The sequence below is a fragment of the Podarcis vaucheri genome, assembly GCF_965113315.1.
Source record: "Podarcis vaucheri genome assembly, chromosome: 14".
NCBI lineage: Eukaryota > Metazoa > Chordata > Lepidosauria > Squamata > Lacertidae > Podarcis > Podarcis vaucheri.
The window spans coordinates 3,715,781-3,787,869 of record NC_138752.1 but is presented as its reverse complement, the minus strand read 5'-3'; the positions used below and the strand labels follow the sequence as shown (position 1 = coordinate 3,787,869).

The 72,089-nt window shown below is 43.4% G+C and overlaps 1 protein-coding gene across 1 annotated transcript; it reads right to left on the bottom strand.

The window, feature by feature from the left end:
- Nucleotides 1-31,438: 31,438 nt before the first annotated feature.
- KLF13 (KLF transcription factor 13) lies at nucleotides 31,439-66,523 on the bottom strand. Its single transcript, XM_082198148.1, has 2 exons — nucleotides 65,303-66,523; nucleotides 31,439-33,854 (listed from the first exon to the last, which is right to left on the bottom strand). Exons 1-2 carry the CDS (start codon nucleotides 65,838-65,840, stop codon nucleotides 33,562-33,564), a joined length of 831 nt encoding a protein of 276 aa, XP_082054274.1. The 5' UTR covers nucleotides 65,841-66,523; the 3' UTR covers nucleotides 31,439-33,561.
- Between the last annotated feature and the right edge of the window lie 5,566 nt (nucleotides 66,524-72,089).

Below are 72,089 nucleotides of genomic sequence, written 5' to 3'. Positions count from 1 at the left end.
TGGTCTTTAAGGTGCTACTGGAAGGAATTTTTTTATTTTGCTTTTTAATAGACATGCTTGTTTTTTAAACAAAGGAAACAATAGTACACACACACACACCCCAGGCATCCCCAACCTTCGGCCCTCCCGATGTTTTGGCCTACAACTCCCATGATCCCTAGCTAACAGAACCAGTGGTCAGGGATGATGGGAATTGTAGTCCAAAACATCTGGAGGGCCAAAGGTTGGGGATGCCTAATATACACCCACACCCATAAAGAAAGGTGTTTGTAAGTGCATTCTGTTTCTAGACATAAATGACTGTATTATGTTGCAATTTTCCAAGCCAAGTTTAAATTATAATATAGAGATTATTTTTATATTACTTTCAAAATATGCTACAAAGCAATATTTTGCACCTTTATTATAGAGAGTTGTCATTTTAGTAGGTTCATGTGGGAAATGTAGTACTACTTTCTTGTGAAGAAAGCTTTGTAAATGTTAACGATACATTCTGAATGCTCATCGCCAGTGTCTGTTGAAGGTTGGAATACAGAATGATTTTTACTGAAAAGCTTTATATGGTGGTTTATATATTTTGGTAAAAATACATGTTCCCTGTTTTATTTCTTTATGGAATCCTCTTTTATAGGACATAAAACATTGAGGAGATTTTTAACAAGACTCAGCAAAATAATAATAATAAACAAAACATCATAACAAAAATCAAACTTGAGATTCTCCCCCTGCAAATTTCATGACAAAAGTGACCTGATGTTTTTGAAGCAAACTAAGATTGAATGTGAATATTTTTTCTGAATAGAACTATAATCACTTATAGAATATGCAGTTATTCTGGCCCATTGTCATCTCTTGGGAACAATTTCTGTAGATTTTTGCAGCACCACTAAAACCTGATATTCTTCTCATCTTGTATAGACTAGGTTTAAAAAAAAGTGCTCACCACAATTAAGAAGTTTATTATAAAATTTTCAAATAGAAGATCTCTTCAGTTTTAGCAAAGATTCAAAAGCTCACTTCATCTTCTTCATTCTTATGATAGCGCTCCATGTGGAAGATGGTCTCCTGAATGGGATGTCACATGGGTCACCCGAGGACTTGATGAACCTATCAAAACAAGCAGATCTCACCACAAAATCATCCCCCAACTCCCTCCAGTTAATAGAAAAATCTTCATCTTTCACTCTTTATCACAAATATAAGGCAATCTAGGTCCATATATGTGGCATATGAAAGAATTAGATTCCTCAGTAGTGATGATGCATTATCTTCTTATGTAGAAATCTAAATGTTGCCAATAATGTTGACCACAAACTTGATATGAGCCAACAGTGTGACGCGGCAGCTAAAAAAGCCAATGCAATTCTGGGCTGCATCAATAGGAGTATAGCATCTAGATCAAGGGAAGTAATAGTGCCACTGTATTCTGCTCTGGTCAGACCTCACCTGGAGTACTGTGTCCAGTTCTGGGCACCACAGTTCAAGAAGGACACTGACAAACTGGAACGTGTCCAGAGGAGGGCAACCAAAATGGTCAAAGGCCTGGAAACAATGCCTTATGAGGAACGGCTAAGGGAGCTGGGCATGTTTAGCCTGGAGAAGAGGAGGTTAAGGGGTGATATGATAGCCACGTTCAAATATATAAAAGGATGTCACATAGAGGAGGGAGAAAGGTTGTTTTCTGCTGCTCCAGGGAAGCGGACACGGAGCAATGGATCCAAACTACAAGAAAGAAGATTCCACCTAAACATTAGGAAGAACTTCCTGACAGTAAGAGCTGTTTGACAGTGGAATTTGCTGCCAAGGAGTGTGGTGGAGTCTCCTACTTTGGAGGTCTTTAAGCAGAGGCTTGACATCCATATGTCAGGAGTGCTCTGATGGTGTTTCCTGCTTGGCAGGGGGTTGGACTCGATGGCCCTTGTGGTCTCTTCCAACTCTATGATTCTAATAAAATCATAATACAGCATATAACAGAAATAAACAAAATCACCACAAATTTGAATTAACTGACATTGCAGTCAATTTAATATATGGCTGAAACCATAGACTAGGAAAAAAACCAAAAAGATTATATAAAGATTCCATAAAACAACAGTTTTGTTTCCACATTTGAATGTTGTGGTTCAGTTTCATTTCAGTTCTGGTTTTTCTGCTTTTAGGATCCCATGAACAGCAATGTTACCACCTTTTCTTTTACAAATAGCTAATCATAAGCGACAGCGTTGGTATTTTGTTTAACTTGGACCAATAATCTGCTTGAACACTTAATCTCCCACAGCCTTCAACCTGGAAATGTGCAACACAGCAGATGGATTCCAAAATTGGGTGGGGGTCATTTAGGTCTGGATCAATCTTCTTGAGTGTATCATTTATTCTAAGTACTTATATGGTGCCTTTTAGAGCAAAAACCTCCCAAGGCAGCTTACAATAAGTTTCATGCAAATACAAGACAATTGTCATATTTATCATAGAGACTTTCAGATGGAGCTCTGTCTAGGCAAAATGCAGAGAAGTGCCTCTGGTAGCCAGAAGGTGTGGGGCTCTCAACAGGAGCTGCTGCAGCTTCTTCCTCTCATGGCCCATTGATTCCCATCTGCATAGTTGTGTGTTCCCACGCACCTTCAATGTGTACTTGCTGCATTGCTTTCATATAAATTTCTGCAGACTGCTCATAGTCTGGTTAATTATATATTGCTATTCAGTTTCCTTAATTGTGTGTTGTTTGAAGATAATTTGTTTTGAAACCTATGACTCTTTTATGTCTACCAGAATGGTTGGAACCCTCAGTGAAAATGAATAAATGGAAGAGATTCCTAATAATTAGGTAGATCGTTCTGTATCTATAGCAACAAGGAGTATTATTGGAGGCAGAATTCTCAATATGAAAGGCCATCATCTCTTGTGCTCTTGACCAGATTCATGATAATTTTAGCTGTTATTCTGTTTAGTTGTGGGAATATTTCTTCTTTGCAAAAACCTATTTAAAAGTGTGGAGGTGGATTGTATTTTGCAGTTTTATTCAAACATTTTGGAGAAAAAATTGGCTTCGTGTGGAGTATTAGTCTGAAAGACGTAAGAGAAACATACAGTAAAAGGTCAAGAACAGCAGCCCAGTAGTTTCATTTAAAAAATTTTAATTGCCATCTATGACAAAGGGAGCCTGATTTCCGGATGCCATTCATTTTAATGAAGCTGCTTCTCCAGAAGTCATTGAAGAAAGACTTGAGAGTGTTTGCACTTTTCCAGCATGAAAAGTGTGTCACTTTGTCATAATTTTGAAAGCTATTTTGATTCAAAATGGAGGCTTAAGGTTGGCCACTGTCGTTAGGGATGTTGGGACAGTGTAGCAAGAGAGATTTAGAGACCCTTCCCTCAAGACAGGACACTGCTTCCATAGGAGAACGCATTTGCATCCAAAAGTCATGTCTAAATTTATCATTCATGTGCCTATATTTGCTGAGAGACAGGTGTCTAACTTCTAGTGCTGCAAGCGAATATTTGCCTTACATCTTGCCACCACCAAGACAAATGTGTGCGTTGTAGTTGGCTTATCACACTTCCACAACTCTTTCAATAACTTTGTTATTGAACTTTGAAAAGGTAATGTGAAAAGTGCTCCATGGGAGTTTCACTTATGTCTTGAGAAGAAACGTAACATTATTCAGTGAACAGAGAAGGAGGGTCAGATTCAGTCTCAGGCCCTTGAGAAACACTTGCTAACCAAACTTAGGCCAACCCTCTGCTAATCCTGGGGCTATCTGGATGGTGGAGTCAGACCTAGAAGTGACCTGTCTGACTACAATATCCAGTGTGGGTATCAGAATTCATAGGAAAAAATATAAACTTGATCAATAGAATTCCTTTTTCATATACCACATTTGCCATGGCAGCAATGTGATGCTGTGAAAAGCTCCCTTGAAAATATGCCTTCAGTTCAATTTAAACTGTTGAAAGATTCGTGTGTTTTTCTGTTTATTTGCCACCTTGTTAACAAATAATATATCCCACCTTTCATAGGTGCTATAGGGCTGATGCCCCCTCAATATTTGTACGCAGGGGGCTGAGCCCCCCCCCCGTTGAGTGGGCAGAGGAGGCATCCTCCTGCAAATGTTGAGGGGGCATCAGCCCTATTCTTTTTGTACTTCCCACCCCCTCAACTGTTCTTCATGACAGATTCCTAGGTCTGAGAGTCTCCATGTACACTTATCACCAAAGTTTTTTTCACTTTATGCAAGAGGAGTGTTTTTTTACAGTGACCAATGGTCTTTGCAAATGTATAAACGAAATGCAGAATGCAAAAAAAATAAAAATGTCCCTTGGTTCTTTTAGAGCAATATTTGACCATATCCTCAGAATATTAGCCTAATGGATAATTTTGCTATTCTGTAAAATTTTATACTTTCAGCATTGTATTGCAACAAAATACATTAAAACAACTAGAAGAACAACTTGTGCATAAATATTCATCCAGGCAAAGGAGTTTGGTTGGTTTTCCTTTTTCTCTTGAGCCCTTATCCTAAACATTTATCATTATTGTTGTTGTTTTTCTTAATTTATTTACTGCTTAAAGCCTAGTTGCTTTTTTTTTTAAATGTCAGTACAGCATCAATGAATCCCTGTGAATGTCTAAGCTATACTCTAAGTTGGCCCTTAATTGTGCATTTATTTTCTGCTACATGTCACTGGATTAAACCCGTTAAATGGTTGCAGTTCATGTTTATAGCAAAAGGTGGAATCCAAAGAACTACTTTAGGCAAACCGTGGACTTAGGCATGACTCATGGAATTTTTGACTTTCCCCCTCTGAATGACAGACGCCTTCACACAATATCACAAGCTGCTTTCCTCAGTTTCTAAAGTGGAATATCATGCAGCATTGGGAGCTGATGTTTACGTAACAAAAGTCCAAGACTTCCTTGGATTTGTGGATCTGCTCCTGTGCAGCTCTTTGTATCCTGTCCAGAGTTTTAGTTTTTTAGTTTACCCACCATATAATATTTAAAGTGATTGTTACAAGAAACAGGAGCAGTAAGTAACTTGAACAGGTAACAAATGTTTCTCTTCTTATTGGATATGTAGGTCCTTGAAATTTTTTCTACGTGCAATCTTCCTTCCAGTTAAAATTAAATGTTATTTTTATATGCTCCATTCTTTGACTAAGAAGATGTGTAAGGGCCATTTTTAGCAGTTGGGTTGTTGTTTTGTAAAGTATGAAAGCATTAAACCAATTTTTTGCAATAGTTACTATTAAATATGGCTTCTGTTATGACTTCCAGTTATGACTGTCACTCTTTTTCTAGAACTGTAATTAATTTCTTTTATGAAAGAATTCTACAAGTTACTGATAGCTCTGTAATCTGTGTGATCGGCTCCTCCATCGTTTGGAACAGAGGGTAGCTCTGATAGCTATTCAATAAAATAAACTTATTTGTAAAATATCAGTTTGTCTGAATTTTTGTGTAAAACTTTGCCATATTTCTCCTTGCTCCACTGTTTTTTGATAATTGATGATTTGATAATCAAATGACTTATAAATAATTAATCAATTCATTAAACTGAAATTTCATTTTTCAGAAACATCACCATGGCTTTTTGAGATTTTGAAGGATATGTGAGATAATTGACAGTGACGGAACCCATGCTTTGCAGGCATACGATCCAAATTTATTATTCAATATCACTAGCTAAAAAGATCTCAGCTGGGCTAGGAGAGACTTCTGCTGAGGGAGCTGACACTAGACAGTAGTGGACTAGATGGACTAAGGGTCTGGCTCTGTGCAAGAGTCCTCCTGTTCAAGAAGGAAGTTTATTCTAAAGCAGCACTTGCTGTAAAGTGAGCGATGCAACGGAACTGCATCACTCCTATTCACAAAACTGCATCTCAGGTTAAGGAAGGGAAACAATGTTCCTTTAATGTATTGGTTTGCCCACTACTCAGGCATTCCACCTCGGAGACCAGCTCAGAGAAGGACGCAGACGCAGCAATAGAACATTTGCACTGCGTATTCTATCAATAGTTAAATAGTTAATATGTAGGGTGCTTGAAATGCTCTCTCTCTGTGTTAAAATCTTGTGTTTCCTTATATTTGTGCCCACTACTCAAAAGAATAGTCAATCCATCTCTGCTCGGATGTTTGTCTCAATCTTTAGAAACTCCCAGCTAATTTCTGCCCTGAAATGATGAAGCGGGAGATGTAAAAATGTTTAATAATAATAATAATAATAATAATAATAATAATAAAGCAGCTGCTGAAAAAGGGACTGTACTGAAAAACTCTCTACCCCTGTACAGTCACACTGTGATTTGGTGTCTAGGCAACAGCTTGCTCGGAGCAATCCTGGGAGGAAGAAATGCATAGCCCCATGAATCGAAGAGAGAAGGATGCCTATGTGAAAGAGTGGTCAGACCTTGAATGAGTTAACTGGCTGTAAAGCTTTATGGGGAGGGATCTGTTTGATGCATGGAATATCCCCTTGAGGTCTGTGCAAGGCTGTTATTAAAGCGGTGCCAGGAGACTTTCTAATTCACTGAGGATAGGCATAGGCACTAGGAATTAGCATCAAGCCTAGGATCAGCTGACCTGCTCAGACTGCTGACTGCAAGGAAAACCTGCCTTTCTCCACAAAGAGTTCTCTTGGAGTGGGGTGGGTTTAAAGATTATATATTTGTAAGTGGGAAGCTGAAGAGAGGCAAGGCAAATATTTCTCTTTTGAACTGTTCTGGGTTTGTCTAATGTGGGACAAGCGCACACTGATCTGCCCCCCCCCAGGTGCTATAAACTGGTGACACTCCAAATAAATTTGTGAGGCCAGATCAGAGTTAAGCCTGTGGCAGATGAAATTGATGTTTTGAACTGGAAATATTTGCTCAGAACTTTGATGAAAAGATGAAAGAACACGATGAAGGCAAAGAACTGATAATATGTTCCATGTTAAAAGCCCCCTTTAAAAGCAGAGGTATTGAAAGCTCACCCGCTCTCATGTGTCATAAATGGCCTCTCTTTATGCAGTATTTCTCACAGGGCAGGGGCAGTGGAGCAGTTAAGAACATTAATCATTAGGCAGCAGCAAAAATTTGTCCTAATAGCCTAACTAGACTGGGAACAGCTGCAGTGTGCTTGTGCGTTTTCCCCCCTGTAACTAATGGCAACTCCAGGAGGGGAACCATTTGGATCAAGACTGCCAAGTAGGGGAGTGGAGGGTTATATCCCCCTGCCCTGACCCAAATTACATGTAGCGCCAAGTTGGTTTTTTAAAAAGAAAGCTACATCTTGAAATCACAAATCTCCTACAGGTAATGTGCAACTAAGGCATAAGAGGCAGCATATGGGATGGCTGCGTCTGTTCCTGTTGGTGACTGTTTTCAAAGTTCCCCTCGGACTGAGTCACCTGGCCAGAGGCTTGCCACCATAAACTGTCTGAGCATGTATACGGTCTGAACCTGCATGTAAAAACATCTCTATTCAGGGTGAGCATGTCATGGCCTCATTTGCCACATGCAGTGAGGCAAAAGATGGGAGCAGCTGCTGCACATAGGTGGCTCCTAGATCCTGGGAAGTGATAGGTTTATTTAACAGGGTTGGGAATCCAGCTTTTGGTTACACTTGAATTGTGTGAATATTTTGATCTTGGATTTCAGTGGCTGGACTCAGATAGTTCCAGCGTGGTGTTTGGCGGTGCTCCAGTTATGCATTATATATTGTAAGCTTTATGAATGTAACAGCAATGCTTTGTCCAAGAACCAGAGAACTGAAAGAGAATCTTAGACCTGATCTACACACACAGCAGAATGAATTAAGAGTAAGAAGGTAAGAGCCCTAAGGCGATAGCGGTCACCAGCTTTGGGGGCCCTGCAAGCACATTTGCAGACTAAAAGAATTGTGGGAACTGCACATACCCCACAATACACACATCACAACCCCATACATGTATGGCAATCACACAGACACTTAAACCCCCACCACCACCCTGACTCCAGCGGTTAGGCCTGGGAAACATGTGCCTGCTTTTCTCAAACCGAAGTGGGTGGGTGATCTTCCTGGAGAGTACAGGTATTAATCTTCTCTCCCCAGCAATAATCTCCACTGTAAAAGTTTCTCTGACACACGTCAATTAGGCTTGGATGAAAACCTTTTATTAGAACTGGAAGAAGGTTTCTTCAAGCCAAATTGTGGTAAGGGGGCGTTTCCAGCAATGAAGAAGGACTCTGGCTGGAAGGGGCAATCTTTATCTCCCCCACTAACTCCGCCCTCCATTGTAATTATTGTCTACACAGGTTTATTTGAAGCCTAACTGTAGCTAAGGGGGTCATAGCTGGGGAGGGAAGAAAGGAAGAATTGCTCCCTTTATGTGCCTCCCCACAGGAAACCCCTCCTCCATTGTAATTAGTCTCCAAAGAAGCTTGCTATTGTAACCAAGGAGAAGCCTTTCTTGAAGCTTACATTGCAGTGGTGGGCAAAACCCCCCCCCCGCACTGGTGTCACTCTACTGAAATATCCCACACCCCCCATGCTGCAACTAGGCTTGGGAAATCCTTTCTGTTGGCTGCAATGGAAGGTTCCTTTCAAGGCAAATGGAGGAGGGGGCTTCATGGGTTCCAGGGAAGGGCAGTGGGGAGGTGCCCACAGGGGTTGTGTTGGTGAGCAGTAAAGTAGATGGTACCATTTCAGACTTCAAGCGAGGCGTTTTGAATATGCCCCTTAAAAAAACATAGCCCAGAGCCTGATGTGCTGGTTGGCGTGTGTGTGTGTGTGTGTGTGTGTGTGTGTGTGTGTGTGTGTGTGTGTGTCTGTCTGTCTTTTCCACCTGCTGTCTGAGGTGGTACAGTCCATGTTTGCTATGTCACTCTGCTCCACTTGTAAGCCAGCTTTTAAACTGCAGCAAGTTCCTCTTCTGTGATGGAATTCTTCTCCCACCTGCCTCCCGGCAGAGGAATCCTCCAGCACAATGGGATCAGAAGTGCCCCATTTCATTCCTTCCTGCCCTTTGCCTCACCCAACTCATCAGTTGCCCTCCTTGATTTCCCTTATTGCTCGTCTAATGAAACAAGAAGGTTTTCTGCCCACGCTTTTTAAATTCAATTTGCAAATCTTGTTTATGATGCAGAAAGTGGGTGTTTTCCGTTTGTCTCAAAACAGATGAGTCAGTGAAGTTTCTTAATCTTCCTGTGCAGTTGAGAAAGTTCTTCCAGACAGCCGTTTTTTGACTTGTCAACAACATATGCTAAAGCCTGGTCTTACATAAAGCTGTCTGGAAGTAGAAGGAAACTTTACAGGTTGGAAACATTAAACTTCAAACTAGCACACTAACCATTAAGCAGGCTTTTCCCAGGAGAAAGACCATAGTTGAGTGGCAGAGCACATTATTATTTATTTATTGAATTTATATACCGCCCTATACCCAGAGGTCTCAGGGCGGTTCACAGAACAAAATAAAAATATAAAACCACAAAATATATAATCAAAATAAAAACAACAACCCAATAACACCCCCCCAAAAAATGTATTGCATTGTAGAAAGTCCCAAGTTTGAGTGATTGTATTTCTATTCTGCTTTTCATTAAAATGAATCTCAAAGTGGCTTCCAAACAATGAATAACAATAACATAATACATAAAATGACATCACAGATACAGCATAAATCATATAAAATAATTAACAGATAATCAATAAAACAATGACAATCTATAAAACACCTTTAACAAAACAGCAACTAAAAATAAGCTAAACATCACAATGACTGCAAAAGTAATATTATATGACTAAAATCAATACGGCATTTAGAATCTATAAAACATTTTTTTATTTTTCCATGAATCTTTATTATAAAAATGAGAAATGTCTAGTTGACTTCAGTTTAGCTAATTTTTAGTCATATGATGAATGCTAGTGTTTTTAATGACTTTTTAGATTTTAATTTTATTTTAAAGTAATAATACAGTGGTACCTTGGGTTAAGTACTTAATTCGTTCTGGAGGTCTGTTCTTAACCTGAAACTGTTCTTAACCTGAAGCACCACTTTAGCTAATGGGGCCTCCCGCTGCTGCTGTGACGCCAGAGCATGATTTCTGTTCTCATCCTGAAGCAAAGTTCTTAACCCGAGGTACTATTTCTGGGTTAGCAGAGTCTGTAACCTGAAGCATATGTAACCTGAAGCATCTGTAACCCGAGGTACCACTGTAATACAAGTAAAAATAAATATAAAAATGTGACCCACCCCCATCATAATTATCCAACCTCCCAAAATTTCAGCACCTCTTGAGATGGTTTGACCCCTTTCCATTTTAACAGTACAAATTCTACAAATATATTCCATATATCCTCAAAATCATTTCTCCTCCATATCCCCATGTTACCATTGAATCTATAAAACATTATTAACAACATTAACAAAATATCAATTTAAAAAATAAGCTAAGCCCTCTTAAGTTCATACACACCTACATAACTCATAATCTTTCACTCTATTCATTTCATTGAAATAAGTCAGGTCAGGCAGATCCTTGGGCCATGGGGGAGATGGTGGGGCCAACCATCAGTGGTAAGGTGGATGTTGACTCTGGGTAGCCTGCCCAAGCACTGTTCGTGAGGAACTTGCCCACGTCACTCTCAATGAGGAGGAGGTCCATTCCCACTCGAGGAAGTCCGAGATGAGCCTGCCCTTCTGGAGTGGGTGAACCATGACTGCACTTGGTGCGTCAATGGTATTTCCAGTAAAAAAAAATCATGTTCCAAGTGATATGCAAGACCTGAAATCTTGGAGAGCTGCTGTCACTAGCTTAGTGCTTTTCTGTGAGTATTTTCTGCAACATGTTACCAGTGTACTAATAGGGGCATTAGTGAAATATGCTTGGCGGTCCACATATCATTGCATTTTTATTAGTTGTTCTGTGATGCTTTCCCAAAGTTGCTGCCTTCTTGCAATCCAGAGGGGTACTTGTGTTACAGCAGAACAAAAGCAGGACAAACCACCCCTGAGATGTTTGTGGAATGAAAAGTTGCAGGATTTCTGCAGGACGTTATAGGATATGCACCAATTGGAGATAAAGTAGTATGTCCACCCTGAAGTTTTTGTAGATGCAACTAGGAATTGTATATAACCACCCTGAGACCACCGTGAGCACAGATAATCATGAATGCACCAGGAAAGGGGCATGGAGGGGCCCTTAGATAGCCAAATCCATGACTAGGCCAGTTACTAGACATTAGCCCTGAAGGCTAAGTGGAAGCCTCACCTTCAAAAGACCAAAGACCAGTTTAGGGAAGTGGAGGACGCTAATGCAAGACTCTTGCCTTCTTGCCCTCATGATTGTTGGCTGTGGAGGCAAGAGTCCAGGTAGCAGGCTGGAGAAGATGGGCCCTTTAGATTGCAGATCTGAGCACATCCTCATCCTTCTCTTGATAGCTGGCAACTGTATCTGAGTTGGAAACTGCTTCAGCTGCCCTTCTGGCTCTTGTGTTTCCAGATGCTGAATGTCTGGTGTCAGATGAGCAGGATGACATGTTCAGAAGTTTGTCTCTGGGCTTTTGCTTGGCATCCAGGGAGCTGCATTACACAAGCCAGTGTGGTGTAGTGGTTCAGAGCAGTGGACTCGTAATCTGGTGAACCAGGTTTGCATCCCCACTCCTCCACATGCAGCTGCTGGGTGACCTTGGACTAGTCACACTTCTCTGAAGTCTTTCAGCCCCACTCACCTCACAGAGTGTTTGTTGTGAGGGAGGAATCATAGAATCATAGAATCATAGAATCATAGAGTTGGAAGAGACCACAAGGGCCATCGAGTCCAACCCCCTGCCAAGCAGGAAACACCATCAGAGCACTCCTGACATATGGTTGTCAAGCCTCTGCTTAAAGACCTCCAAAGTAGGAGACTCCACCACACTCCTTGGCAGCAAATTCCACTGTCGAACAGCTCTTACTGTCAGGAAGTTCTTCCGAATGTTTAGGTGGAATCTTCTTTCTTGTAGTTTGGATCCATTGCTCCGTGTCCGCTTCTCTGGAGCAGCAGAAAACAACCTTTCTTCCTCCTCTATGTGACATCCTTTTATATATTTGAACATGGCTATCATATCACCCCTTAACCTCCTCTTCTCCAGGCTAAACATGCCCAGCTCCCTTAGCATCGTTTCCAGGCCTTTGACCATTTTGGTTGCCCTCCTCTGGACACGTTCCAGTTTGTCAGTGTCCTTCTTGAATTGTGGTGCCCAGAACTGGACACAGTACTCCAGGTGTGGTCTGACCAGAGCAGAATACAGTGGCACTATTACTTCCCTTGATCTAGATGCTATACTCCTATTGATGCAGCCCAGAATTGCATTGGCTTTTTTAGCTGCCGCGTCACACTGTTGGCTCATGTCAAGTTTGTGGTCAACCAAGACTCCTAGATCCTTTTCACATGTACTGCTCTCAAGCCAGGTGAGATTGTTAGCCGCTTTGAGAGGAGAGTGAAAGGTGGGATATCAAGTCCAAACTCCTCCTCTTTCTCTTCTTCTTTGAAATATTTCATGATTTCCTTGTTTTCCTTGTTTTCTGAAGGCCTTTTGTGCCTAGAGGAAATGATAAGCTATCCTTACTTGAGCCACCTGAAAAGTGAAACTGCCTTTTCTATGTTTTTATTAGAATGTTTTCTTGAGTAGCATTAGTACACACAGAGTCTCTGTTTTCAAGTCATATTTAGAGTGAGACAGTACTGTTACATGCAATCTAGGGGTAGGGGGAAAGAGGGGTGGGAAGAAAGAGGGGAGGAAATGGAGAAACTAAAATTTTATTCCTTAATATAGTATATGAGCAAAGCTTTTTGTGTCAGCATCACGTAGAAAGGTATTTTATTTATGTAGGTGGTGTGAGAGACCATAGGGCCTAAGGTGCGGTTGGTTGCAGTGTGTCTGTGTGTGAAAGGGGGTGGGTGTTGTTGGGTCAGGTTAACCATACAGATTTGTATGTTTTCAGGGGAGATAGGTGTTTATTGTCTTGCTGGTTTGCATATGTAATAAAGGGGAGCCACATCAGGGTGAAGGCATCCTCTTGTGTTTTTCCTCATGTTAACTTCAATTTGTTAGTTAGCTTTTCTAGCAGGGCAGTTTCCTATATAGCTTGGTACTCATGGTCCATGTTCACTCCAAACAGATCCTTCTAGTGTCTAGTTATGACACTCCTAGCAGCTGAGAGTAAGTGGCTTATGAGTTCTTTGTGTTGTGTGTGTGCATTATTGTCTTGGAAGATATTTAGTAGGGTCAGTTCTGGAGTTGCAGATTTCTTGTAAGACTAATATTCAAAAGGATTGGATTTGGGAGCATTCCCACCACATGTGTAGGTATGTGCCCTCTCCAGTACCTTGGTGAAGTTAATGGAAGTATCATCACCAGCCTCCATGGTGTTAGGTATCATCTAAGTTTCAAAGTGAGTCCCTTTCTTTTAGCTGGGAGAGATTTAAAGGATAGCTTAGATAGGTTAGGATGTCACCCGGATGACATCTTTAACCATGGGTAGGCAAACAAAGGCCCAAGGGCTGGATCTGGTCCAATCGCCTTCTAAACCTGGCCCACGGATGGTCCAGGAATCAGCGTGTTTTTACATGAGTAGAATGCGCCCTTTATTTAAAATGCATTTCTGGGTTATTTGTGGGGCATAGGAATTTGTTCATTATTTTTTTTCCAAAATATAGTCCGGCCCCCCACAAGGTCTGAGGTATGGTGGACCGGCCTACTGCTGAAAAAGTTTGCTGACCCCTATCTTTAACCATCAAAGTAGAGCAAATAGACTTCTTCTTCAGACCCAGCAGGTGGCGCTGCTGCCTCTATACATAAACTTCTTTTATATTTTGACTAGAAGTAATCTTGTGTGACTTCTCAGACTAATTGTGGATCCAGGCAGATTCCATATAGCACTACATGCACTCTCTTCTTTGATAGGATTTGTTCCCTTGTCCTTTTTATTGGTCGATCTTTGCCATTTTTTCAAGAACATCTCCAGCTTATATTGCAGTTTCTATCTCCATTATTATTTATTTGTCCCAAGTATAACCCCAGCAAATATACCTTTGCTAAACGGTACAGATCTTTGCTGATGGTGATTATACATTTGTTTTTACATTTTTATTTAATGATATTTATGTCCTGCATTTTGGCCCAAGGAGGAAGGTGGTCTGACCTCAAATGGAAGGGAATTTTAGACCTACAATGCACTGCTTCCTCCCTTTTATAATACTTCATTCATGTAATTTGAATGGGGGATGTTCTGTCCTCCAGAAGAAATATCTTCCATCCTCCTTGAAATCACTATGATTGCTGGGCCAAAAAGGGAAAGTTGTGTTTGAGAAGCACATAAATCACTGGGGGTGGGGGGGGGGGTGGGAGAAGGCATGTAATTATGTGTTTTCTTCAGGAAGGAAAGAAAATTCTATAGTTTACCAACTTCACTGTGATTGAACTCAAAGTGTTTCATTTAAAACAAACACAAATCTAGTTTTTCCTCTAGCAGGAGGTTGGCTAAATGCAGAGGCTCAAACAGGTATGTCGAGCAGAGGATTTCCCCTCCTGTCCCGCTAGCTTCCCTTTTGTGTTTTCTGCGTTATGCAAGGAGAGAGAAAACCAAGGCAGCGCTCCACCTCTCCAAGGAGCAAACTTGGCTTTCTCTTGGGGCCATGTTAGGTCAGACTCCAGAGAGAAAGAATCTTTAACCTTTAGCCCAACCTGAAACACAGGATCCACATTTAATGTTATGCTGTGTCAGTCTCTCTGCTTTCTCTCTCTCTCTCTCTGGCATCTTTCTTTATTTCTTCTTTTTCTTGCTATTTTAAAAAATAACCCTAAACAAAGAAAAATAAGTGGTGGTGGTGGCTGTGTATTTTTGTGATACGCAAGAGATTTGTGTGGATGCTGGTCACCGATCCCTGGCAGGACTCTTTTTTTAAAAAAAGTAATATTTATTGAAATTTTAGAGACAATAAAAAGTTTCAAAGTTTAAACATAAAAAATAAGAACAAAGAATAACCCTAATAGAAGAAAAAAGAACTACAAAGATACAAAAACAAAACACATGAAAAATACAAAATAAAAAGCAGTTAACAAAAAGGAAAAAAGGAAAAAAAACAATATTTTCATATCTTGTACTTCATTTACTAGTTTCCTGACCTCCTCACGCCTCCCTTTTTGTATTCCAGTTCAGCAAGTCCTTACCCTCTATCATTTATCCTTGCTCAACATCTTAACCTATTTTAAGTATGTATTTTCTACCATTATCAATCCATATTTACATATTCTTGTTAATCTTTTTACCAATACCACTTATTTTCAATCCAACATCCCTTTAACATTCATTAATTTTACAGTATTTCTGCAAGTAGTCTTTAAATTTCTTCCAATCTTCTTCCACCACCTCTTCTCCCTGATCTCGAATTCTGCCAGTCATTTCTGCCAGTTCCATGTAGTCCATTACCTTCATCTGCCATTCTTCCAGTGTGGCCCTAGCAGGACTCTTAGCACAGCCTGCAGCATGGTTTGTTAATTCACTTGCCTCTACAGTGAAGTAGGGCCACTTATGTGACTCAGCTTAGGTTGGCGCTTTTGGCACCCTGATTCCATGCAGGCAAGAGGTTCCCAAGAATAATACCTTCCATGCAGAAAAAATGGATGGTGCATGCAGAGAAAGCCAACCATATCCCATTCCCATGCTCACACACAAACTCAAGATCTCTAAGCTGTTTGATCTGGGGTGGCTACAGAGGAATTATATCCTGTCTCAAAGGATGAGCAAAAACCAGTGGCCTAGTCTTCCAAAAAATAATTTGGTACATGTGTGCATGAGCAGCAATTTCTTCTAGAAAAAGGTGCTGGAACTGCCCCTTCAGCTTCTCCACGTGCCTCCTGCCCCCCTTGAGCCCTGCAAGCCCTTCCATGGCAGGCTGTGGCTTCCACTCACAGTTTTTCTTTTTTCCAAGCAGGTGACAATGATAATAAAATAATTATTTTCAGAGCAGCTGCAACAGAAGCAAAAAAAAAAAGCATTGCAAAACCAAACTTAGTCACACGTTTGGTGACAGGCTGTGAACCATAGAGAGACGGCCACCACAAAAAGGCTTCTGCCTGCAAAGAGGTTCCAACTGAAGGCAGAGTGAGGAAATTAGCGTAGTTTAGAGGGAAGAGGGACGCGGGTGGCGCGGTGGGTAAAACCTCAGCGCCTAGGGCTTGCCAATCGCATGGTCGGCGGTTCGAACCCCCGTGGCGGGGTGAGCTCCCGTCGTTCGGTCCCAGCTCCTGCCCACCTAGCAGTTCAAAAGCACCCCTAAGTGCAAGTAGATAAATAGGTACCACTTAATAGTGGGAAGGTAAACGGCGTTTCCGTGTGCTGCGCTGGTGCTGGCTCGCCAGAGCAGCTTCGTCATGCTGGCCACGTGACCCGGAAGTGTCTCGGGACAGCGCTGGCCCCCGGCCTCTAGAGTGAGATGGACACACAACCCTAGAGTCGGACACGACTGGCCCGTACGGGCAGGGGTACCTTTACCTTTAGAGGGAAGAGAGGGCAATGTACCCTGCTGCCACGATCCTTCCCTCCCTCCCTCCCCCTGCCACTGCCCACCAAACTTCCAACCCAGCCATGGAGTCACTGTGCCCCAGCCTGCTCCTTCCACACTCATGCACCCCCCCCCTACTCTGCTTCCAACATCTGATGTTATAGAAAGATGAGCAAGCTCCAGCTTTGATTCCCGTTGCCTATGAAAATGAGTAACTACAAATCTAGTTATTTTAAAAGGTGTGTGGAATCATGTTGGAGAATAATGGACAGATAGTGAAAATTGAATCTCTTTTGCCTTGCTTGGTTACTTATTCACGGGGGAAACCAAATAAGCCGAATGAGAAAAGTGCAAGTTGAGTAGTTCTCTTGACGGATTTCTTTTTTCTGTTCCACTTGGACTCTTTTGGTAGGTAAACAGCGTTTGTGTAAAATGTGCACGTAGCAAAGTGTGGGAGTTGTATAAGGAAATGCAGAAGGGGAGGAGTTTATCGGTTCTGGTTGCTATTGTTCTGTTCTGTTTGGTGTCCCTGTAATTTTGTCTCCAGGATCTTGCAAGAATGACTCATTTGGTGAGTTCCCCACAACACCAAAGCCTGGGAAAATGCAAACATTCATCTCTTAAAGTCACAAACACCCATTTAACAAGCAGCAACGAAAGAGGATTTTTGAACATCCAATGTCTAAAAAGTGTGTGTGTGTGTTGTGTGTGTGTGTGTGTGTGTGTGTGTGTGTGTGTAGCTGGAATAAAACTGCACACAGCTGCTGCTAGGTTCTCCCTCTACCACTAAGTGAGCATTACAGACAATCCAGACTCATCTGCCTTTTGCACCCCAACAGCAGTTGCAAGGTGGGTGTTGGGGTAACAATCTACTTAAGGAAAAAATGCAGATAATTTTTCTCAGTTCAAACATCATCATAGTGAAATGAAATATGGGGTGACATTAGAGAGAGCATTCTTGGATCAGGCACTCCAACATCTTCCCCTCATATTTGTTTGGTAAAATCTGTTGTTGTTGTTGTTGTTTATTAACCGGTCAAACTTTGCCCAGCCTTTGGGGGCGTTTTTTGGTCTCTATGTCTGCTATATAGTTTATTTGTCTTGCTTCTATTTTATTGCTGCTTATGTATTTCACTGCAATCAACAGCAGTCATTATATCACCACCTTGTTCATTGTTTTATATGTATTTCACTGGCAGTTGTGGTCCTGCTCTGGAATCATCTTGTAGGTTGAGAAGCATAACAAAGGAAAGCCAAAGGAATTTCAGCTCAGCAAAATGACTTTTAAGAGAGTATTGTTTGTTAGTTAGTTTGCTAAATTCATTTATATGAAGCTCTTAATTTAAAAAAAAAAACTCGCAGAGCAGCTCACAAATAATGAATCCTGTCAATAATACAAATCACAATGATTAAATACATAAAAGAGCAAAATAAAACCATAAAACAGCAGCAAGTAGACAATCTCATAGACTGTTCTACAAACGTATTTTTTCTGCTTCTAACTGACCAGAACCTCAAGAAGTCCGGAATGTCTGTGAGAAGAGGCCTGTCTTTGGCACCCACAAAACTGGAGTAAGATTGCAACCAATAGTGCAGCAAGTTCCTCATCCACGAAGGACCTCAATTCAGTCAATGCCCCTTGAGCATCATCTGGCAGCAGTACCCCCAGAAGGTCCCACTCCAATGGCCAGGTTGGCACATACTGGGAGAGAGGCTTTGTCAGATATTTGGGCCCTGAGCTCTGAGCACTCCCAAAGTCCATGGCAAGACCTTAAATTGGTCTTGGCAATCAATAGGCAGCAACTGCAGCCCATGGAGAGGAGGGTATAATGTGCCTAATAATAATAATAATAATAATAATAATAATAATAATAATAATAATAATAATAATAATAATAATTTATTATTTATACCCCGCCCATCTGGCTGGGTTTCCCCAGCCACTCTGGGCGGCTTCCAACTGAATATTAAAAACAGTACAGCATCAAACATTAAAAACTTCCCTAAAGAAGGCTCAAAACCCAAACATTCTTCACTCGCTGCAGCTTCCGAAGCATCTTCAAGCGCAGCCCTGCATACAGTGCATTGCAGTCATCCAGGTGTGACGTTACCAGGGTAGGGATCACTGGGACAAGGATATTCTGGTCCATAGCTGGCAAAGGAGGAGAGTTGTTCCGTCCCCTTGTTTTGGTTGCCCTTTAAAACCTTTTCCAACTCTTTTTTTGGAGGTGAGGCAATCAGAACTGTACACAGTATTTCAAATGCAGTCACACCATAGATTTGCATAAGAGCTTTATGGGGGCAGCTTTATTTTCCTTTCCTAATGATCCCTAGCATGAAATTTGCCTTTTCAGAGCTGCCACACACTGGGTCTGTGGCTTATTAACTAAACCCCCTGGTCTTGAGTGTTGTTTGAATTTAAATGCTTCCCTCCCTCCCATCCCCGATTTGCGTCCTTTCCCAAGACATGTCCAAAATAACAGTTTTTAGCCTGGGTTCCGCACGTCCGAGGCTCTCAATTCTCTTTCAGTCCCTCTCCGCCGGTTTTGTTGGTAGTCCTTTTTGGCGGTCATCGAGTCTCGAAAGAGTTCCTTCACATTCAATCCAATCAGTCCATAGTCTCTTCCCATATTTAGAAACAACTGCTGAAGAATTTCCACAAGGCCTGAGTCTTGATGATAATCAAAATCAAAGTCTATGTGGAGGCCCCAATTGTACTTCTTTATTTCAAGTTCCTGAATTCCATAAACTCCCAGGGCCTCCACTTTCGTCTTCTGTATCTTTCGTAGGCTTACAATGGATTTAATCCAATAGTCTCCTTGCTTGTGTTCTCCAGATGTCGGCTTCTGGTTAATATTTTCCCACTTAACTTGTTCTCTTTCTTGTTTTGTCTTCTCCTCTTCTTTGTTTATTATTTCGAATTCAGCTGTGGGTTCTTTCTCACTCAAGTCCTCATTACATTCAGCAGCACTACTTGTTTCAGAATTCAAGGTCATCAGTTGTTTACTCATAGCTGTAGTCTGCTCCTGTAAGGTTCCCACCAGTGAAAACATCCTTTCGATTTCTCTCAGTATCTTTCCACCCACAGCCATTGTAATTCCACAGAATTCCCCCTAGAGGGAATCTGGTTACTTAATGTTCTTTTCTCCAACAATCCTCTGTCCTGTTATTGTTTCTTTGTTTCCAACAGTTTTGATTCAATTGTAACTCCTTTTAATCCGGAGAGATCTTAAATAGCAATTTTTCCACTGTTAACAGTCCATTTGACAGCTTTGACAGCTGTCAAATTCTGCTCCTCTATACAGGCTCCAAAGCAGGTCGCTCCCGGGCCCGGGAGGGAGGGTTGTTTACAACAAAACAAAAACTCTTCCAACACTCCACTCTCCTGCTCAAATTTACCTTTCCAAATCTTGGAAGTTACTGTCTTTTTGAAACTCACCCTTTACAGGGTAGGCACTCCAGCTTAGCTCTTATATCGTTGCTCTGGATCGTCTGCAAGGGGGGGTGGGGACTTCCTTTTAGCACACCCCCCGGTCGTCTCAAATTCAGAAGGTAAAATTTTTAAAGTTCAGTTCCAGATTACTCACGGGTTCTTTTTTCAGTCCAAATTTCAAGGAAGGAAGTCAGCGCTCTCCAGTTATGGCTCGCGGCTTCGCTCAGCGGCGGTAGCGATCGACTCTCAGTGCCGCGTCGTCCCCCGTATCCCCTCCATAGCCTTTAAAAAGGCTCTTCGCGAATCAGGGGGGGCGCTTAAGGCACCCGCCGAGTCTTCAGTCCGCAGGCTTCCGCGCCTGCGGTTTTTAAGGGTCCCCGTGTCGCCGGCACGGCAAAGACCCATCCACCGCTGAGCCGATTCCCTCCGGAGCTCGGAGGGAATCCGCCATTTCCAGATTGCGCCAACCCGGAAGTCGGACTTGCACTTTCTCCAAGTGATAGTAATCCACATACGATGAGGTAAAGAGACTGAGCCTTGGGGTTTCCCCCCTTCTCCTCAGAACATTTCACACAGATCAAAAACCACACCTCCTTCTCACCTAAGGAGCGTTTGCTTCCTCCTAGCAGGAGTAAAAAAAAAAAAAGTGGGTGCAAAGCACGTCCTGCCTTAATGGCACCTCATCAGGTTGAGCAGGTTAATATTTTAGTTCATGTTCTGATGAGGCACCTCTTCTGCTCTGAAGGCATTTTCACTCCTAGTTGTGTGGAGTAATTAAGTCCTTGTTGATTATTACGTAACCGTCTTCCAGGGTGCTATGCGGGGCCTCCTGCTTTCTAAAATGCCACACAAGTATAATATACAGTGGTACCTCAGGTTACAGACGCTTCAGGTTACAGACTCCACTAACCCAGAAATAGTACCTCGGGTTAAGAACTTTGCTTCAGGGTGAGAATAGAAATCAAGCTCCGGCAGCAGCAGGAGGCCCCATTAGCTAAAGTGGTGCTTCAGGTTAAGAACAGTTTCAGGTTAAGAATGGACCTCCAGAACGAATTAAGTACTTAACCCAAGGTACCACTGTATTTGTGTGTGCTCATGTGCCAGAGTTCTTTTTGTCAGTTCTTTTTGTAAGGTTGCTTCCATCCTGGTTCACAACAAGAGCTGAGTTTTTCTTTTGCACCCTCTCACATTTATGCTCTTCTCCACATTGAGTTAGGATTAAGGAGCCTGTAAATGGCTTCCTGTCTTCAGGAATGCTAATGCTAGCTGATAATAGAAGGTCACAGTACTAAAGAGAGCCAGGTGCACAGGTAGGCTTGCCCTGCCCTGGCCATCTCCCATAGTCAGTTTTTCATTCTTCCTTACTTTCTTCAATAAGAACACCTTTGTACTAGTTCCTTACATGCAGATGTGCACTTAGCCACTTGAAATCTGCTTGCCTGAGCCAACACAGATGACTGTTTTAGCACACATAGCTGTGCAGTAAAATTATCCAGGACACTAGAGAAAGCTTCATAGGGTCATCAGTTGTGGCTTAGAGCATCATCATCCTGCCAAGTGGTAAAGAGAATGTTGTTGTTGTTGTTGTTGTTGTTGTTGTTTCAATTTATATACCGCCCTTTATCAGAAGATCCCAGGGCAGTATACAACATTAAAAAGTCATTACAGAACATTAATGATAAAAACATAATAAAAAGCAAACTGACAGGTAGCCTAATAATAACATAGAAATCATAATTTTTATGCTGGAAAAGAGGAGACTGAGATATGATATGCTATGATGATATGATATGATAGCCATTTTCAAATATCTCAAGGGCTGCCATGTGGAAGATGGAGCAAGCTTGTTGTCTCCTGCTCTGGAGGGTAGGACTGGAACCAGTGGCTTCAAGTTACAGGAAAGGAGATTTTGACTATGCATCAGGAAAAACTTTCTGACAGTAAGAGCTGTTTGGCAGTGGAATGGTCTCCCTGGAAAGGTGGTGGACTCTTCTTCCTTGGAGGTTTTTAAGCAGAGGTTGGATGGCCATTTATCACAGATGCTTTAGCTGAGATCCCTGCATTGCAGGGGGTTGGACTAGATGACCCTTGGGGTGCCTTGCAACTCTACACATCTATGATTCTTTTATTCTGTAATAACAGTCCTCTCCCCCACACTTTCACAAGCCATAGATTATTTAACAGCCATAAGCCTGGGTAAAGAGGCCTGGTGCCTAAAGGCGTGTAATGAAGGTGCAAGGCGAGCTTCTCTGGAGAGAGCATTCCACAATTGGGGGATTTTACCACACAGGTTCAGAAGCATGGGGAAATGGTAATATGTATCCACCCTCAGAATACGCAGTGTAAAAGTATTAAGCATTAAGTACATTTGGTAAACATGTAATTATGTGAAAAACGAAGCCCGAGGAGGTTCTTTGGCATCATTGGAAGCCCTCATTAGGGGACATTGCTGTCCAATGAGGACAGAACTGGACATCAAAAGTTCTGGTGGTGGTGGTGGTGGTGGTGGTGGTGATATGCCACCCATTTGACTGGGTTACCCCAGCTAATCTGGGTGGCTTCCAACAAATTAAAACACAGTAAGACATCAAACATAAAAAACCTCCCAATACAGTGCTGCCTTCAGATGTCTTCTAAAAGTTGTAGTTTTTTATCTCCTTAACATCTTAAGGGAGGGCGTTCCACAGAGCAGGCACCACTACCGAGAAGGCCCTCTGCCCAGTTCCCTGTGACTTCACTTCTTGCAGTAAGGAAACCACCAGAAGGCCCTTAGAGCTGGACCTCAGTGTCCACGCTGGACAGTGGGGTTGGAGGCACTCCTTCAGGTATGCAGGGCCAAAGCCATTTAGGGCATTAAAGATCAGCACCAACACTTTGAATTGTGCTCGGAAACATACTGGGAGCCAATGTAGATCCTTTAGGACTGGTGTTATGTGGTCTCGGCAGCCACTCCCAGTCACCAGTCTGGCAGCCGCATTCTGGATTAGTTGTAGTTTCCAAGTCACCTTCAAAGGTGGCCCCACGTAGAGCCCCACCAGAGGCGTAGGAGGGGGGGTGCAGTGGGTGCGATCCACCCCGGGTGTCATGACTGGGGGGGGGGAATGGCAGTCGAGTGGGCAGCAGCAGCTCTTCTGACCTGGCAGCAGAGAGCAGCCCTCCTCAGCCGTGGCGAGGTGCACCCGGCCACGGCAGCTCTGTTGCCGGGTCATGTCTGACCGGGCTGCGGAGAGTGAGCAGCAGCTTTCCCGCCCCTCTCCTATCCTGAACTGTGGCGCGTGGGAGGGCACCCTCCACGCCCCCCCTCGGGAGCATGCCCCATGCCCTGCCCCCCTCAGGAGCGCACCCGCCCTGGGCATCATGGGCATATGCTCCACCGCTGAGCCCCACACAGAAGTTTTAAAGAGAAAATGTAAGAGGAAAGTGCCACTGATTCACACAATCCTCTGGATGCTTTATGCTTCTTTGATCAGTTTATTAGGTTCCCTAATTCAGAATGTAATCTCCTTGTTATGGAAGGTGTGTATTGCACAATACATGAAGAATTGTACAAGTTGGTTCTGGGTTTTATTTGCATTAGGTGCATGTGCTAGGAAGTCGATTTGTGCATGTCCCTCCACACAACATTTGGTTTTACTTTTCCCCCACATGAACAGAGAACACCAGCAGTTAATCTTTGTCCATTTGCGGTCAGCCACTTCTAAACAGGACCCATTAGAATGAGTTGCTAGGTGATCTACAAATGAGGCTAATTAGAATGCTTCTTGGATATGTGAAATACATGGCACAATAAAATATGAATGTCTTGGTACCTCACGTCAATAGCTGCAAGAGCGATGGTAATCAAGCCTTAGAGAAGTGATACTGATCCTACAGTTGATCAGTGGCTAAGGAAGGTATGAGTCATTATGCTGATTAATAAAATCATTGGTTATAAACACGGGAGAGAAGAGCTCAAATGATTTAGGCATTTCAATAGGCGAGAGCACCATTTATTCTGTACTGGAATCAATATAAAACAGTTACCAATATAAAATGAAAAAAAATTCCTTCCAGTAGCACCTTAAAGACCAACTAAGTTAGTTCTTGGTATGAGCTTTCGTGTGCATGCACACTTCTTCAGCTACACACTGAATATAAAATTTACAATATATAATGGTTACTCTGGACATATTGAGTATGATATGATGTTATAAATAGGTTTAAACAAATACAAATGTAAATCCAATAAAAAGTAAGAGAGTGAGTAGTTGGGCTACTGCCAATTACTACTGAAGGCAAGGGGTTGCATTTTGTGTGTGTGTGTGTGTGTCTGTGTATCTGCTACACTACAAGACTAAATGGAATTAGCATTTATATCCTTTCCCTAGAGCATCCTGGGAACTATGGTTCCACGAGGGGTGAAGATATAGTATGCTCTAACAAACAATGCTTAGACTTCTCACTTAACCACTGAATTCCCATGCTTCTTCAAAGGAAACCAGAGTGGTTAAATGGGTACAAATCTGATGTACAGTGGTACCTCAGGTTAAGTACTTAATTCGTTCCGAAGGTCCGTTCTTAACGTGAAACTGTTCTTAACCTGAAGCACCACTTTAGCTAATGGGGCCTCCTGCTGCTGCCGTGCCACCGGAGCACGATTTCTGTTCTCATCCTGAAGCAAAGTTCTTAACCCGAGGTACTATTTCTGGGTTAGCGGAGTCTGTAACCTGAAGCGTCTGTAACCTGAAGCATCTGTAATCCGAGGTACCACTGTATGGTAAATGTTTGTAGCATAGATAGTGTCAGGTGGTGTTTAGTACACTTGAGTGCTGTTCAAGAACAAAATTCAGTGGGTGGGTTCCTTTTGTGCAAAGCTGGGAAACAATGCCAACCCTTTTGCATAGTGTACATTGATTTTTCCATTGTGCTTCAGTCTCTGTTCCTCTGCGCCATTATTCTTTCCTGTGAGGTTGTGTTATTGTAGCTTTAATTAGTCTCCAGTGATCTGTAGGTGGACACACTCCAGGGCTGTTTCCTTGCAAACCAGAGGCACAGTTAACCTTATGGAACACTACAATGTCAACCCCACATTCATTATCTCCTGCACAGATGGATGCAGGCCAAGTCTCTGCAGAGTTAATGATAAAGCGTTGAGTCAAGGGAAAGGCAGACACTCCCATTAAACTACCTGCCAACCGTATATGCAGTCCTATGTGTGGGCGTTTGGGTGTGGAAACCTCTAACATTATTGTATCTGGGCAGTGACAGTTGAGAAAACCTGTGCCAATGCATTTTCTGAGAAGCAACTCTCAAAAAGATGGCTTTCCTTTTCATGTTGCTTTTATCTCAACCAGCAACACAACTCTAAGCATTTTACTCGGAAGTAGGTCCCACTGAGCACAAGGGAATTTACTTCCTGGTAGGTACATTTCAATGTAGATGTTTGTAGTCTAAAGATTCAAATATGCTAATATGTTCAGTGAAAAGAATGCCAGATTTAGTGTTTCAGCATAATCCATCTGGAAGTTCTCCTATGCAGGTCCCATTGAAGGGAAGGGATGTGAGTTGAGTCCCCATTGCTCTCAATGGGCTGTGTGCAGGAGAGTTTCTGGTGGATCCCTAACCTGCCCCCCCCCCCGTCTCCCAAGTTTAAGTTCCCTGGGGGGTTTTGGAAGAGGGAACAGTTTATGGTACAGATACACTCTCTATGTTATGTTGGAGGAAATGGATAAATGCCTCCGTCTTAATCATTAATTTTATTTAGAAATGCAAACATCACTAATCATGCATACAAGTTGACATTTGACATTTGTTAGTTGTCTGCCTTTTCTGTTTGTTGATTAGGAACATTGTCACAATATATAAATCTATGCAGTACAAAATAACATTTTAAAAAATATTACAGTAGAATAAGTAGAGATCAACATATGACTGTACAACTGCAATACTTTGATGTAGTGATTCATTTAAAAAATCCAAAAAACATGACCCATGAAAGCTTTGAGGTGCTGCTCGGAAAATGGAGGAGAGTGAAGTGATGCCAAGTGCTGCCATTTTTCACCCTCAAAGTGAAGATATGTATGTAAACATGTGATATTCACATACTTTCATTCCTGTAATCACACAAAGATTTCAGTATATATGTACAAGTAACTAAAAGCAGTACACACAGTTGTGGCTTCAACAGACATAGGACCTGGAGGTGGTCTACACATTGCATTTACCATGCAGAAGCACCTCTGTGTTGCTGCTTGAGCCTTTTAGTAAGGGGAGGTTTCTGGAGGGGGATGTTTCTCCTGAAACATCATCTCATAGCAGGGCTCCTGTTCCAGGCCAGGAAGAGCCCTGGACAGAAACACCCCTGTCAGGAGTGGAGGAGACACTGCAGCATTTTTGCAGATCCCCACTTACAATCTCATTTTGACAGTGCTGGGTGGTACCAAAGGGCAGAGGAAGGGATGGTTACAAATACTGAGGAGGCAATGGGAAAGGCAAGCCTAGGAATGAGAGCCAAGTGTTCATCCCTAGATGAATGGCATGTTGTACCAGTAGCCACATCCTACTTCCTCTTCACATGGGGCTTCTCCACGCTGTGGAAGGCCCTGGTGTTGGTCCGAATGCATCAGCCCCAGTAGGTGCTGTGCTGTTAGTGGTGCACCCCAGATGATGTGGAAGAGAATATGCTTCTTGATGGTGCGATATGTTGTGATCATAAAGGGACAAAGGTTATAACCTATAGGCACTTTGGTGTGTTTAGAGTAATATGTAGACCAGCCCCAAGCCACAGATGAATGTTCCACTTCTCCAATATTCAAAGCAATATGTGCCCAGAAATTTTGGCCAGGCACATCATTCATTGTAATGAAATAAATACCCAGAGTTGTTATGAAGATATTCCCACTCAGTTGTGGAAAAAACATTGCTATATATACTGTATTTGGATTCACTGGGGAGAAATAAACACATTCTTATCCCCAACATATAGGAGGCTATCAGACAGCTCTCTGCCAGGCAGCCTGGTAAACAGAAGGGGCGCATGGCCCCAGCAAGACCTCCTATATATCCAAAGTCAAGTCACAGAGAGCTACACAAGAGAGCAGATCCTTTGTTTTAATTCAATAGCGACTAGTTGATACCATCACCCAAACCAAGGGTTAAACTTATTTCCTGGACTGCACCACTTTCAGGCCATAAGTGGGAGTGGGAGTTGCATGTTTGAACACTCCCATGCGTCAAACAAATAAACAAAAACAACCCTGCACATAGACAAATATTTCAGGTCAAGGCTAAACTGAACCTTTCTTCTTGACTTGATCATGTGGCAGGTAACTCCTCCCAACACCATGGTGGAAAATCCAGCCATGATTGCAAACTACCTTTACTGCCCTCGCTTTGCAGGAAGAGCTTAAAGACTTGGTTCGGGTGATACTGCATCCTGGCCTCTGGTGGTAACCTGCAAAGAAATTCCCAGTGGATTACTCCCATTTTTATTTTTGCATTGTTCAAGTTCTACCTGGGAGTAATAGCACATCAGGAAATCAGTGTGCGTATGCAGTTGCCTGTTTAAATTTGCAAAATAAATGATTATGAGAAGACAAGCTTTATAGTCATACACGAAGTTTGTTTTCCTTATGCTTGGCTACGTAAAACTTTTTTCCAAGAAGCATGCTTAACACACACGACTTAACTTCTAGAACTCTGATCATTATTGCTTGGATTAAGCTAGGTGTGAATGCTAATTGCCTAAAGTGGGTGAGAACCTTTGTGTTCCATGTTGTGGAAACTGATCCTAAACGTGACACTTAGCCAGTGCTTTTTTTTTTTCTTTAAAAAAGTGTTTAGGGGTACTCTCATTTTGACTCTAGAAAACCACAATTTTATAGTTCGAATCGGGAAAAATAAATACAGTAAATGGACAAGAGTACAAAGATTCACAAAATGTTTAGGGGTATGCGTACCCCTGTGTACACCCCCCCAAAAAGCACTGCACTTAGCCTATATTACAAAGCACACCAAGTGTTTAAGGCTTTTAAGAACCAGCAGAAGGCTGCAGGGCTCAAAGTTATTGTGAGATGAAGGCATGATGTTTTACACTAAAATGTGTGTAAAATACAGAAAGCCATCAGGCACAGGTGTGTGTTCACTTATAAATATACATTACCATACACTATTCCCAGGACACCATTGTAAACAGCTACCAAATAACAAATGATGAAGCAAAAACTAGATGGAGGGAATCGGGCCCTCCCGGAGCATAGAGCCCTCTTGCTTAGAGTTTCTCTAGTCATCAGCCCAGCTTCTTGGCCAGTCTCTGCAAGCCTATAGAGGTATGGCAACTCACTATGCAAAACAAGTGGGTTGTGATGGAAGAGGAGGTACAATGTGCTTTTGTTTTCAGAAATGCACTCGGTTCTTTGCAGTGTGTTTTTGCAGGGCAATTATTCCCCTGAATGCTCTGGAATGCATACGAGGGTCATGGCCCATCGTGGCTCAATACAAATTGAGGCTGGCGACCCAGGAACTCACTATGCTTCATAAAACTATCAGAACCATCAAGCCAATGGCCCTGCTGATACAACTGGGCATCAGTATCCATGTCCATATTCTGTTCTTCATGGTAGCAGCCAACAGCTGGCTTCTTTAAAACTCTACCATTTCAGCCCCTTCAGATTGCAGGTTTGGGGTGGGTGACTGTTTCTTCAGTTCTCCCAGTGTTCCTGTCCTCTTTATAGGCTTCCTTTAGGTATCAGGGTGGTCCCTGTGAGAACAGAACAATGGACTAGATACTAGGCATTGGCATGATCCAGTAAGACTCCAGTAATCTTAACAAATCTTCCCTTCTCACACAAAACTAGATTAGCTTGAGATAATAGCCCTAACATTTAGGGCTACGGAATGCCTTTTGTAGGGAAAGGGAAAGGCTGGCTAGACCTGTCTACCTGGCACGCTAGGAGTGCCTGTCAGAAGGGGGCCCACCAAGGGACATTTTGCCTATAACCCTTGACCATCTGACCTACTATTTGTGTAGACAAGTATTTTCCAGTCACCTTTATCTAATCAGGCAGCTGGAACCAGGTTATCATATAGCCCAGCATAAACCAGCCTCAATTGTTGTCATCGGTTAGATTTAGATTCAGATGAAACAGCAGATCCACCAGGGATTTTGAGTTGGGGTGGGTGGAACTTATTATTAGAAGGACTGTTCATTTTTTAGCACAGTCCAGAGGGAACCTTTGGACCTCTAGATGTTGCTGAGCCACAACTCCCAACACCCTGACCATCAGTCCTGATGGGGCTGATGGGAGTTGTAGTTCAGTAATATCTAAGATGGAAGATGGTTCCCCACCCCTGCCGTAGAGTCTCTACCACTTCCTAATATTTATCTGAATTTATCTGTTCCAAGCACTTAGATGCTCTGTGGAAGCATCTCTATATTGCTTACTGGGCTGCATTACAATACTGCAGATCACTCTATGACTGTGCCAACACCTACTGCCATGAGGTTGCTGGTGTAAAATGAACAGAATATACCTGTTTCTGCTTACACAAGGGCAAAAGGGTAACCTGACAATACACTCTCCTGAGTGCAGAAATGGAGTTACTCCTTGGCAGCAAATTCCACTGTCGAACAGCTCTTACAAGAAAGAAGATTCCACCTAAACATTAGGAAGAACTTCCTGACAGTAAGAGCTGTTTGAGAGCGGAATTTGCTGCCAAGGAGTGTGGTGGAGTCTCCTACTTTGGAGGTCTTTAAGCAGAGGCTTGACAACCATATGTCAGGAGTGCTCTGATGGTGTTTCCTGCTTGGCAGGGGGTTGGACTCGATGGCCCTTGTGGTCTCTTCCAACTCTATGATTCTATGATTCTATGATTCTATCTCTTGGGTCAGTTATGCATCTGCACATGACACCAATACACAGCAAGATTTCTTTTCTTTTTGCAAAATGTGCTATTGAGCATGGAGCTGAAAAGCCTGGGAATATTAATGCTTGGGGGGGGGGTGTTGCTCAGGAGGTCTTGATAACTTTACAGATAACTGCATATAATCCAATATTTTGAGATAAAAAGAAAACACACACATACATGAATGAGGAAACTGCATCTGCCTTCATGTCTTGCTGGTATGAGCAAACTAGATGCAAGTTACACGAATAGCCAAACAGTTGCCAGCAGGGCTGAAATGAGGTTTTGTGTCTTCTCTGTCACCAGAGAAACCCTGAGTGTTTTGGTGTATGTTTACTATTATTTATGAAACTGTAAAGAACGGAAATTGTTTTTTAAGTATCTCAGAAGCATGTCAGAAGCAATCTGCATGAACCCTCCAAATCCCAAATTAGAAATGATCCCAAATATATATGCAACACTTTCCCTTTTGTTTACATATCTAGGTGACAGTCCTGACCCATATGTACTTGTAGGCTACATTGAGATTAGGTTTAAGAGAGTTGCCTGTATTTTTCTACTTATCTAAGCAATTCTCATGAAGAGGCTGCAAAGCTCAATGGAGGAACACACACTTTGCATGTGCACAGGATGCCAGATTCAGTCCCTGGCATCTCAGGTTATCAGAGATGGAAAAGACCAAGGAGAGTCATATTGGATTAGATGGACCCCATCGTGTCCCCTAGCGTAAGCACTCCTACTCAAATAACTGATGTGAGGCTGGCAATACTCCACGACCAGATCACCTGCACCAGCATTAACTCTTTGGTATAACTCTTGGATCAAGCATTGCATCTTCTATGGATCACATGCAGCTTCATTCTGCACCCTTCAAAATATTGCCACTCTAAGCATCAGCTCAGCTTACTTGTGCGTTGGCCATGATTCAAAGGAAATTTACTAGTGCATAGTACCTTTTATTATTGCAATTTCACACTGCTCGTCAAAGAAAAGAGAGAGGTTGTTCTCTGAGAAATAGTAATGCTCTTTTAAGTGGTTTTTATTAACAGGTGATATGGTTAGATTAGATTTTGCAGACCTTCATATCCTACCAACTATGAAAATAAATACTTTCTCCTACCTATTAAAAAACCAATCTCTGTTGCTGGCTAGCTATATTCCGTATGTGTGTGCCTTTTTATAGGTAATTTATGTTCCTTCTTAGTTGTGCTGGATATTTCCCAATACCTACCCCCAGTCTTAGCAATGAAAATTATCTGAAATGTGAATTTCCTATATTTGAGTAGCTTTACTTGGCCAGTCCCTGCAAAGCTATACAGGTAAGGCAACTCATTATACAAAAGAAGCAAGATTTTGCACATAATAGTAGCCAAACTGATGCGTTGTTCCTGCCTGTAGTTATAAATCCACACCAAAAGCCTTGGCTAGCGCGGTTTATAGCTGAATGAAGTTGGAAATGTTAATGAAAATGTGAACTTTGAAACTAGTGCCATAAAATACAGAAATATCTAAATTTTGACCTGTGTTTTTTTGTAGGTGACTGTTCATTAGAGAGAGAACCTTGAACTTAGAGCAATCTTTGTATGTACCTAGAAACGATGTTGTTTTTTGGGGGGGAGAGTTGTTAAAGAGGTGGCAAAATGGGATTACTGGAAAGCAGGACACATTTGGAATGTAGATATACTTGTTGTAAACAGCAGTTTGGGGTTGTGGAGTTTGTTTTGGTGTGCTACAATCAACTGCATCCATCATTTACAGTAAAATAATAATAATAATAATAATAATAATAATAATAATAATGGAAAATTACAAAGAAAAAACCCTGAATGTTTAATATACAGCTTCAGAACCAACCAAGCCGGCAGTAATGAGGTCTATGCACTTTGCAATGCATAGACCAATTGCTGGTTTAAAAAAGTTTGCATTTATAAACCTAGAACCTGACCCAACTGTAAGTGTTTAACAATGGGTGACCCAAGATAGATCTGTGCACCAAGCCAGCTTTAGCAAGATGTGCCTCCACTCCAGCAATGCAGGTGGAAGGCTCTTTATGCACACAAAGCTCTCTTGCTGGGGTGAGGTGCCTATTTTTGAAATGGCCACAAATCTCCCACCCAGGCACTTCAGGATGTGGCCAGTTGGCCCCTCCAGCTGTGACTGAGAGAGATTTTCTTACAGATATTAGGCAAGTAACGTGGCAAATTGATCTCCACTGTGGTAGCCAAGAGAGTGGGGCGTCCATCTGGGAACCCTGGACTAGCTGGCTGGGAGAGGGGTTCTCTTATCTATGCCCAGTCAAACCATACACCCATGGGATGTGAGCGTAGGAGAAATACAGAGTGCTGTTGAGATAAAACACCATGTTTGTAACACTTTCTAGATGCAAGTTCTGCTCTCTCTTTTTACCCTTTCCTAATAAGAGACCATTTTCTGATTACTACTACTTGGTTTCAATGGTTACTTACTGACCAAATAGCTACAGTGCAGTGTTATATGGAAGCCTCTGCTTTGAAGCAATGTAAAACCAAGGGTCTTTATAACAAGTACCTGGATAAAGCTTTGATGAAACTTTATATAAACAGTTTCCCAATGTTGCTCCCCACCCCCACCCCACCCCCTGCATAAGATAAAATAGTTCAAGTTGATACAGTCTAGGCACCTATGTTTGGTAGCCACGTGACAGATGAGCAAGCAACACAGACAAGCTCAGGGACAGCGCGGGGCTCACAAGCCTCTGAGAAGTTCTTCTGCAAAAGCCTCACTCATTCCATAGGGCATTTTACAGGAGAACCCTGGAAAACAAATCCGTAATGCCTAAAAACCACAAACTTGCCATTTTGATCTTAAATGCATTGTTCCCCAGTGTAAATACATTTCCCTATATTTGGGGGTGGGTGGGAATGATAAAGGCATCGAGTTCGTTAGTTTTTAAAAAAATCCCCTCAACCTGCCCCCATGGGGAAGGTAGGACTGTATCAAACTTTATAGACAAGGTTTCTGCAGCAGGAAGTTGATGTGGTAAAATCACCTCAGTATGAAATGACATTGACGGGGTGGGGGCAGGGAGAGGGATTTAATGAAGTCATCCAGGGGGCATGCCATATATGGTCCTGATTCCCCAAACGTATCTATAGCAAATGTGAAACCAAACCATTTGAGTGTGAAGTCCAGCGCTGGTTTCCTCCTCAGTGAGTGGAAGAAATCCGCCACACTCATTCTGAGTGCAGATCTGTTTGCCAGCTGAGACCGCAGAGAGTGTGTCTTCATTGTACTTACTGTATTACATAAATACTTATCCCTGAGAAAGTTGAGAGGAGGTGGTGGAGTGGTGGAAAGTCAATCCAGTTCAATTAGACATTCCTCTTTTGTAACCTCTTTTTTATAAAATTTGCTTTGACACCTGAGCAAAGGTTTTTTTAAAAAAATATACACACATATAGATATATTTAAAAACAATTAACAGGAGCGTCCTTCTTAAGGCTCTGGAGAGTGAAGGCTGGCAGACAAAATAACTGAAAATCTTGACCAGGAAGAAAAATTGCTGGCAGAAGATGGAGAAGAGGCTCATCAGTGTTAGTTCCATTGTGCCAGAGATAATCTGCTGGAGAAACGATGTATAAAAAAGAAAGAAAAAAAGATAGGGGGGGGATAAGCAAAATGTGCAAGGCAAATAAAACTCCAAAAATGATATCTATAAAATGATGAGAGCAAAGTGCTGGCCTCCAGTGCAGGCAGGTCTACGGGGAGCTGGAAGGACTGATGGTGGGACTAGATGCGTCTGAACGGCTATAGTCACTGACCGATCCTGTCCGGGAGCTGCTGCCGCTCCTCCTCTTGAGCATGCTGGGGTGGAAATTGCTGTGGCGGCGGGCATGCTTCGTCAAGTGGTCACTGCGCATGAATCGCTTCTCGCAGAGAGGGCAGCCAAACTTTTTCTCTCCAGTGTGAGTGCGGAAATGCCGCGCCAGCTCATCGGAACGGGCAAACTTTTTGTTGCAATCTTCCCAACGGCATTCAAAAGGCCTCTCGCCTGTTGAGAGAGAGAAAGAGAGACTATGAAATAGCCGTATTTATTTTATTATTATTTCATTAAAATGTTTCTACCCTGAAAGACTCTGGAGGCAGGCAGCTTACAGCATTTTAAAATAATAACAAAATAAAAGCTGCAGCCTAGTCCTATTCACATTTCCCAGCATTGTAGCAGCAGCAGCAGCAGCAGCAGCAAGACAATCAGATTTTATTGAATGCTCAAGAAAATGGAAAACTCTTCAATCCAGAAATGAATAAAATAACAATAAACTGGGGGCTAAAATAATGAAAGTGGGTTCCTGACAAACTGAAATGGATAGAGGAATTTAAAGGTGAGGCACTGGATCCCTGAGAGAGTTCGTGAGTTTTCTGCATAGGAATGCTGCTTAGGATGCAGACTTTATATGCAGCAGCAGAAGTTAGTTTAGTTAAATGAATCCTTGCTTGGAAAACACCTTTAGTTGGAAAGTATTCAGACTGAGTCTTGGTATAAAGTAAGAAAGGTTATGTTTACTAATGGAACTACATCAGGGGCAGCAACCTTTTCCAGCCGTGGGCCGGTCCACCGTCCCTCAGACCTCGTGGGGGGACTATATTTTTTTTGGGGGGGGGGAGGAACGAATTCCTATGCCCCAGAAATAATTCAGAGATGCATTTTAAATAAAAGGACACATTCTACTCATGTAAAAACACGCTGATTCCTGGACTGTCCACAGGCCGGATTTAGAAGGCGATTGGGCCGCATCCGGCCCCCGGGCCTTAGGTTGCCGACCCCTGAACTACATTCTCAATAGGGAAGCGTTCTATAGTCCTAGCTAACCATCTAGTTGGAGGAGCAAAGAATCCATGCTTCCCCCCTTTGCTCTCAAAAGAAAGATCCAAGATTAACTCTCACCTCAAGGTCCAGGAAAAGTGTGAGAGGAGGAGCAGGAAGAGGATGGAACCTTATACTTACCAGTCTAAATAAACATTAAAGGGGGGCGGGGGGGGAGGTCAGCGTAGTGATAAAAGTATAGGGATAGTCTGGGAAGCTGGAGGTCTCTTGCTTTGTCTTAACCAGTGCAAACCCCTCTGAGCCAGCAGAGCTGCACCCAGATACCCAACAGCCCCCACCTGCGTGCTCTCAGTAGAAGTTTCTGTTCAACAGGAAGCAAGACTTCTCCATTTTTCTCATCCAACTGTATGCAAATTATGGTGCTATTTAGTCATATTGCTTTAAGGTACCCATACATAAAACTCTGTTGTTGTTACACTTATTCATCACTTTCTATATATATATATATATTAGACCCTGCCATTTCTCCTGTATTTCAAGGCAGCTTACAAAAATAAAAAACAAACAGCACTTTTAAAAAGCTGTTAAGCACTTCAAAAGCACTTTAAAACCAGAAAGGCTGCATATAATTGCAATAAGTAAGAAATTAAATTCAGCCTCTGAGCTTGCTTAACAAGCGAGCCTCAACACAGTGGCAAAATGCCAGCTACTTCCCTGGGTCGGAAGTTCTCAAGTCTGTCTGGGTACAGCAAGAGAAGGTCTCTGTAGGTGATCTTAGTGGGCAGGTACATAGGGGAGAAGGCAGCTCATCAGGAACCGCATCCTAAAGCATTACAGCTTCACCATCCAAACTTTACCATTAGATCCCAAGATATTAATTCCAAAGTTTAGTAATAAAGTTTAAAAAACAACAACCTTATTTTCCATCCCATATCAGAGTCTCACAGGTGAATGAGGGGATTTTTAAAAAAAGAAATACATGAAGACCATAACCCTGCTTTTTGTTAATTTCACTGGATATCGTTCCTGTCTCATTGCTTCCCACCAACTCATGAGATCACATCCAGCAGTGGCTTTCCCTCAACATCCATTGTTTAGCTCTCTTCTTTCTTAGCCAGATTGCCTTTTCCTATTGAGCTGCTTTTTGCACAGGAGAAGAAGTAATTCATGCGGTTCATGCGTCGGGTTTTGACAGGGAGATGAATGAGGAGGCGTGATGAGGTTGTCAGCCCCACTTGCCCCTTGAATTATATCAGGCATGTTTTCCCTAATTCAACTAGCACTCTACAGTTTTAATCAAATCAGACCACAGAAGCTGAATGTACAACAAGCTTTAATGTAGGAAAGAAGAATATCCATCAAGTTGCCAGTGTTTTCTCCTACCCATAAGATGAATAGATAAAAATAAATATTAGTAAGACCAGCTTGGCTACTCTTACTTGACCTTCTTGTTTGAATCACCTGTTTCTTCCAAGGGAGCAGAAGTGCACGCCATTACTGCTAGGACCAATCATAATTATTTTTAAATTTATACCCCACCCATCTGGCTGGGTTTCCCCAGCCACTCTGGGCGGCTTACAACATATATAAAAGCACAACAAAACATCAAACATTAAAATCAAAATGCCTTATACAAGCAAACCAATAAAGAAGACGCTAACAATAATAACAATAACAGTTTACAGTTATACCCAAATTAAAATAACCGCCAACCCCAACTAAACATTTAACCAACACCAACCCAACAAAAACAAAACAGAGGAACCAAAATTAGAACTGTTTAAAACATTTTAAAACATTTTAGCCAGTTTCCCCAACCCAAGAGTTGTTCCAGCAATGTCCCTTCAGCCTCCCAGGAGCCACTTTTAGCTGTTCCAGGTGAGTCTGGGCCCCGCCCCCTGGGCCAGGTGGAAATGGGCCTTGCAGCAGGGAGCGGCCTTCCTTCCAGCACTCACAGCAGCAGCAGCAGCAATGGCTCATTCCTTTCCCCTTGTGGCTGGGGGGCCATTACTAGACCTTCTGCAAAATCATACTCTGTTCCAGCACGTGATGAAGATCTCTGGGCATGTCACATTAGCCTTTCCCAGACAAGATAGGGCAGTGATCCAACAGCAGACGAAGTGCAGTAGGTTTAATTAAAGCCAACTGCAGAATCACAAAGTAGTGAGCAAATATTTAAGGTTCCCAGAAGGCTTCCAGATAGTAAGCAAAAGACATTTGGGGAATATGGCTCTGTATTGCTATGATTTTGGCTTTTCTAATTGACTGACAGAGCTACCTCTGATTTATTGGTAAAATGCAAACATAAGGATGTGCCTTCCTTGCCCCTTTGAAAGGTTCAGGTCACATTGCCTTCAGCGAAAGCCTTCCAAAGTTCATTTCAGGTGGTTATGTGAGGCTGTTCCATTCTGTCAAATCACTGCTCCCTTCTGCCAGGGTGAGGGGAACTGATTTCTTCTCTGACCCTGTGCAGAATGCAAAACGTCCTGCATTTTGCGTTCCCCCTGTGTGCAGTTGCACATGTAGCCTGGCAATGGATACACCTGAACTTTTCCATTAGCTCAAGCTAAAGTGTGAGAGACTGTAAAGGGAGCACTGGATTTTCTCAGCCAGAACAAAAGGTGACGGGGGCTTCTGACCATGTTATCAACTGCACCAACCCAGTATCAGGTTGATTGTGTTTTCATAGCAACCATGGTTAGTAAATGGTGCTGCCAAGGAGGATGTGATTTCTAAAGCTGGAATGGTAATCTGGGGTGGGGAATTCTCTTAACCATTATCATTGCGTTGCAACAGCTTTCAGTTCATATTCATATTGTTGATTTTTTATATATTTGCTATATATTTTTCTATATTATCAGTACTACATTTATAGCCACTCCATCAACAACCCTGTGCAGTAGGTTAGGCTGAGAGACCATGAACGGCACAAAGTCACAAGCTGAGCTTTGTGGCTGATTTTGACCTTGGCCTCCCAAGTCCTTGTCCCCCTGCACTTTATCCCACATTCTGGACAAAAGATGTAGAAATGAATAAAGTGGAGGAGACCTATATTTTCCCATAGGTCCAAAATTTATCGGGTCTGTTTTTAACAGTCGTGTGTGACACCTTTAAGACCAACCAGTTCAGGCTTCAATCCTGCACATACATACTGTATGGGAGCAATCCTCATATTGGAATTCAGTAGGGCTTACTCTTGAATAATGTACAGTTATTGCAGCATGAACCCACATTAGAAATTGTACGGTAGTGACCCCCTTTTCAACCAAGGTAAGGCACTTCTGTGCTAAGTACTGAGGAAAGTGAAAGGTTAAAGTGCCCATTCCTTTTTTACCGAGGAGGAGGATGGGGAAAGAACTGAGGCAACTTGGCCATGCCCCGTGAGCTCTCATTGGCCATGTCCCTGTGACCCCCTAGCTGCCCCACCTAGTCTAGCGGGCATTCAAACCATGGTATCTACTAGGCCCTCTAATTGGCAGATGTAAATGAGCCTAGAAACAGGAACTGAACATGCTTGGTGTGCACAGGCGCGATATTATCATGCACTTAAGAATTGCTACAAGATCCTTTGGTGTCTTGTGGAAAACAGCCTATAAAGTTAGCCTAAACCTAAAGCTTTGCACAAACACCACAGAAACAAACATGCCATAGGGTATTAATTATGATGAGACTTTGCTCTGCACCAACACCCTGTATGGAAACTCTCAACTGGGGTTGAGGGGTGGGGATGCGGTTTTTTGAGCAGGTGAGATTGTACAAAGTGCTCTTCTGTTCCTGGCAGGAAATAAAGCAATCAAGAGAAATGGAGATTATAGGAACTCGTTGCCTCATATTTATTAGGGAAGTAGCAATGTGGCAAAGTCTTCTTGCAGCAACCTGAATTCTACAGTCTTTCCACCCCTTTTGCAGCAAAATAGCTGCCCCTGTCAACTGCAAAACCATGCGTGTTGTCCAGTACGCTAAAAGGAGTAAAAAATTGCTTTCTATCCAATATTTTGAAGGCAACCAAAGAGAGGAATGGCAGACCTTTAGCTAACCTAGTAAGCATTTCCTCCCTGCTCAAACTGCACATTTTACTCCTTTTCGTGTTATTAAAGAGCTTTGGATTACAGCAGGGATACCAGAGAATGGTGTCTGTGTGCCAAGGCAGCACAGTAAAGATATTGCAAGCCACACTTCTGTGGCAAAACCATATCAGATTTGGCAAAAGCTGAGGATCTGGCCGAACACATTGAACCAATCTGGAGAGGATTTATGCTTTCGCATATTCCCCAGATAATTGAGGGAAAGGGATGCTGCTTTCTAGTCCCTGTCACACATACAAATTATAATAGAAACAGGAGTCACCGCCCATCCATCCCTCACACTTGGGGGGGGGGCTCGCTTACATGATTCACCTACCTGATGAGTTAACACTTATACAAAAAGCTGGGCATTCCTAGTAGGTTACTGTAGCTGGAGGGAGCTGTAGTAGTCCACTTTGGGGGGGGGCGACGGGGGGGGGGGTTTCTTACAGTCGAGAGATAAAGAAATTTTATAAAATAAAACAAATAATAAATAGTGTTTTCTACCTAACATTCACATGAGTTGCCTTGAGGCTGCCTTGAGGTGCCAGCTGATTTTAGACTTTTATGTATTGTATTGTTTTATATTATATGGTGTAACTTAAGTATCTTGTCATAAGGACAACAAATACTGGAAGCAGAGCAGCAAGATTTAGGTCTTATCTGTTTGCTAATTACTCATCACCAAATGCATTTCAGTTCAGTGCATATCCTTGAAGGCATGCATCTAATTAAAACAAAACCTGCATAATAAAAACTATTTTAAAAAATGTTTTAAAATTACAATCTTGCATACATCACGTGGCAGCTTCACTTCTGCCCAGAAGAACAAACAAAGCATAAAGAACAAACTCATACCAGCATGTTGTATTTATATTGGGTTCCTGAGGACTCTTAGGAGGCAATACAGTGCCTTCAAAGCAGTTTGTTACAAAGGAAGTTTGTTACAAAGGAAGCTTCAAAAATCACCAAAGTCTTTAAAAACCTCAAAAAAGGCTACCACACCGCGTTCTATGAGTTGCTCCTCGAAGTCAAGTCGCAACTGTATTAACGGTGTTAAGAAAAAGGAAACAAACTTGCAAGACATTTCCATCTTGCGAAGCAAGCCCATAGGGAAAATCGTCTTGCGAAGCAGCTCAAAAAACAAAAAACCCTTTTGTCTAGCGAGTTTTTTGTCTTGCGAGGCATTCGTCTTGCGAGGTACTACTGTATACAACTTTTATAAAAGATCTGAAGGCAGCCTTGTATCAGGAAGTTTTTAATGTTTGATGGGCAGGGTACAAATAATAAATTATTATTGTTGTTTTGTTTTGTTATTATTATGCCTTCTCAGAAAGAAAAAAAGATTTTTTGAAGCTGGAACAGGAACGTTAACATGGGCAAGCACTGCATGGCGGCATTCCCTGTTGACTGCCAGTCACGGCAGATGTTTCACAAATGCTTGATCCTCTCTACAATCCTACTGTGAAGAGAGGAGAGAAATGGCTGGGGATTCAGATGGGTGGACAGAGACCTTCTCCTGTGGTAGCTTGTTATCTATTGGCAAATAAAGGCCTAAGCAACTTGGGACCAGCTACCTTTGAGAATACCTTCGCTAGTATAACCCTTTCCAGTTCCTTAGGTCCTCAGCCAAATCCTCCTGAGGTTAGTCATATGTTCACTAGGACCAGGGCCTGTAATATATTGGGGCCTGCCTTTTGGGATGCACTTTGGGAAGACATCAGGCAAGCACCAAAGCCGTCTTAAAACCTGCTTAAAACACAGCTGTTCACCTAGGCTCTCCCAGGGGCAGGAGATGATCCTTTCCCAAGTAACGTCTGTCTGATTTGTGATATATTTTGTGTTTATTTTATGGATGTAGTTTTATTGCTGATCTTATGTCATTCACAGAAATGTTTTTCTTAAAGTGGGTGGCATATGCATTTTTGCAAATAAATAAATAAACAGATCCTTGCACAGACAGGAGACTGTCACTGGTGTAAACCTTATGCCTCCAAGGCTCCACCAGTGCAAGCCAGTAACTGGTCAGAGTTGGGAGTGTGATGTGAGAGAAGCAGGCCGCAGTCGCAACAACTTGAAGTTATGCTTGCAAACGAGGTGGTGTAAATGAAAACATTTCCAGGGGAGTCAGTTATAAGCTCCACATCTTTGGTATCAGGCACTCCACTTGTGGATCCATCTGAACAATTGGCTTGTTAGAAGAGTCTCTCCTTATTTGAGGAGGAAAGTCAAACCATTGCACACCTCACAAGTGGGCAAAGCTCCCACACCATGTGAATCAGGGCACCTCCAAAAGCATTTATCAGTCAGGCTTGGTTTATTCTGTTGACCACTAAAAGAACAGCTAGAATATTATTTCTCCAGAAGGCAAAAGGGAGGAGATTTTCAAAGATAGACCAATCACATAGGGTTTATTGGGGTGGAACTGTGGTCTGAGTAAACCAGCAAGTATTTTTAAACAAAGCATCCTTAAATAACTCTTGGCGTGGTCTGGGAAAGTATTTCCACTTCCACTGTTTTATATAAGCACTTCAAACTGACCAACAAGCCAAACTTGCAACCATCCATGAGACAGCTCAGGCATTCTGGGGGCCCTGCTTTGAACAGTATCAAAGGTGCTTTCTTACCAGAATGCGCAAAAGAAAACCAGAGCTCACCCCTCTTCCAGCAAGCCGGAAACAGAGCTATTTTAAGCCCTGCAAGTTATTTATTCCCTTTACAGATTTCATTTATTTTCCCCCTCAACTCTTTAGGGTTGTAAAAGCTCAAAGAGTCTCCAACACATACAAATGCCAGCTTATGTGTCATCATGGCCTGAACTCAGTTTTAACCACAGTCTTGGCAATGCTTTAAAAAAAACAACAACTGTGCCACCTTGATGTTGGAAAGATGGCTTAGAAGAGACCTTCTGCATTTTCCGTGAAAAATAAAAAAATGAAACCTCACTCCCCTGTCTGAATTATTCATTTTCTCTCTTTCTTCTGGCTCCCTCTTCACTACAAAATATTCATGAAGTAAAGTCATCTTGACATCAGTTTATTTCCAAAAAAATATTTGATGTTTCCATATTGGGTAACTCCTGAAGTTTAATTTTTCTGAGCCAGATAAATGACCTCAACCTATTTGACCTGGGTTAACCAAGTGGGGTTGCTTCCTTGGAAATTCCAAGACACAGCAGAGCTGACCCCCCCCCCAACACTCTAAAACTCTAAAAAAAATAATCTCATTTCCAAAACTTGGGGGACTGCCCAGAGCTGACGGTTATATAGTTTCCAGTCTGGTTATATTTTTAGTCTTTCTGCTGACTATCAATGTGGTGAACCTAGGCAAATAGCAAGCTTTAAGGCTTGGAGAAGATCAGTTTAAGTAAGGTTCTGAGAAAGAAGGAAGGAAGGTATATATCTTTGGGAGAAATTAAGGCTTATAAACAATCCAATATATTGGCAGCCAAGGATCTAGCCCTGACCAAGTGGTGTCCCTCTGTTGAATAATTCAGTGTTGTTGATTTTGGGGGGGTGATTGTACCAAAAACCTGTCATTCCATTTCCTTGTGAAGAACTGTGAATAATTCAGAACATGATCCTGTACAAGATCTACTCACTGAAAATTTTGTGGAAAGATTTTGTGGAAAGCCGGACACACCATGAAATATTTGCCGAAACACACACACACACACACACACACACACACACACACACAACTGGTGATGGCTAAAACTAGGGCTAAGTCATGGGTGGACGGTGGACCTCCTCCCTGGCCACGCTGTGTTGAGGAGAGAAAGAATCAACAGCTACTCCGCATGGAAGACTAGCCTGCCCATACCACTATGACAGATTATGGTTGAACCCAAGACTCAGTCACAACACACCACTATCAGTATGGGGGGACTCTGGTGATGGGAAATGATGGGGAAAGGGTGCTTTGTTCAAAACAGCCTGGTGTCAGAAGACACATGTCAGTCTGAGCACATTGCTAGCATACCTCTGCCCACAGCCCTGACAATTAAAAAACATATCTAAATAGTTAACAGTTAACATTGAATTCTGTTTTGTTTTGTTTTAATTTAAAAAACCTTCATGAATTAATGCAAAAATGGAACAAAGCAGACCTCTGAACACAAACACATGTGAGAAGGTCATGGACCAGAAATGGCAGAAATGGGCTGATGCATCCTGGAGGGGGTGGACTAGATGAACCTTGGGTTCCCTTCCAACTTTACCATTCTATGATTCTATGATTCCATCCCTCAGCAGGTGACACAAAGGAGCCTTGGGCCCTATAAAGCCTCAGACTTTGGCCTGGCTCCATCGTCTGAGCAATCTCTTAATTGCTTTCAGACTGCCCAGACTTGTCACTGATTTCTTTGCCTCCAGATCAGCAGTTGTAAATGAACCAAAAAGCAGAGCAGGGATGAGCAGGATACACCAAGCCAGAAGTGCCTACAGGCTACGTATTGTTTAGTAAAACAATACCGATGACTCGGAGCCAACCAGAATGCTGCAGGGGAAGACAAAAGCACACCAGAGCTGCTGCTCAACAGCTCCATACCAAAGAAGATTCCTTTCAGACTTGAAATTAAGCTGTTGATGCCAGTTCTCACAAATGCAGGAGTTAGTTGGCAAACCTGTTTCTGGATTATTCCCTTGCAGATTGCAGGCATAGCGCATTTGATTAAACTTTCCATTTGCAGGGAATAAATAATTATTGCACACAGAAAAGTGCCTTATTGGTGAAAAGGGTAGGCTACAATTCTTTCTTCCTGACAACTGGTTTTCTGTGCAGGGTTTTATTTTATTTTTTGGTGTGGGGAAAGATCCAATTGCAAGCTCTCGTTTGCAGTGCAGAATGATACAGACAAGGCATAGCCAGCTGTTCTTTGAGAAAACTGACCTACAGATCAGAAAGAGGGACTCTCAGGCTTAGAGATCAAATGTTGCCCTCCCAGCCTTCAGGATGGTCTCTAGGCCGCACCGCCTCCCCAGACTAGCTCCACACTCTCCTCCAGTGCTTTATAACTAGCTGGAATGAGTCATGGAGCTGTTCATATAAAGGACAGTGAAGTGTGTATGAACCTGACATTTTCATGATTTCATTATTGGACTGTAACCTACTCTACAAAGGTTAAAGTCACGTTCGCTGTCCTACCAGCTGGTGGTTCTGACCCTGCCTATCACTTGCACGTGGCCCCCCGGAAGTCTCCCCCACGAGGAAAGGCAGCCCTTGGGCCAAAAAATGCTCCCCCCTCTTGCCATGGATGTTGGGAAATTACTGGAATTCTTCAAGAGAAAAGTTCCTTGGCCCTGCAGTGTACCAGCCATTCCAAACCACTGGCTCCCAGTAGGTTCCAGTTCAAATTCAATGTGTTGGTTCAGATTTTTTAAATTTTAAATGGTCTGAGCATTGGATATCTCAGGGACCACACTTCCCATATGACTCTGCCCAAACACTCAGGTGGTGTGATCTGACACCATGAGTTCATGACTGTTATAATGTGGGAAGTAGAGAGGAAAGGAGGTCTCCCTTTGATTTTCCACTGAATATAAAAACACAGGAGAGAAGGTGGGCACAATTAAGCAGTTTACAGCAACCCCAGGCAATTAGAATACAGCATACAACTACCATGAATGAACTATTTGAAAAATTGTTTCATTGGCTGATATTTCAACACTAGACTTGTGTTCAGGCTTACAAAGTGCAGTTACTGTTGGGTGGCATTATAAACTCATCGCCTTCACCTTATAAAAGCTTCTTCCTGAAATCAAAAGCTAGGCTTTTGTAACCCCTGGATACACATGCATTTACAAGTGTCTTTGTTGGTAAGGAATGTGAGCGGCATTCCAGAAAGCAATATTTTAAAGAGTTTGGATTTTCAGTAGAGCCCCTGCTTGATTCAGTAATTACTGCTTGGTTTATTACCTGCCTTTTAACTGATCAATTATAAGTGTGACTGTTACCAATATAGGTTCCTTCTTGCAATAAAAGTGAGAGTTAACATTTCTCTAAGCAGAAGTTACAACTTATTTTAAGATGCAATTTTTATTTCTCTAGGGACAGCAGCAAACCAGAAGTAAAACAGATGCTAATAAACAATGACGTGCACCCTTAATCAAATATGCCCTGTTTAATCAACTAAAGATTGAGTTGATTAATTCACTGATTAAAACCTGAAGCCCTAGCAACCAAGCAATTTTGAGACAGTGGAAGGAGATCTCTAGCCCTCCAAATGTTGCTCAACTACAATTCCCATCATCCCTAATCATTGACCATGCTGACTGGGACTGATGGGAGTTGGAGGCTCACAATACCTGGAAGATGACAGGTTCTCCATCCCTATTGTAATGGAGGACCATGAACAGTTGCAGAATAGTTGGTTAGACTGATATTCACAGGCTGTCATACTACCTTTCCCCCTCTCAGCTGGCTCAGTCAAGTCAAATACACAGATTGTGTAAAGTATTGACTGAGTTTGTATAATCAATTCCCCACAATTCTTTCTAGTTCCCTAGCTTGCTTCCTCAGGCCTCAGAACCAAAAGGTTAGTTGAGCCTTTATGAAGATAGAGGAAATATTTCAGAAATCATGAAAAGCAGTATTTAAAGATGTCTCCAGAGCGATTTCTCATAAGCTCCATTTGACATCAACCCTGATCTCTCTAGATTTGGGGGCTTATAAAACTGGGGTCTGCTGTGATTCCCTGCACAGCACAGGGCAGGACACGGAAAATACCTTCCCTAGCAGTGCTTCAGTTGATGCTCCCCTTTGCATCCATTATTAGGCCTTGCAACTCTGCTATGTGGGAAAAAGCATAGCTTGGGAAATGGCCAGAAATGTGTAGTCCCAAGCATATCATTAAGGTAAAGGTAAAGGTACCCCTGCCCGAAAGGGCCAGTCTTGACAGACTCTGGGGTTTGTGCGCCCATCTCACATCTATTGGCCGGGGGCCAGCGCTGTCCGAAGACACTTCCGGGTCACGTGGCCAGCGTGACAACGCTGCTCTGGCGAGCCAGAGCCGCACACGGAACGCCGTTTACCTTCCCGCTGGTAAGCGGTACCTATTTATCTACTTGCCCCCGGGGGTGCTTTCGAACTGCTAGGTGGGCAGGCGCTGGGACCGAGCAGCGGGAGCGCACCCCGCCGCGGGGATTCGAACCGCCGACCTTTCGATCGGCAAGCCCTAGGCGCTGAGGCTTTAGCCCACAGCGCCACCCGCGTCCCAGCATATCATTAGGACTTAAGTAAATAGAGGAATGAGTGGGAAATCAAATGTAAATGCTGCCGGAAGACTTTGTTTTCTGTAAAAGCACTGTGAAAACCTTGCAGCGTTTTGATATATGCCATGAAATACAGGCTATTCCTGAACGGAGCCTCTGTATCCCAGAAGCTGCCAATACAGTTATGTGGTGCTACAGTTGCCATGATGAACTGCCCCTTCACAAGGAACAGGAAGGAGATGGTTAATGGCCAGAGCCATTGGCGTAGCGTGGGGGGTGCAGGGGGGCCTGGCCGCACTGGGTGCAACATCTGGGGGTTAGAGTTAGGAGGCGCAAATCCACGGGTTAGGGGGCGCAAATCCACGGGTTAGGGGGCGCAAATTACTTGCCTTGCCCTGGGTGCTGACAACCCACGCTACGCCACTGGCCAGAGCTATTAACGGGGTCCATTTACTCAGTTATATATATATGCCTCGGCCAGCTAAACATGCCCCTGAATTTTATGTTCCTGCTGAGGGTTGATTCCTTCAGCCAAAATCTGTTTTGGTTGTTTGAGTACCCTGTTGAGGAAGGACACACCACCAGTTTTTCCTGTGTAGCCTGGCGTTTCTAACATTACCAGAGTTGTTAGGAAGCCGTGGGCTGCTCAGTAACATGAGAAGGGCTTGGCTTTGACTATCCACCTGCCTCTGGCCCCTTGGATCATTGTCTGCTGCTCTGGAACTTGCTCCCTTTCCACGCTGGACCAGATGCCCTCCTGGGCCACTTTGATGGGCAGACCTCTGAGTCCTGGAACCCAACTGACTGTAGCATAGCCCTTGTTGAAGTCATTGGAAGTGGAGGACTGCTGTTGTGGATGCAGTTGTACAGGAAGGATGTTTGGAAACTGCTCTTCTATGCCAGGAATAGGCTGTGCAGTTTTGGCTTTGCCAGACCACACAGAGTCCACAGTCTCCAGTCTAAGCAAGAAGTAACATTTAATTTTTTTAAAAAAAGTTTGAGCAAGAGTCTTGCTCTCTGATAAGTTAACTTTTTCCCAAGAGATCACACAGTACTTACTGAAATGTCTGTACACAAGAGATGAGGCAAGCGGTGGAGATCTGGCACACAAAATGACCTACTGTTTCCTGTCTAAGACTTTGTGGTATGAAACTTCTTGAGAAGGCCATGTGATGCAATTAACAAAATCAAGCAGCTAAAATGTTTTTAGAAATTCAGGCTGCCAGTGAGACAGATCACGTGACCAGACCTTCTGTAACACAAAACTCCTTAGTGATATAAGACTGACTGGCTCTGTTCCCTCCATGCTAGCTTTGAATGGGCGGGGTGTTCTAATGGGGGAACATAGCAAATGTGCTGCTCACTATCAGGGACCTTTTCTTCCTTTTAAAAAGATCAGAAAGTACAAGCAGAGTGTTCAAGACTCCAAAAGGCCTGCTCTCCATTTAATCCTGAGAAGAGAGGCCTGAAGGCAAGACTAGAAGAAGATCTGAGCACATGGATCCTTTCAGCGCTTGATAGTGGGCTGCAGGCTGGGATGGGCGAATCTGTCAATCTCGATTTCAGTTTCTCATTTTTTCAGGTTCAGCTCTCCACATATACACATAAAATGTAGATTGACTGATTGATATACACATAAAATGTAGATTGATTTATTGATTGCTTACATATTCAACATCAGCATCTGGGTGTGAATTTCTCCTGATTACATGCAATTTTGTACAATACATGCAGGTTTGCAAGCAATCACCCCCTACTATAACACATTTTGGTATGTTATTTTCACCAACATACACATTTTTGTAAACATCACTTGGCTGGAAAACTGCACTGCAAAAGTTATAGAAGTGTGAATTTTGAAAGATGGATGCGCTGTTTTCTGGGTTTCATTTTGAAAAATGCCTGTTAAGTGCAAACTAGATTTGATTCCCCCCCTGGTCCTTGCTGGAGAGCCCGGATGTTGAGCCAGAGACTTCAGTGACTCAGCTTGCCAATTTGGGGGGTTGGCGTTGAATCTTCCAGGAAAAAATAAGCCTCATCTGGGGGAAACCTACTGACTAAGTTACTTAGGATTACAGTGGTGCCTCGCAAGACGAAATTAATTCGTTCTGCGAGTTTTTTCATCTAGCGAATTTTTCGTCTTGCGAAGCACAAAATCTCATAGGAATGCATTGAAATTCAATTAATGCATTCCTATGGTCAAAAAAAGTCCAAACAAAGCCAAATTTGGTACAACAAGAGTTTATTAAGTGCTCTTTAAAGTCACACATACTGTAAAGAGCATTTCAAAAATTGAAGGAACAATAAATTAAGTTTCTAAACATGACAGAAAAACATTTAAAAATCAACAAAGTGTACAGTACATTTTCTAAGACTCTGGGGGACAACTCGAAGAAGCTTCCTCTTCCACTCTTTGCTTCTTGCTGAAGAACCCCCTCCTCAACTGTTCCCCCAGCCACCCACCACACAGAAATTCAAATCCATATTTTTTTAAAAAAACAGCAGTGGCCCAATGGTCACAGAAAATCATAAAAATGCAGAAAAAACCACACAAGCTTCCAGATTCTTGCAAACCCCTCCCCAACACCAAGTCCTTGAATTCCAAACACCCCAACCCAAAATCCAAAAACCCCCAAAAAAGTTTTAAAAGTTTAAAAGAAGTTTTGTAAAAGCTTCAAAAATCACCAAAGTCTTCAAAAACCTCAAAAAAGGCTACCACACCGCGTTCTATGAGTTGCTCCTCGAAGTCAAGTCGCAACTGTATTAACGGTGTTAAGAAAAAGGAAACAAACTTGCAAGACGTTTTCGTTTTTCGTCTTGCGAAGCAAGCCCATAGGGAAATTCGTCTTGCGAAGCAGCTCAAAAAACGGAAAACCCTTTCATCTAGCGAGTTTTTCGTCTTGCGAGGCGTTCGTCTTGCGGGGGCACCACTGTATTTGTACCAAATATGTTTTGGAGCAGAAGCACAAAAGAAAACAGAGGGTTCTGTTCTGCTGCCAGCCCTGAGAAGTTCCTTTTTTATAAGCAGAAGTTGGATGATCATCTGCCATGGTTGCTTTAGTTGAGATTCCTGCAATGCAGAGGGCTGGACTAGATGACCCTTGGTGTCCCCTCCAACTCTACCATTCTATGATTCTAAATAGGTTTTGACAAAGCAGTGAAATAATATGCAATGACCCTTGGGGTCCCCTCCAACTCTACCATTCTATGATTCTAAATAGGTTTTGACAAAGCAGTGAAATACCGTATTTTTCGCTCTATAACACGCAGATTTTTTCTCCTAAAAAGGAAGGGGAAATGTCTGTGCGTGTTATGCAGCGAATGTGTGGTCCCTGGAGCTGAAAAATGAGGCAAAAATCAAACCGCGCTTCAGGGAGAAGGGAGCTCCGTGAGACAGGAAGCTGTTGCTTTCCTGCATTCTGCCTCAGGGTCTTACTGCCCGCCCTCTCTGTTTCGTTACTGTGTTTGCTCAAACGGAACAAAGAGCAGGGGAAGCCCCTCCCCTCCAGGCAAGTAGAGGGGAAAGCAGAGCGTCCGTCCTTCTATCCTCTCCCTGCTCCGGAGGGAACAATGTTTGTGAAGGGAAGAGAGATTACAGGTTCGGCTTAAAATTCTGATTTGACTTCCTGCTTTTTGTTTTTGGAGACACACAGCATTCAAATATGCTTTCTTCCATTTAAAAGGATGAAATCCTTAAACAGTGGCTGGCTTGTGTGGGTGGGTGGGGGGAAACTTTTGCCTTCCTTTCCTCACGTTATAGCCCTCTCCTGCATTCTTAGCCTTCTGTGTTTTTCCTTCCCTCCCCACTTAAAATGTGGTTACAAAGCATGGATCCACATGGATCCTCAGGATCTTTGCATTGGGTCACCCCAAATTCACCATCAGAGCACACAGCATGTCCATGGCTACAGCCTGCCCCACCAAAATCACACACCCATTGTTGCCTGGGGCTGCAATGGTGCAAAAACGTGGTTACAAAGCATGGATCCACATGGATCCTCAGGATCTTTGCATTGGGTCAGCCAAAATTCACCATCAGAGCACATAGCATGTCCATGGCTACAGCCTGTCCCCCCCAAAAAAAATCACGCACCCACTGTTGCCTGGGGCTGCAATGGTGCAAAAACGTGGTTACAAAGCATGGGTCCACAGGGATTCTCAGGATTTTTGCATTGGGTCACCCCAAATTCACCATCAGATCACATGTCTGTGGCCACAGCATGAAGCACAAAAATGATACGTCCACTGTTTCATTCAGAATATTTTTTCCCTTGTTTTCCTCCTCTAAAAACGATGTGCGTGTTATGGTCAGGTGCGTGTTATAGAGCGAAAAATACGGTAATATGCAATCCAGACATCTCATCAGTAACAACCCTACAATAAATTTTTCTCGATTCAGATTCATATGGGAATTTTGTATTTTCAACCTTTTTGGGCTGCATTTTAGATATGTTTCTATGTATCATTGCTGCAACATATTGTATTTTCAGAGGCTGGGCGGCCATCTGTCATGAATGCTTTAGTTGATAGTCCTGCATTGCAAGGGGTTAGACTAGATACAGAGGCAAAACTGGACCCTTCTAGGGATGCAGGCTCAAGCAGGGGTGGCAAACATCACCTATCAGACTATGGACAGTATGGTGTATGATGTCTGTGGGAACACAAAGCCGCTGTCTCAGGGAGATCAAATGTGGGAGAAGCTTCCCACTCTTCTCTGCAGTAATGTGATACAGCTCATTGTACAAGGGACCCTAGGTATGCCTCTGTCTGAATGACCCTCGAGGTCCCTTGCAGTGTTATGGTTCTATGATTCTATTTCTCACATTGTTTGGTGGTCCCATTGTGCTTGTCTGTGTCTTTTGGACTTATTTGATCTGCCATGTTCTAGGTTCCTCTGGAAGTTCTGGTGTGAGCAGGAATGTAGGGGTGGGGGAGGGGGAGGGGGAGTCTTCCATTCAGAAATATTGGCCTCTTGATATCATGCCTAGCTCTGACCCTGTCTTGGACACAGACAGGATGAACCCAACACCCCACAGCCTGTGGATCTTGGGGAGCACGCACATCCGAGAAGAACCAGCACTGAAGATCCTCTTGAAGGACCATCTGAGGGAGATCTTGCTCTGAAAAACCCCAGCCTACAAGAATGCTCACAGGCCGAAGAACAATGACATAAGGGGTTTTCTCATATTATGCTGTCCCTGGGGAGATGTCAGTTATACCTGGGTTTAGCTACTTGTGAGAAGAGTATGTAAAAGCTGGCATATGTAGCTCTCCCCTTAATAAACTGGCGTTCTGCTTATGAGTTCATCTGTCCCTGCACTCTCTCTGCATGGTTTCAAGCCATATTTTCTAAAATATGTGTGGGTGCAGATGGGGCTCGTCAACTTAGGAAGGTAGCCCAACTAGGAGAAAGAAAACCATGATCCTAAACCTCTGCTGCCTTGTGGAATGTCCTTGGGAGAAGAAAAGGCTCAGGAGTAAAACCTGGAGTGGAGTCCCCAAGGTGGTTGGATGGCATTTTGTGCAGTGCCTCCCAGCAACTCCTACAGCCAAGCTTGCTCTGCTTTCCTTTGGACCACGTCAGCGAGGCTGATGTTTGGGCATCCCAGGACCTCCCTACACAGTGCACAGGCTGCACCCCAGGGAGGTCACCTCAGTGCTGCTAACACTACAGGAAGTGCTAAAGAGATAATCTGGAGCTTGCTCTTTTCTCAACCCCCAGTACAAGTGCCTGGGAGGGAAGAAGAAGAAGAAGAAGAGTTTGGATTTGATATCCCGCTTTATCACTACCCTAAGGAGTCTCAAAGCGGCTCACATTCTCCTTTCCCTTCCTCCCCCACAACAAACACTCTGTGAGGTGAGTGGGGCTGAGAGACTTCAAAGAAGTGTGACTGGCCCAAGGTCACCCAGCAGCTGCAGGTGGAGGAGCGGGGACGCGAACCCGGTTCCCCAGATTACGAGACTACCGCTCTTAACCACTACACCACACTGTACCATGGCTTTGGTCATTGCACCCGTACAATACATAGTAGCTGGCTGGCAGTCCTTGCTGGGTGAGTGGACTTCATTCCCCTGCAGCCCAAAGAAGGCAAAACAAATGCCTGGCACCTCTACAATGGTGTCCACCTCTCTTTCATTGAGGCTTTGCAGGAGAACTGCCCAGTGGACACAATCCACGAGAACTGCTTGGATTTATTCATTTAATTTGCCTCCAGCACTCAATGTCAAGAGCACAGCTTCAGAAACTATTCCTTTGTTGCTAGCTGAGGCTGTTAATGTTACCAATTTTTCTTTTTCAGCCCAAGTGTATCTTCTGTACATAAACCACAGAAATAGCAAGCTTTGCAAAACACAGGATACGTTTGTCTGGCCTCTGTGTCTGCACTTAAATAACCCTCATTGTCCGACCGTTGTCTCACAATATGCAGTAAGATAATGATCTCACTGACCACGTGAGGCCTCATCTCCAGCAAAAGCCAAGTGGGTGACCAGCAAGCTACAAAAATAGAAGTGTACACAGAGGGAGAAATCCCTCAAGAATTGCTTCTGAAATGGTTGCACTTAAATTTGGGTTGTGGTTTCTCCTTTCTTTTTTGGCTGGGTCAGCAAGAGCTGACATCCAAACAGCTGATCCAGGATTATTTGGAGTGGAAAAGAAGGAAAAACACTGAGTCCTGCATGAAGTTATAAAACAGAACTGGGAACCACGTGGCCAACATGGACTCGTTCCAGGTTTCCAGGTTTGGACCTGCACCAAACGTGCAAAGCCAGACAACAGAAAAATGCATTTGTGCTTGAAAATGTGGAAACAATGCTTTCTCTTCAAACAGATTCTGAATTGTTGCTTTATATTAATGTTTTGAATGTCAAGTTGGCACTTGTTTTGTCCTCCCAGTAAAGAAACCACACCATATGCTTGAGTATATTTTCCTATGACTTTTCAGAAGTGCTCATGTGCTGAATATGGAATCACCTAACTGGGTCCTCCTCTTTGCCCCCAAGGCCTGATGGGCCCAAGGACCAAGGCAAAAGCCTTTTTCATGGTCACACCCAAACCCTGTGCCTTCTTGCTCAATGAGGCCATCTTCTGTCACTGGGCTGAGACCTTCCTCTCTAGGAAGGCCTTTCTTTTTTTGTGGATTCGTTTAAACATTGGTTTTAAATTTGCCAAAGTGGTCCTTTGTGGTTGCTTTCATTTTAATGATGTGCTAGGTGTTTTTGTTGCTAGGTTTTGTTTGTTTCTGTTTCTTTCCTTTTAGTAGCCACCTTAAACATTTTACATCTTTTAAATAAATACATAAAAAGCAGCATCTGGTGTGATGCTCCAAAAACTGGCATGTTCTCCCTGAACACTGGTTTAACATCTCTGTAGCACCAATGTGACAAAGCTACCTTGCCTAGGAAAGCATTTGGGTTACAGTTGATAAATGCCCCATTCTGATCAATTATTTGCTTCTGTGTTTTGCCTATATATAAGAACCAAACAGCCTTGGCTGCTTTCACTTTTGACAAATAATAGCTCGGGGTGAATTGTGGCATGAAAACAGGTGGGGAGGAAAGGATTAGACATCACACATTGTGTTTCCAATCTGGATTGAGGTCGCATATTTTTATCGAAAAAATAATGGACAGTGCTGCAGACACTTAAGCAACAAAAAGCATGCTTTAAGCAATGTATAACCTGCATTGTAGATTGTGTGACCTATTTCTACCTATGCAGCAGTTGAAGCAAGTAGAAATTAGGTTTTATGACCCAAGTAACTTGTTCTCCCTTCTCTCACTACACGAAAAGGTCTCTTCCAAGACATGGGAGGCGCTGGGCTGGGGCATCTTCAGAGTCCTGCATTGCAAGCCCTTGTGGAGCTCAGTAGTTCCACCTAAGGGAAGGGAAGCTTCTGCACAAGATGGGGCTTGGCTCTGGTCACACACCCTTTTTAGGTATCACCTTGATGGGAAGAGGATCAGTTAAGTCTGAGCCTAGCACAGAACTAAGCCCATGTTTCCAAGTAGTGTGGATGGTCAGGCAATGCAGGATCAAATGGTTCCTCAGAAACAAAAGAACTCACATTTTAATCCATCCAACCTAAATTTTGAACCGAGACACAGCTCTTCTTGAAAATTCACTCTCTTCCAAATTTTGTGATACCATTCTCCTGTCAGGAAATGCATACAAAACTGCCTACATTTAGGGAAACTGTGTGTAGACTTGGTTATGTTAGTGAAAACATACATACATTATGGAAATTTACTTGCAAAATGTGTATATTAAACATGATTGCATACAAAATGTTTGTTAGGTTTTGTTTTGTTCTTTAATGCAACCTGACGTTGTAAACTAAAATTAACACTGAAAAAATGAGAAACTGAGACATCAGAACTGACTGGCTCATCTTTCCCCATTTCCTGAGGACAGGGGAAAGAGATCTAAGCGGGATTTTTAGCAGTTTGTGATTTGCAATTCCCTCCCTTATCTGAGGACTGGTGGAACAATTTTACCTTGTGATTTGAGGTTTGTATAGTCTGGTCTTGAATTATTGTGGATTTGAGTTTATTATGTACATGGAGATTTAACATACAAGGGAATTTTCCATTTTTAGATCTAAAGGAAAACTTCCTGCAAATACATTGCTGAGTAGGGCTGCCAGCTCTATGGGGCCAAGGTGTCTTTGCTCCCCTAATATCTGCTGGGAGGGGATGGCCTAATACATTTTGCCCTCTAAATTTTCTGCCGGAAAGTGGAAAACAAAGCCTACTGTCTCGATTGTGAGCTTGATATGTTAACAGGGCTAATTAGTCACTTGGCACTCCCTTGTCATTATCTCTAGCTAATGTTGCCAAGGAACTGATATGAAGCCATTTGACTCATTATCTAGAAGAGTTTGGAAGGGGGAATTGTGGGTGTTGGATAAATAGACGCCAGAGACAGAAAATCCTCCACCACTTATTCTTTTGTCCAAAGGCCAATTTATTAAAATGAGCTATAATGCAGAGCAACTAAAACAAGAGACCACCCTGGACCTACATACTGAGAGTATAGATTCCAATAAGAAAAACTTCTTCATGCATTACCTTTTCAGATGTACACCTGAGATTATTTAATTCTACACCTTTAAAAATAAGCACACACCTAAAAATATAAAGTGTCAATATGGCAAACTGGGTGGAAAGTTGGAAGCATTTGTATTGTACAGGTGCTCTCAAATTGGCTGTCGCTCCCTGTTGGATACTCTTGATGGCAACAGCTAGGTGTTTTGCTGTCTAACATGTGAAATGGTGTAGAGATTCTACTTTAAACTTCCCAGATCAGATTATGGATGGTAAGCCAAGGACCTCTTCTCATATTACTTGGTATAAACTTTAGATATTACAAGTGTACACATAGGGATTTAGTTTTCTCTCAATTTCTCATTTCCACCCCCATCATTCAGCCCGGACACTGAGATCCAGCGCCGAGGGCCTTCTGGTGGTTCCCTCATTGCGAGAAGTGAGGTTACAGGGAACCAGACACAAGGCCTTCTCGGTAGTGGTGCCCGCCCTGTGGAACGCCCTCCCATCAGATGTGAAGGAAATAAGCAGCTATCTTCTCTTTAAAAGACATCTGAAGGCAGCCCTGTTTAGGGAAGTTTTTAATATTTAATGCTGTATTTTTTAACACTTGATTGGAAGCCGCCCAGAGTGGCTGGGGAAACTCAGCCAGATGGGTGGGGTATAAATAAATTATTATTATTATTATTATTATTATTATTATTATTATTATTATTATTATTATTATTATTATCTGGTCTTAAATTCAGTTCCTTATAGTTCCCCATTAGCTATAGAATTTACTTTATTTATTTAGAAGTCCTCACAAAAATTCATCAGCATTTTAGTGTGAATTGATCCTAATATACACATGCTTGTATGCTATTTTGCCCAGTATACACATTTTTGCAAAGCAGGGCCTAACACTTTTTTGGGTGTGCTATTTTCACTAATATGTGCATTTTTACCCATGCCTATGCATTTCTGGACAATTTTCTTGGTTGGAGAAAAGCATTGCAAAATTCAGAGAAGTGCAAATTATGGAGGGGGGGCTGCATTTTTGTCTAGGTTTTGTTTTGGGAACTACAAATTGCTTTTAAATGTAAACTGAATCAAATTTCTTCCCCTTCCCTCACAGGTATGGTACACAGGATTGGCTGCAGCTCCCTGTCACGGAGTGGCAAACCTGGGCAGAGTCATCCTCCTACTGCTATAGAGTCTGGTTCCTTTCCCAATAACCTCAGTCATTGGGCATCATCCAACACTGCCTATGCTTGGTTCACACACGAGGCTGCAACTATGTTTGCTGAATGTGCCCCCAATACAGAAAAGCATGTCTGCAAACACACAGCAGGAATGTATTAGATCAGGGGTGTCAAACTCAAATTCATCGGGGGCCGCATCAGCCGCTAGAGGGCAGACGTTCTCTGGCTTGTAGGCTGCCGCGCATGCGCTGAAGAGGTGGCTTTCTTGTGTGAAAAAAAAAGCGAGAATAAAAGGTGAAGGCTGGCGGCTGGCAGCAGCTACACAGGCCACATGACGAGGTCTGGCGGGCTGGATTCGGCCCGCGGGCCTTGTGTTTGACACCCGTGCATTAGATGGAAGGAAACACAACATCTCTCAATCTTCCCCCAGCTATTCAAGACAAAATATCTTGCTTGGGTTAAGGAATGTCAGCTTTTCTATGTGTAAAAGGATGAACCCTTTCCTGTGAGCAGACATTTATCAGCATCAGCATATCCAAACCCAAAGAGCTGGGTCATTCCATTCCCTATTTAAAAAAGCAACAAGGGCTTGAGGAGGATGTGGTAGTGTATGAACAGGAATTGAGGAAGAAAATTAAAACCATCAACAGAGAAGTTCTCCCCTCCCTGCAAAGACAAAGCATTTTCTTCCCCTCAGACCAAGACTCTGTGGTGCTTCAGACAGAACATCCAAAGATACCCTCTTACGTGTGAATTAACCATTGGAAAGGGCAACTGTCGAAGCCTTACAATGACAGTCATAGCACAGTTTACTTGCACAGCTCTTGTTAATATCGCTGGGGCTCCCACTGGCAGACTTCCCAGTGGAGTGGGCTTTCTGTTTCTCATTGAACGGTATAATGGCCTTGATTCCAGGTGGCTCTGGTGCCTTTCTTTCATGGCTCTGACTGGAATCAAATTTCACTTCTTTTGCGTTTAGAATGCACTCCTTTCCCTTGACCTACAGAAATTATCAGGACTTTTGTTAAGATGTAAGGAATCATGGGCTCCCATGGGAAGCAAACTGAAGAGGAATTGGAGAACTCCTGCCAGGGAAGCTGTCCGCCCCTCCAGGCAAGCTTAATAATTTATTTTTATCATTGCCTTAAGGGCTTTGGGGATAAGACACCAAGAGGAAAATTCTGGGGAAATCTAGACAGATATCTCCTGTGCTACCATGTGACGCTTGTTTTGGTTTAGATCAGTACTGTACTAAATTTGCAAAAAAGCAGAAGAAAGTTGAGAGGGTTTGATACTCCCCTCCCTGAAGAGAAAGCTCTTGTTTCTGGGAAATCTTGGAAGGGCACCTACTCAGAGGCTGGTTGTCCCAGCAGAGGGGGCAAATGTTTTGAATCTAACACAGGCCTTCAGCAAGTAAAAAAGGAAACCAACTTATCTGCTGTTAAGAATGTTTTGTCATGGTTGATGGTATTTCCATGCTAGTAGGATATTTCTGCCTTTCTGCCTTTTTTGCAAAAATGGCTCTCCAGGGACAATAGCAAGATATGCTGTTCACATGTCCTAGATGGCAAAGGTAGATGGGATGTTGCTTTCCTGTTTGTTTATTAAGTAAGGCTACATGCACAGGAATCTTGTGGCATTAAGTGCTGTGTGGCAACTGCTTCTTGGGTTGAGAGGCAGGGTCGGCCCCTCTGACATTGCAGGCGGCCTGGGGGAGGCTGTTTCCCTGTTGGTGAGGTACAGAGCTGTGGCTGAAACAAAATTTCAAAACTAGTTCAATCTCTGGCACATGTTCTAGTTGGAGTTCTGTTTTATAAACTGAAAATTTCTCCATCATATTTGCTATTCACATTTCATTGATGTCAGCATGTGATTTCTGACTGGTTTTGATGCCCTTCCCTGCAGCTCCAATGGAGCATTTTCTGGTTGAGTGATGAATTGATTAAATGAAATGGAGGAAATCAGCAGATATTTTATTCAATGCTGTTGCAAATCAGCTGTCAGATTCCGTCAAATATGAACGGATGCTGCACGTTAGGTGTTGGGGCTGCATCTCAATGCTATTGGGGACTAAATGTTATTCAGATGTTATCCCCAACCTATTTGGAGTGGTACAGAAACCTCTTGGCCTGTTTCTCATTGCCCATCCTCCTTGCCACCTCTAATTGTCTAAAACTCAGAATGGAGCCAGGGACTTACCCTAGACCCAAAAATACAGTAATAGGTTCTTTCTAGAGCTCCAGTAGGATAAAAATGCTGCAGGACTGCAAGGCTATAATTTGATTCTATATTTAAAAGCACCACCAGACTATGATCTCTAAACATCATGGTTGCTCTTCCAATAGTTCCTGTAGTCAGTCTTGTGGAAGGAAGCTCAGGCAACCCCACCAGCCACCAATTTTTGCATTCATTGTAATTTTTATATTGGCAACAACTCTGTGAAGTGAGTCAGGCTGAGGGTTGGGAGGATGGGGTTTCAGTATTGCAGGGGGTCAAAGATAGTCTGTTAGTGTTTTTATATTTTAGCATTTTCTACATAGCTTGTAACTCATCTTGAGACTGTTTTGTAAATGGTATCTTTAAAAATCTATTAACTACAATAAGTATTTCAAGTTTCCCCGGTACCATGATGCCATATTTTTTTAGCTATACACCAATGATTTTTAAGTACACTCTTGAAAATGTAAACTATGGTTAAAGTATGATGAACAACTTATGCTTATGAACACATGGGCAGCACACACTCATTTGGCTGGCAAAACGGGTCCCAGTGCTCCGGCTGTGGGATCTAAGGGACATCAGAAGCTACTCATATTGAAGGCTTTGTGAATTCCATGCTGGGGGTGAGAGTGCTCTGCACTGTCTAAATTCTGTGCTATAAAAAGATGGTATCTGTAACCTGCTTAGATTATTCAAGATAAGCAGATGTATAAGAATTCTTTGATTCTAGTCCTGAGAAGAAGTTGGAGAGCAACACAGAGCCCCACTCCTCTACTTTTGAGGAGGTAGAGCAGGCATTTCAGGTCTACTTGTTCTTCTTCTCTTACACTTATATTTCATCAGTATATGGGCTAGAAACTTGGCCCTTCTTAAATTGAAGACGGACTACTCAATGTGCTTGGTGCCATGCTCTATTATTATTTTTCTGTGATCGCAGAGAATGGCAGCACAAACCCACCCCAGCCGCAGTTTCCCACTCACTCCAGCACTTTTCTTTTCCCTTCCGGCATGCGAGTTTAGATTTCTTTATCAACTTGCAGTGGGGAAACTACTATTTATGAGCACAGCAGCCCAAAGGAAAAAGACAAAAGAGACACACACATCTAACAAGTACAAGGTGCCCCGTATGTCTCTGTCTGAGTGTAATCAGTCATTAGGTGATTCTCTGCTTTTTGCCTGAAGGGCTCCTCTTAACTTTCACCTGGCCTATAAAATGCTGAACAAGCTATTCCAGTCTTGCAAGGTGTGTAAGTGACCCCGTTCCATCACAACTTTGTTCCTGCAGGAACCGAGACACACCGGGGGTAGATATTATTGAGGCAGAAATTTGCAGTGCTTTGGAGCCAAGGTCCTCAGCGCAAACAACAAATGCTGAATCCAAGATGGCAAAAACAGCTGAAGTTTGGGGTTGATCATTATGCTCTGCCATCCTTCCATTTTAGGGAGGCAAATGATGGTGTGTGGGCACGGCGGCCTGGACACATGGTGCTAAATAAAAAAATTTAAAAAAACCAACAACAGTAAGAAGTATTGAGCTGAGTGTTAGATGGAGAAATAGAAAATTAGCTCCATCTCACCAGTCATAATGTGAACTATTCTCCTTCTCTCAGTATGAATGATTGCCTGTTTTTCTGGAGCCCTATGAAATCCAAATCCAAGCATGTTTCAGGGCAGCCGCCTAAAAGTGGAAGCATCAAAGCAGAATTTCAGCTAGAATCTGCCTGGGTCCTGTTCATACTGTCATTCCTTCTTTTTTGAACAAATAGCTTTTGGATCTTTTTGTAGATCTTGATTATTTATTTATTTCATTTTCCAAGCTGCCCCAGGGTAGCTTGCATGACTAATTCTGTAAAATACAACACACAATAAAAATACAATTCCTAAAAACTGAGGGGAAACACTGAGAATATTTATGGGCAGCAAAATATTTCCAGTATTTCAGCAATAGCCCTAATAGTCACATATGGCTTTCCACTCTCCATTATCTTCCAAAGGCCTGAATGATCAAGTATACCTTAAGCTGGCATTGAAAGATTACTTCGCAATCTTGCTCATTCACTAATTCATACATTAGAGACAGTGTAGTGCAGTAGTTAGAGTGTCAGACTAGGCCCCTGAAGACCAGATTGAAATCTGCACTCGGTCATGAAGCCTTGAGCCAGTCACTCTTGCCTCTCAGCCAAATCTACCTCACACGGTTGTTGTGGAGATTAAATGAGGAGGGGAGAACCACGTGAGCCTCCTTGGGCTCCTGAGAGACAAAGCTGGGATATAAAAGCAGTCCATCGATTTAGAAAGCGTGGCATAACCAGACACAGCAAGATTAGACTTCAAGTCCCATGATGGCGTGCAACTGCAAGTAACGTGAAGACATATAACTGAAGACATATGGCTCCTTTTTCTGGACCAGAAAATTGACAAAGCAGATCTAGCTTTGCTAGCTCACACATTAACATTATGTAACATTATGTAAATACAGCTTTAGTTTGCTCCTTGTGGCAGCTATTCCTGCATGCTGAACCATCCACATGAAACAGATCAATTGCTGTGTATTTTGAATTGCTTTCCACTTTGCCTGAAACATTTTTTGATGAAATGTGGTGATAAAACAGCCTGATCCACATGGGGAGCTGTCCCACAATTTAGCTGACCTCTTTGAGGTAGCTATAATGTGTAAAGTAGGACCAATATAAAAAGGGAGGGGTGATTTTCACAAACATCTTGTCAGTGTTGAAAGGTCACACCTACTATTTGTGAAGCGTTACTCTAGATAGACTTCCTTTGTTCTCATTTACCTGATTCACATCCATTTCCTAGTATCATGTATGTGGACAGTCCTGGAAGCAGCATACACTTTAAACAAGCTTTATTTGCCCTCAGCAATGTCAGCACTTAAAGTCCAAATCCGATTCATGAGCCTCACAATGTGATCCTATTCACAATATGATTCCAAAATGGCTGAGGACATTGAAGGAGGAGGGTGTTTGAACTGGGAGAAAATTTATGTGTAGTTTTATAACAATTGGGATGGCTTATTTGATAGAAAATACATTCTGTGTTGTAGGTTTGTTTTTTTACATTTGTCATGATTCTGTTTTCATCCCCAAAATTGAAATAGCTGTGCATCTAGTGCAGCCCTTTTGCAAACTTTTCATTCGCTGCCTCTCTATCCCAAAACTACCTCTCAGTACAGAGGTCCTTCAACAAAACTTAGCCACTTTTTGGAAATGGAGCAAGACCTCCCACCTTGGGGAATGGGTGGTGCTGTGGTCTAAACCACTGGGCCTCTTGGGCTGGCTGATCGGAAGGTTGGCAGTTCAAATCCGCATGGCAGGGTGAGCTCCCATTGCTCTGTCCCAATTCCTGCCAACCTAGCAGTTCGAAAGCATTCCAGTGGAAGCAGATAAATAGGTGGGATGGTAAATGGTGTTTCTGTGCACTCTGGTTTCTGTCTCAGTGCTCCGTTGCACCAGAAGCAGTCTAGTCCTGCTGACCACATGATCTGGAAAGCTATCTGTGAACAAACGCCCACTCCCTTGGCCTGAAAGCAGAGATAAGCACTGCACCCCATAGTTGCCTTTGACTGGACTTAACTGTCCAGGGGTCCTTTACCTTTACCTTTACCAACCAAATGATCAAGGGGATGGAGCAACTCTTCTATGACCAAAGAAGCGCTCTTAGTATAGAGCAGGGGTTGGCAACCTAAGGCCCATGGACCACAAGCAGCCCACAGGTGTCATTTAACCAGCCCACGAGCTGCCCCTGAACCAAGCTGCCTGCTCGGTGGGTCCCCACGTGCTGCACTAAACCGGTGCTGTGTGGCACGGGGACTTGCTTCTGCGGCGCCAGAAATCATGTCTGCGCATGCGCAGATGCCGGAAATTGCGTCTGTGCAGATGCAGATGCCGGAAATTGTGGGCACATGCACTCATGTGCACACATGACCCAGCCCACAGAGGAATCTCCACTGGAGTGAACCAGCCCAGGTAAGGTAAACCTTGCCGACCCCTGTTACAGAGAAAAGACAAGGAAGAGGTGACATGACAGTGGCTTATAAAATTATGCATGGTATGGAGAAAGTGGAGAGAGAGAAAAATTATCTCCCTCTCTCGTAACGCACAAACTCATGGACATTCAATGAAGCTGAATGTTGGAAGATTCAGGAATGATAAAAGAAAATTCTTCATGCATCAGATAGTTGAACTATGGAATTTGCAGCAGGAAGCAATGATGAGCGCCAAGAGGGATGGCTTTAAAAGAGAATGGGGCAAATTCAGGGAGGGTGTCCGTTTATGACTACTGGCCGCTATGGCTATGCTCTTCCTTATGTTTGGAGGCAGCATGCTTCCCAATACCAGCTGATGTTTCTCTCATGTCCTACTTGCAGGCATCCCATAGGCTTTGGGGATGAAGCTGAATGAAATGGACACTGGGGGAGGGGAGAGAGGATTTTACCTGGTATACACTTCTCTACCTGTCAGGCTGCTGTCCATGTCAATAATATTTGATTGGAAACATCTCTGCTCATGAAAAAAGCCCAGAAGGGGAGGTGACTTGTATGCATAGAATTAATGCAGTGGCGTAGCGTGGGGGGTGCAGGGGGGGCCGGCCGCACCGGGCGCAACATCTGGGGGTTAGGGTTAGGGGGCGCAAATCCACGGGTTAGGGGGCGCAAATTACTTGCCTTGCCCCGGGTGCTGACAACCCATGCTACGCCACTGAATTAATGTGAGCTGGTCCTTGAGCGCCATTGCAAAATGCTTTGTTATTATGAAGGGTGAACTGACAGAATATTAGCCCCCTCAAACTGCTTTCAAAGAGGGACCCACTCCTTGCCAAGAAGGGGAATTTGGGAAGGCCTGTTTTCCTCTTGTCTCTGGAGTCCTGCCTGAGTAGGAAATGGTTAAACAAAGAAGCTTGAAAGCCTTTGGGATTCAGCCAATCCTACAACCAAGCCCTGTCGCTGTCACCTCTGTTTTCCACCTAGCTCTAGCAACACAAACAGCACAACTAAATCCTGCATTGCAGAAGGAAAGAAGTGAATGAGGCGAGCTTCTTTTTTAATAGTAAGAACAACAAAGGAGAGCAGGGCGGCAAGCCAGTGTCCCTATATGACTCGTACTTCCCCAGCCCATTCCTGAATGACGTCTACTAGCTCTTTCCTCCCTCCCCTCCCTCTCCCCAGAGACGTGAGCTGCCAAGCCCTCCTTCTCCGTATCAAAGAGAGGAGTTTTCCCAGCAGCATCCTCTGCTTCAGTTTCCAGTCAGTTTACAAGCTTAGAATCCCTTTGTCTCCATGTTTAAAGGAAGCGAAGGAAAAGTTTGGGCAAGAGCAGAGTGTGGCGTGATTCAGCTACAATTTGCCAACTTTGAGTAGCAACAGAGAGGATAGCTATTATTCATTAAACATGAACACTCCCGAAAGGGAGGGTGTCAGGAGAGGCAACTCAAAGGATGCAAACTTGGAAGAAATACCCTTTCAAATAAAGGAGACTTAATTCTAAAGCAAGCATTTAGGACTGAGGTGCCCTCTTGTTTTTAGAGGACTATGGAGGGTGGTGTCACTTGTTCTTTGGAAAGCATGTTGTTAATGCCTTTACCAAGCAAAGCCCTGGTTTGCTGGTTATTCCAGAGGTTACTACAAAATGGGAGGAAGGGCGCGTCAGAAGCAGCTCAACGGTGAGGCAGCAACTCACCTTGCCTCCAGCTGCAGGTTGGGTGTGGCTACAGGTGGCAGAATGAGAGGCGGGCAGATCCAGCCCATGGAGTATAACCCACCAGGAAGTTCTCCCAGCCCCTTGAAATTAAAGGGAGCTCCTATGCCAGGCCATGGCTGTGCTTGCACAGTTCCTGATCATTTTGAAGGGTCTTTCATGGAAGAACTTCCTGGTGGGTTGTGCTCCATGGTGTGGGAGGCACCAAACTGCCTTGGGTCATCATTGTGTTCTGCAAAATCATTAACCCGCACAACTACAAGTGGGTAAGCAGCAGCCACTGGTCATATGAACTGAAAAGCAGTGCCAACTCTTAAATAAGGAGAGCAGGTGGGGGACCCAGAAACGGCTGGCTGTTGCCATTGACTTCCTTGCACTCTGACGTGCAGCTCCCTTGATAAGAGCAAAAGTGGAAACAATAAGCCCCAGCCATGGTTGGTGTTGAAAAGGAGGCCAGGCATATAATACTTTGTAGCATTAAAGTTTTACTCATTGTGGCCAATGTATTGCCAAGATGATTTTCCCCCTCCTTGTGAAAAATTGTTGAAGAAAAGAGGTGACTATATTTTTGAGACTATTGTTGACAGTTTTTGTTCTATGAAACACCACTTTGATTTAAGCACTAACCACTCTACTCTCTGTGTTGGTTGCTCTTGGGTGCCCCGTTATGGATTCTGATCAATGTGTCCCTCTCTCCTTTTCATTCTTTTAATTTCTAGGCCACCTTTTAACAGATTGGGTCTCAGTATAGCTTGCGATACCAGAAGGTTCGCTGCACAGAAACCATAGAAATGTAGACAGTACCGAAAGACAGTACTTACAATATAGAGAGCACCAAAATACCCCACGTCTCCACACCACTGCAAAACAAACAACCAAACAGCAACAACACCCACATGCTCCTTTTCCTAGAAGGGGCTGCTCTGCTGGCTATAAGTGGAGGAAGCTGAAACAATGCCTGGAAATAGGGCCTGGGTTAAGGAGGGGGCAGGAGGGGGCAGAGATAGTGAAGAAAGGAGGGCAGCAGGTCACAGTTACACTTCTGTGTTTATTAAGGACAGGCTTGGCTGAACTACCTGTTACAGAAGCAACAAGGGCTGTACTGTAAGTTTTTAGGTTTACCGTTTTCCTCATTAACTTGTCCCAGACTTCAGTCCTGGGAGCCTGAACATCAGCCAGTTTCTCTTCCCTCTCCTCCCAACAAAGCTATTGGAAATAGACCAGCCAGTCACTAACCTGTGTGGGTCCTTAGGTGAGCCTTCAGATGGGACGACTTGCCGTAAACCTTTTCGCATCCCGCATAGTGGCATTTATGCTTCTTCTGAGGTAATTCAGGCTCAGTCCGACATCTTCCTCGCCTGCTTCTTGGCCTGGGGCTTGGCTGACTCGGTGCCCCCAAGCTGGTAGGTGTGATTGCTCTGCCTCCTCCACGTTTGCTGGCCAGCAAGACACTTTCTTCCCCAAACTCTTTGTGGGAAAGAGAAGCCCCTCCTCTGTCAACGCTCTCAAGATTCTCCCCCTGAGGCGAGGAAAGCTTTGGTGGAACATGCTGGTTTAGGTCAGCTAAAATGCTGGCCACTGCATAGACAGAAGACCCACCTCCATTGTCTCTCCCAACCTCTTTCACCTCGGGTTTCTCAGCTCTGTTTGAGATGATGCGGGGGGCAGCTCTCCCAACCGGCTGAGGGGCCAGTTCCCTCATGGGGCTGTGGATTACAGCACGGCTGGACATGGAGACAAGGCACTCGGCGGCAAAGTAGGCGGCTGTTGCCATTTTTCACGCCTCCTGAGGTGTATAAATCAACTGCAATTTTTCCTTTTGTGTTAACCTTCAAGAAACCCACATACACGCTCCTGGAGATTTCCTTTTTGTAGAAAATGAGATAGCTGGCTCCACAGCTCCCTGAAAAGTACTTTCTTTGTATGGGTCACACCCAGTTTCTCTCCTTCTGAATAGGAAAGGCATCCACGGAAAACACCAAGCAAAACAAACCCCGTCCGGAACAGCTTTTTGTCTGAAACAAAATTAATGAAGGTTGTCCACAATAACAAGCCTGCAGTTCCTCCAGTCTCCCGGGTGCATTCTGACGGCAGGACTGAGCTGGTCCGTTATTACTCCTTGGATTGCTTCAGACCCTCATAGGGGTGTGGCTTTGCCAAACATCTGGCTGTGATGTCACATAGAAGCTGTATCCTGAGCTGATCAGGTTAGCAGCAAGCTGAGACTTCAGCTGCTGCTGAAGCAGCTGCTCCTGCTGCAGCCGCCCGAGAGCCAGCGGAGAGAAGAGAGCAGCAGCAATGCAGAGCGAGCAATGTGGCTGTGAACTTGAGTTTGGACAGAGCATAAGAGCAAGTTAAACGAAAGGAAGGAGCCGATTGGCTTGGGATTAGCCAATCAACATAAAAAGATCCACATTTGCACTTCTCTGTGGGCTAATGCATCCCCCCTCCCTGTATGACCCAACAGAAGGCAAGAAATTCAAGATTACTCTTAGGCTTCTCTTATGCAAGACAAAATATCTCCTTGCAGAAAGAGGTTGCCTTTTCCTCTGGCAAAACAGTACATGTGCAGTTGAAAAGCTTTCTTGTGTGTGCACATGCTGTCATGCGCAAAGTGACTAATGATGTAAGTACGGTAACTTGTGCTGCAGTCATTAACCTCTTATTTGTTTTCAGGCACATTCCTTCTGCAGAGCCTTCACAACCTGAGAGCACAATACAGTAAAGTGTTTACTAGGGAAGGGCAATTTAACAAGCCTTGAATTCTCTCAGGCACCTTGGACCCAGTACTTGAAATACAAAGGTGGCACTAGTAATGCCAACCCAGGAATGTTTCATAGAGTTGTGAAAAACAAATGAACCCACTGCAAAAGTTGGTGGAACAGAACAGGCACAAACAATGTGTTTTCAGTTAACTGCAGTTCCACACTTTAATCCTTTTTAAAAAGGCAACTTGCTGGTGACTTCGGTCATCATCAGCAAACTGTCATTACTTTAATGTAAAGAGCTCTGCAATCTGTCACTGTCAGCAACTGCCAAGCACCAAGCTGGATGGCTGCGTATTCTTGTGACCAATGTCACAATTAGGCGAGCACATACTGTTTTGATGAAAAGTCTAGATGTTTCACCCTTTAGATTTGTCTCAGATATCACTTTAAACAAAATTCAGTCATAACTCTAAAAATAAGCAGTGGGCCCCTGATTTAGTCCCAAAGTGGGCTTTCTAGGGGAAAGTGTTGTGGCAAAGGCAAAATGGCCTAGACCCATACGTCCTAGGTGTGGGAGAAATGGGAGTGTGGACAAACCCTTGTTTTTTGTGACGGAAGTTTAATTAGAAATTGCACACAGATTGCATACTCTAAAAGGCAGCTCCCTGAACACAGTGTGTGGCTTGTTGTAGACAATCTTTCTGGCCAATGCACTCAAATGTCATCTTAGAAAAGCTAAAGGTTGCACAGAAATGGACACATGTTCAACTGTACAGGTTCCTTCTACAACCGCATGGGCATCTTACCCATAGACGTTAGTAGTGCAGGGCGCCAGGGCGCCAGTGTCTGGTAAGGAGAGTTAGGGCACGCTCCATTCCCTGCTCTGGGGCAGCCCGCTCCCCTCCTCTCAGCCACCCATTGGAGTGCACTGCGTCCAGTTCAGGCCCCTCTGTGTCCCCTCCCGCCAGGGCTGCCTGGGTGCCTGATGGGCGTGATTGGGGGCAGGCGCAGGGCGCCCCTCTCTGGCCGTGTCACTGCCTGCGCGCCTCCCTGCGGAGTCTGTGAATGGAGCAGGGGAGCACCCTGTGCGATCCCAGCACCAAGCGAGGTGCCACCTGATCTGCTTGCTGGCCCTCCTGTGGCACAGACATCCCCAGATGGAGGCTTCGCAGGAGGCCATCTAGGCTGTGATCCACGTGCCTCTTACTTACGTGCAGCGCCGAGCGTGCGTCGGACCACGCAATGTAAACGAGCCAGACTGAAGGCTCACCCCCCCCCCCACTTAAGAAACGTTGACAACTCTGGGAAACGGGGGGGGGCATGGGGGCGCCATAAAGATATTTGCACCATGGCATCGGATATGCTTAAGACGGCCCTGTACAACAGTGTTCCAATTCAGGAGAGAATACCACGTTGGTCACATTGGCCACTCTGGGGGGACTCCATTCAGTAATGGACAGCACCAGATTCATGGTGGTGCTGCAGTTCTGCCGCACAAGGCACTGAACCGAGGGGGTGCAGAATTGAGAAGATTGAGAGAAGGCAAATTCTGGCCTCATGCAGAACATCATACTACCACAGATTACCAAACTGCTCCTGATGATGTTGTGCTTGGAGGTGGGATTCTGGCCTTCTGCATACTTGTTAAAAAGCTACATGGAACTTACTTTCAAACCACTTTTCTGCTTCCCAATATGCTTTATGCTTTCTATTGTTGTATTTGATTACTGTATTGTAATATTTGAAAATAAAATTACAAAAACTTTTAAAAAGCTAAGCTGCTGGGCATCCCAGGCTGAAATTATTCAGAGACTGAAGTGCATTTGGTGATGGGATGGTGTGTTCCGCTGCCTCAAGATGCAGCTATTTATTATACATACATCTGCTAACTTTTTAGAAGCTGTGAAACAAGACTATTCATATTTCCTGAATCTAAGCTCTGGAACCATCCTTTTGGGTTCTGTTAATCTCATTTTATGCTGTTGGTATTGGCCCTCAGCCTCCCACCCAGAATCCTGCTCACTTTTTACATTTTAATATCCCACCCCTTTGTACTCAACGAAAATTGCGTATGCCACCAAATGTTCAGAAATATGTTTTAATTTGAAATTCTAAGGAAGAATAGAAGAGCCAGATTTGAGAGAAACAAATTGACCCACCAGGTTTATGTTGTGTTGTTATGTTATTTGATCAGATCTTATCCATATTGGACCTGATTTTTCAACCTGGCGTTTACTAGCCAATGTGTACAGGAAGTTCCTTGTCTGTACACAAAGGGAGCATTACGCTTCTGTAATGTTGATTGTTTTACTTTTAGTATTTAATACCTGCCCCACAAACCCTCCAGGTTGGAGAGAACACAACTGAAGGCTATCTGTGTATTGATTTGGAGTTTCATTGTGAAGGCTGGGGAAAATGTTCCTGCCCAGTTGAGCTCCCATCTACCCAAATCATCACCCACAAACGCACCTTCTCTTTCATTCCCTCCTTCTTTTGCTGTCTTAAGGTAATGGGTGTTGTAGTCCCAAACTTCTGGAAGGCACCAGGTTGGCTGCTGTAAACAGTACCAAGCTAAGATGGACCATTGGTCTGACTCAGTATGAGGCAGCATAAGAAAAGCACTAGTCAGGAGATCCTGGGCAGGCTCCCATCCAGTAACTGGGTTCTGGGAGTTGAAGGCAGTTAGCTTCCTGTGTTTGTCTATCTGGTTTTTAAAATACAGCATTGTGCTCTGGCTGTTCTAGAGGATTCACCTGACCCACCCTCCCCCTTTCTTTTTTAAACCTTCTAGTGGTTGCCCTTTCGTGGCTAAGAATCATTGACTAGAAACGAGTGCGTTGGTTGTGCTCAGTCCAGCAGGTGCCACCTAATTGCATGTGTTCATTTCGCAGCTGCCATGTGGGCCCAATGGCCAGCTGAGGAGGAGGAGGAGGAAAGTTCATCTGAACCCTGGTATGGGCAACAGCCTTCTCAAACAATAGCACCATTGTTCTTGAGCAGGGTCGGTGAACGCCCAGGGGCAATGCTCAGAGATTAACACTTTTAAATTATTCCATGCTGTACAAATGCTGAACAAAGCTCCTCAAACCCATAATAACATAATGTCGTGTGTGTGTTTGTTTTTCTTCAAAGTTGAAAAATTGTAAACACACACACACACACACACACACACACACACACACACGAGAAATAGATGGCCTTTGAGAACAAATGGGATTCCATTCCTCCTTGCAACAAAAGTGCCCACTCTCATGATTTCATTTCTGTTACACAAAGATAGAGAATTAAGTTGCAGCTGCAATGCTCCCAGATGTAACTATGCTCATTAATGTGAGTTATTCTTTTTTCTTTGACTTTCCTCCCACTTCGTACGCTTGTTTTGCTTTATGTTCTAGCCTGATCAGGCATGAGAGCTTGAGTTATAATAAGGATGTTGTGTTCATTTTCAGAGATGGAAGTTTTAATCACTTGTTGCAGTTCTCGTTAGCGCCCACCACTCCCAGCGGGGTTCCACTAGCCAGACCTCATGAACACATGCTTTATAATGCAGCTGAATTTGATAGATTAAAAACTTGCAGCCAAAGCTTTTTAAGGCTGTAGATGCTGTGTATATTTCTACTTGCAGTAGCTATCTAAGGTCCCACTACACTGTCTGCTCAAATTAGAACACCATAATATTTAATGCTCTATGGAAATATTTTATTCATTGCATAGGGGTTTATTGATTACATAGGGAGCCCTGGCACCAGGTGTGGTCATCTTACAGTGCTCTAGCTGATGTGGCGTGGCAATCTCTTTTATGAAGCCCCATGCTTCATGCAGAGCCCTAATTGTGTCCCTGGCACAATTCCCAGATTATTCTCTGGAAAGACCCAGCCCTGGCTGCCATATTTTGATGACATTATTCTATGTGGCTCAATGCAAGGTGGGCAAAAGGTTCTCCCCTTAGATGTAATTGATGTTCCACTGTCTGAACTGCACAGAGCTTGGCATGGTGTCTATCATATTCCACTCATCTCTTCTGTTCCCCAGAAGTCGCAGGGATGTTGCTCGGCCCCTGGAACTCCCTGCCCAGGGTATTGTCTTTCAGTGCTGGTGTCTCAAAATTGCTGGGAGGTTCACAAAACAAGCTTTTCTGCAGTTAATCAGACCATTCATTCATTCATTCATTTAATACATGGATATACATAATTGTTTAGAAGCTTTTGTTCAAGTGGGGTTGTAGCTGTTATTGATATTATTTTTTTGTATTTTTATTTTTAGATCTTATTATGATTTAACGTATAAATTGTTCAGTCTGCTTGTGTTCTTTCTGATGTGTTTTATATTTATTGTTTATGACTATTTTTCTTAGATTTGTAATCATGCAATTTTTTCCATGTTGTAAGCCACCTTGAACATGGTTTTAACTACGAAAAGGCGGCATACAAATGAAATGGTTTGTTTCTTTATTTGTAACAGCTGCATTGCGTCCTTCCTTGGTGCTGAGGGCAAACATGTGCACATACGGGAGCGCACCAGGTGGGACCAGGGGCTGGGCGCGGAGGGTAAACAAAACCCACCGCACTGGCCCAACTCTTGCCACTGCCGCCACTGGCAGAGTGTGGGGCACAAGGGGTTCGTGGGGCCACACTGTGCCATACCGCCTGCCTGCGCAGGGGCGAGCCTGGCTGGCTGATGCCACCCTTGGCGGGTGCATCCCACCAATGCTGCCATTCAGCAAGGAGGCTGGGGGTGTGGCGGCAAGACCCCCAGGGGCAGGCAGGCTGAGGGTCCCTGTGAGCGGGCACCTGGCTCATGCCCCCCTCAAAATCATATGCCTGGAGCTATGACCCCCCTGGTTCTGCCCCTGATTTATAAGCAGAATGGGTCATTCTTTCTGGCTTCTATTGCTGCCTTTCTCTCTGCCCACCCGCTCTGCAGTTCTTCACTGTTCCTTGATGCCTTTTACTGTTTTATTACTGCGTGGCTTCATCTCATTTTTAAACGGAGGTGTCCTGACAGATACAGCTGCCTGTTTGCAAGGCCCCTCCTACCTTGCGACATGGTGTGCATTCTGGGTCCCTATTGCCCCTCTCAGAGGTGGGCATTATTATCCTCATCCCCGTGGCCTTGAAATTATGGGTTTTTTTGGCTGCAAAAATGTTTAGACTTTATTTCATATTGGGGGGAGCCAGAGTTGTTGAGTTTTCTGGGGGGAGCCAAAGTATGCCTGCACCCTACAGCTGAGGGGGAGCCAGCGGGCAGACCGTTTTGGCCATGGGAAGCCTGCGTACGCCAAAGGCATAGCATCTCTCACAGACGTTGAGTGCCAC

Coding starts and splice junctions, on each gene's coding strand:
- KLF13 (XM_082198148.1), bottom strand. CDS start 65,840: ATGGCAACAGCCGCCTACTTTGCCGCCGAGTGCCTTGTCTCCATGTCC. Junction 33,855..65,302: donor TCACCTAAGGACCCACACAG/GTTAGTGACTGG, acceptor CTCTCTCAACAG/GCGAGAGGCCTTTTGAATGC.